Source organism: Lolium perenne, chromosome 6, assembly GCF_019359855.2.
Source record: "Lolium perenne isolate Kyuss_39 chromosome 6, Kyuss_2.0, whole genome shotgun sequence".
NCBI lineage: Eukaryota > Viridiplantae > Streptophyta > Magnoliopsida > Poales > Poaceae > Lolium > Lolium perenne.
The window spans coordinates 121,291,264-121,362,714 of record NC_067249.2 but is presented as its reverse complement, the minus strand read 5'-3'; the positions used below and the strand labels follow the sequence as shown (position 1 = coordinate 121,362,714).

At 47.5% G+C, this 71,451-nt stretch overlaps 3 protein-coding genes and 1 long non-coding RNA gene across 6 annotated transcripts; 3 read left to right on the top strand and 1 right to left on the bottom strand.

Annotated features, from left to right (window-relative positions):
* Nucleotides 1–15,768: 15,768 nt before the first annotated feature.
* On the bottom strand, nucleotides 15,769–19,980 carry LOC127330408 (two-component response regulator ARR14-like). The gene is made up of 6 exons (XM_051356631.2): nucleotides 19,833–19,980; nucleotides 19,567–19,722; nucleotides 17,621–17,980; nucleotides 17,445–17,521; nucleotides 16,038–17,159; nucleotides 15,769–15,934 (listed from the first exon to the last, which is right to left on the bottom strand). The coding sequence occupies exons 1-6, from the start codon at nucleotides 19,978–19,980 to the stop codon at nucleotides 15,893–15,895; spliced, it is 1,905 nt and encodes a 634-aa protein (XP_051212591.2). The 3' UTR covers nucleotides 15,769–15,892.
* A 23,191-nt stretch (nucleotides 19,981–43,171) lies between these two features.
* LOC127334674 (serine/threonine-protein kinase CTR1) lies at nucleotides 43,172–50,112 on the top strand. Of its 3 annotated transcripts, none has more exons than XR_007872343.2 (15): nucleotides 43,172–44,268; nucleotides 44,363–44,510; nucleotides 44,671–44,774; nucleotides 45,776–45,984; nucleotides 46,399–46,534; nucleotides 46,615–46,730; nucleotides 46,955–46,995; nucleotides 47,945–48,013; nucleotides 48,344–48,444; nucleotides 48,529–48,613; nucleotides 48,741–48,839; nucleotides 49,123–49,191; nucleotides 49,281–49,412; nucleotides 49,534–49,647; nucleotides 49,735–50,112. XR_007872343.2 is itself a non-coding variant. In XM_051361197.2 (15 exons), the coding sequence occupies exons 1-15, from the start codon at nucleotides 43,445–43,447 to the stop codon at nucleotides 49,826–49,828; spliced, it is 2,310 nt and encodes a 769-aa protein (XP_051217157.1). In that variant the 5' UTR covers nucleotides 43,172–43,444; the 3' UTR covers nucleotides 49,829–50,112. The 3 variants fall into 3 exon arrangements, 2 of the variants coding, with proteins under 2 accessions (XP_051217157.1, XP_051217156.1); XM_051361197.2 differs by having other exon boundaries at nucleotides 46,411–46,534; nucleotides 49,553–49,647; XM_051361196.2 differs by having other exon boundaries at nucleotides 49,553–49,647.
* A 10,835-nt stretch (nucleotides 50,113–60,947) lies between these two features.
* LOC127334675 (PAN domain-containing protein At5g03700) lies at nucleotides 60,948–63,362 on the top strand. Its single transcript, XM_051361199.2, has one exon. It carries the CDS (start codon nucleotides 61,479–61,481, stop codon nucleotides 63,000–63,002), a length of 1,524 nt encoding a protein of 507 aa, XP_051217159.1. The 5' UTR covers nucleotides 60,948–61,478; the 3' UTR covers nucleotides 63,003–63,362.
* Nucleotides 63,363–65,655: 2,293 nt separating this feature from the next.
* On the top strand, nucleotides 65,656–66,385 carry LOC127330409 (uncharacterized). Its single transcript, XR_011746522.1, has 2 exons — nucleotides 65,656–65,831; nucleotides 65,912–66,385. It is a non-coding gene; the product is annotated as an uncharacterized lncRNA (long non-coding RNA).
* The last annotated feature ends 5,066 nt before the right edge of the window (nucleotides 66,386–71,451 follow it).

Genomic DNA, 71,451 nt, shown 5'->3' with positions numbered 1-71,451 from the left:
GTCGAAGTTTACACCAGTATCCCGAGATCATGTCCAGGTACGTGATCTTGAAGTAGGTTTTTGCGGATTGCTACTAGAGCAGTTAACTAGTACCTGATTCGTCAGATGAACTAGCCCCAACTACCATTATCCCTGTACAATATATAAATTCGTATGCAAAGATATGTGGTAAAGTTCAGAGTTATCAAATAAATATAAAGGTGGAGATTTTCCCTGACTCTGCGATTCAAGCAAAATCTCGGGGGCTACTGACATAGGCATCCCCAATGGGCCTGCCGAAGATGGTACCCGGGGTTTACTGAAGGCCCACGACCCGAAGGATAAGAAGAATCGGAAGCCCAAGTTGCTAGTTAAGGAAAGCTAGAGTTGTATTAGGAGAGAACACTTGTAATATTACGGGGTGAGTTGGAAACCCTCCCGGACTCTATAACTTGTGTATCACGAATCCCTCGGCTCCACCTCCTATATAAGGGGGAGCCGAGGGACAAAGAAAGCATCGATTCATTGTCTCACAAACCCTAGTTTTCATATCATCGAGTACATTTCGGCTGAAACCTTCGAGAACTACTTGCCCTCTACTTCTAGCTAAAACCCTAGTCTACAACCCGTAGGCATTGACAAGTTAATCCCTTGTCAGCGAGCACCATACTTAAAGCCATGGTGATGCCCACTCGACACGAGGAGCGGCGCAGCCAGCCCACCACCGCCGGGACGTCGGAGACGGCCTTGAAAACCGATGAAGCGTCGGGCGGGATCCTCTCTCGCGGGCTCAGATACTGGAGCACCGCCAGTATGTCCCCCGCACACTTGATGATGCGCGTCGTCGCAGTCTCCAAGCAATCACGGGGGGTCGCCGTGTCCACGAAGTCGCACGTCCCTGCCAGACAAACACAAAGTCAGCACTCGTCAAAACAAACTCTCCACGCTCGGGGACTGGACCCCCAAGCGGACTCGCCACGCTCGAGGACTGGACCTCCAAGCGGACTCGCCACGCTCGGGGACTGGACCCCCAAATGGACTCGGCACGCTCGGGGACTCGATCCCCAAGCGAACTCGCCACGCTCGGGGACTCGACCCCCAAGCGGACTCGCCACCCTCGGGGACTCGATCCCCAAGCGGACTCGCCACGCTCGGGGACTCGACCCCCAAGCGGACTCGCCACGCTCGAGAACTGCCAACTCTGCAACGAAAGGGGAAGAATGCTTACCAAGGAGCTGTCGCGACATCTCCCGGATGAATGCCTCGAAGCTGGTCTTCTCCTATTGCACCGCAAGGATGGTTGCAGATGACGCCTCCTTCTCCGCGGCGAGCTCCTTGGCATGCTACCCTTTCAGCACCGCGAGCTCCTCTCGCAACACGGCAGCCGCCACGCGCGCAGTGTCTCTATCCTGCTGCGTGGCTATGACCTTGCCCTGGTGTTCAGCGATCACGTCCTCCAGCTCCTTGCTCTTGTGTTCGAGGACCTTAGTGAGGTCGGTAGCCTCCGCCTTCGCCCGCTTCGCCGCAGCATCAGCTTCCTTCGGCGAAGGCCTTCTCGCGCGCCTTTGCTACAGAAGAAAGACGACCCTGAGACACTCCCAAAACAACAACACAACAGTCAAGGGTCTAGGAGAGGGAAACTCACTACCCATGCCGATCAGCTGACGATTTTTCTTCGCAGCCTCCTCCACCAGGGAAGTCAAGCGTCTCACTTCAGCCTGAAAGGACTATCAAATTAAGCACGCATCAATCGTCCGGTCACCAAGAATGGAAGGCTCGACTCGCCCCTTTGGCCCAAGCCAACCCTCGGGGACTGGGGGGAACTGTACTACATGACACACGATGCTCACCACATGGACGTCGTTGAGGCCCGCATGCAACTCAGTAAACGACAAGGTCGAAAGCGGCGGTTGGCGGGACTCGTGCACCTCATCTCCACGCACAACCGCATCTCTCTACGGCGCCTGCTCTGTCGGCGTGACGGGCTCGTCATGACGATCGGGGTATCTCGCCACCTTCGTTCGCCGCTCCTTCAGTCATGCCGTTGGAGAACCACCTTCGTCGGTGGTGCTTGCCTCCTTCTCCACATCCGGGGCCGCGACTGGGTGCTCATCCTCCGGACCCTTCCCAACCACGGGCTCGGCGTTATCTTCATGGCCGTGGCCCCAGTCGCACCCGCCGAGGCCTCATCCCCGGCGGCTGGCCCTGCCGAGCTAGCGGTCGCGCCAGCGGGCTTCTTCACAGACGCGGTCTGTCCGCACGATGATGCCATGTCCACGGGGCCGACCGCTGCCTTCTTCATTTCGGCGACCTTCTTTGCCTCGGCCGCCCTCGTGGCCGCTGCTCCGCGCGCCGGGACGACCTTCTTCAGGACCTTCTGCCTGGCCCTACAAGAATCCACTATGAGCTTTCCGACAGTTCAACAGATAACGAATGGGTGAGACAGAACTGGAGACACTTACTTCACCGTCGGGAGCGTCTCACGCTGGGGCCGACCCGCGCTCCCGCGTCGAGTGCGGCCTGGAGGGGCCACCGGAGCTCCATGGCACCCTCCGGGACGGTCTGGCGCAATCGCTTAGCTCACGGCGCATCGGTCTCCTTGGCGGGCCCCTTCCCTTCCGGAGGCGAGTTCGTCTCATCCTCCTCCTCCTCCGGTGCGCCCTCCTCTGGAGGGCTTTGCGATGAGGAAGTCGTTCCTCTCTTCGAGCCGCGGGGGAGCCGAACATAGTCCTGCACCTCGGAGTTCGACACCGTGTGGTACCCGTCGTCCTCGACCTCGTCTTCATCGGCCTCCTCGCCCTCGGTCATCTCCGGGGGTTCCTTCCCGGTGAGTGGGGGGAGGTGGTTGGTGATCTTCTGCCACCTCTGTGTCATAACCAAAAGAACGCGTCAGAAGCCTCGCCGACCCCTTCTACCCGATTCAAAGACAGGAGAAGTCATTTCGTACTCGGGGCGCCGGCTTGTCCTCGGAGAAGGGCTGCAACCCGGCGTCGAAGGAGGTGAAGGTGGCTGTGGTGATCTTGGCGAGTGCCTTTCGGTACTCGTCCTCGCCACACTTGACCGCTGTGGAGCGAGTGCAGTCATTCTGCCCTTTTACTCCCACATGTAGTGCCCTCGGCACCTCAGAGGAATCAGGCGCCGGGCGAGCCAGCAGTTGTACATGTTGGCAGCCGTCAATCCCGCGTCCTTCAGCGCTTGGATCGACGTCCGCATCGTCTTCACCACCTCTTCCTGGTCGCGCGGCAGCGACCGCACATTGAGTTGTCGGGGGACACTCGGCTCAGGTGAATTATTGGGGGATATGAACTTCCCCCGGTCAGGTGTGTTCCTGGGCGTAAAACTAGAACTTGTGCCATTGCGCTTGCGCCTTCTTCGGGAGCGCCATGTCAATGAAGTTTTCCCCAGACTTCACCTAGAATGTGATCCCGCCGTTGGGGATGAGCGATTGGTCGCTCTTGCTCACCCGGGTCGCCCGCCCATGGAAGATCATCACCCACAGCGGGAAGTACACTAGTAGGAAAAGACTCATTAGTGGCGCACCGAAAATAGATTATGTGGCGCATGGATGGTGCGCCACAGAAACTTCGCCACAAAAATAAGGTTTCTGTGGCGCACCTTCTCATGCACCACAGAATTAAGGTTTCTGTGGCGCACCAGTACTTCGGTGCGCCACAGAAAAAGATGCGCCACAGAAGTTCGTTTCAGTGCGCCACAGAAATTGCTCGTATTATACAAGATTTTGAGATCCCTGCCATACACATACAGGTTATACACAACAATATACATATATTATATAGATTATATACAGTTGCAGATATAATATAAATAGCATGTACATTGCACAGATAACATAGACATCATCATCACATTACTTAGAGCCCGATCAAGATACATATATAGTGACAAGTGTCAAATGTTTTACATACAACTCTTAATTCCTACAAATTTCACCATTTCGAGATACAAAGCGGTCTTCATCCGGTTCCTCCTTTGCTCCCTCCTCTCTACCCGCCAGGCTCACTTGCATCGGGGACTTCATCCGGTTCCTCCTCTGATTAAAATAGAAAAAAGTAAGACCAAGTCCAAGTCCGATGCACAAGAGAAATGGAATAAATGCCTCATACATTGTTGGTCAACACAAAATATTAACATTTAGGGATGGCGTTAGTGAGACCAAGTCCGATGCACAAGAGATTGATATTTGTGCTATCTACCAGGCTCACTAACGCCATCCCCAAGTGTACGGTGACCAAACAATTTAATCATCGGCACTAAAATGGAAGAAAAGCCAACAAATCCGATGCACAAGACAAAATGGAATAAATGCCTCATACATTGTTGGTCAACACAAATACTATGGTCAGAAACCATAGTTGCACTATACGCCGCAGTATACTTTGCAGAAGGGCCACCATTTCCCCGGCCGCCGTTCCGTGAATGGGTCCTTGACGAGACAACAACGCCGACCTGCCTCTCCGGCGCAGAACCACGGCAGTCCCAGCCGCCTCCCTTGTGGCTGCGTATCCTGCGCTCTTTTCCATGGCCGGACCACGATTGGACTCACTGGGGGCATAATGATAATCGCCATCACCACTATTGTCAGACTCCACAGGTGCGGAGTACACAGCAGCAGATGCCACTTTTCTTCCCTCGTCGTCCAGTGAACGAGTCTTTGATGCAAAGATCGTGCCGGCCCCTGTTGCGGCGCTTCAGGCCGTGTCTCCCATGCCCTGCACTCTTCGCCTTCTTGTCTGGTGAACCAATAGACTGATCATTGGAATAAGGAAACCGATGACAGCCGATTGCGATCGGCCGTCATCGGTTTTCTTACTCCAATGATCAATCTATTGGTTCACCGGGCAAGAAGGCGAAGAGTGCATGGCGCGGGAGACACAGCCTGAAGCGGGGCAATAGGGGCCGGCATGATGCTGGGTAGGCTGGCATAGTCTTTGCATCAAGGACTCGTTCACTGGACGGCGAAGGAAGAAAAATGGGATCTGCTGCAAAGTACTCATCACCTGTGGAGTCTGACCATAGTGGGGATGGCGATTATCATTATTCCCGGCCCCGGTGAGTCCAATCGTGGTCCGGCCATGGAGAAGAGTGCAGGAGACGCGGCCACAAGGGAGGTGGCTGGGATTGTCGTGGTTCTGCGCCGGAGAGGCAAGTCGGCGTTGTTGCCTCGTCAAGGACTCGTTAACGGAACGGCGGCCGGGGAAAGGGGGCCTTCTACAAAGTATATTGTGGCGTATATGTGACCTAACATTTTAATCATCGGCACTAAAATGGAAGAAAGAGCCAAGTGGTATCTCAACTAGATATCATATGCCTCATACTTTGTTGGTCGAAACAAATATTAACATTCAGGGATGGAGTAAGTGAGGCCAGGTAGGATGCACAAGAGATTGATATTTGTGCCATCACACCAGGCTCACTTGATCCACCCCCGAGTGTACGAGTGACCAAACATTCTAATCATTGGCACTGAAAAGGAAGAAAGAGCCAAGTGGTATCAACTAGATAGCATATGCCTCATACTTTGTTGGTCCAAACAAATATTAACATTCAGGGATGGGGTCAGCGAGGCTAGGTAGGATGCACAAGAGATTGATATTTGTGCCATCACACCAGGCTCACTGGCCCCACCCCAGAGTGCACAAGTGACCAAACATTCTAATCATCGGCAAGTAAAAATAAAATTAAAGACCAAATCATTTATAAAGAGAACCATTTAGCATGGAGCAGATGCTCCGTAGGGATTATTCATGACTTGGTATAGACCAAGTGATGCTGGCAAAGGAGAGGCCAAGAAAGAACCAGTAAATCCAGTAAGTGATAGATATGCCTAAACAAGCAAGAACACATAGCATATCCCAGCTAACCAGATGAGACAAGTCTCGGTAGCCAACTGAATCACCTAGCACCACCTAGACTTTTAAAACCATCAGAAACAGTCCATTTTCTTCAAAGGATACCACAGTGGCATTCATTTACATGATCCCATACTGTGGATATCTCTATTTTCATCAAAGTCAACAACTAATAGAAATTTATCATTACTCAATTGAGTTCAAAAAAAAGCTGGGGTACCATAAGGGATTAATCATCACTTGGTAGTAACCAAGTGATGCTGGCAAGAGAGAGGCCAAGCCTGAGCTAGTAAATCCAGTAGAGATGGATATGCATAAGTAAGCAAGAACACATAGCCTATCCAAGATAACCAGATAAAACCAACCTTGAGAGCCAACTTAATAACCTAGCATCACCTAGTCTTTTAAACCATCAGAAACTTCCCATTTTCTTCAAAGGATACCACAGTGGCATTCATTTACATGATTCCCTACTGTGAATATCTCTATTTTAGTATACCACCATAAGCATTCCATTTAAATCACACATTTTAGTATCTGTTCTTATCCAAGTTTTTGCCTCAGCCTTTGCATCATTGGCTGAGCTAAGACATCAAGCATCTGGCCAGAGAGCATTCTTTCTTTTTAGGGAACTATATGAACTACATGCACATGATCCAGTAAGCATCCCCACTAATCAGAGTATTATAAGCATACCATAAGCTCACAAGAATCCATCAAGTAAGATCATTAGGGGTCCAGAAAACTAATCCCAACAGAGAATTACTTGGGGTCCAGAAAACTAATCCCAGGCCAACCAAGAGCAACTATAAATATGTATGTATACAAGCCCACAGTAGCATTTCATGCATTTAAATTCCTATGAACCAGTTAACCTCACTGAGCACAACAAGCATTTAAATGAACCAGTAGCATCAAATTCCTATGAACCCATCAAGAAAATTGTTAACAGTTAACCTCACTGAGCACAACAAATGAACCAGTAGTAATAAGCCATCAAGATTAACAGTTAACCTCACTGAGCACAACAAATGAACCAGTAGCATTTCATACATTTAAATGAACCAGTAGCATCAAATGAACCAGTAGCATTTCATTTTTTGCTATGAACCCTAAACCAGGGCATCAAATTCCTATGAACCCTAAACCTGCAGGGCATCAAATTCAAAGAGGGGATCGAACCAGGGCATCACCGACGACGACGGCATTTCGTCGAGCATGTTGTGCTCGCACGGGAGAGGAAGAGGGAGGGGAGGGGAGGGGAGAAAGCTCACCGACGATGACAGCAGTTGTGGAGGAGCTCACCGATGACGACGGCAGGGGTGGAGATCGCAGCGGCTCCTCCACCTTGACGCAGCGGCTCCTCCACCTTGACTCCGCGCCGGCCCCTCCTCCTCCATGCTGCAGCGGCTGGTGCTGCTGGTGGCGGGGATGGGTGGAGCGTGGTGGCATGCGGCCCTCGCGGAGGAAGGCGGCGGCAGCGGCGGCGACGACGGCATCGCTCGCCATGGAAGGCGGCGGCGCGCGGCAGTAGGGAGAGGGGAGAGAGTGGTACGGGCGAGGGAGGGGTACGGCATATATAGGAGAAGTTATATTTGTGGCGCACCCGCGCCAGTGCGCCACAAAACACGTTATTTTTCTGGCGCACCGAGGCTAGTGCGCCACAGAATACGTTATTTCTGTGGCGCACCAAGTGCAGTGCGCCATAGAAAAAGTAAAATCAATGATTGGGCATGACAGGGTGTGGGCTCCACCAAGTTTTTGTGGCGCATGGTTCCCTGGTGCGCCACAAAATTAAGCTATTTTTGTGGCGCACCGTGCCTGGTGCGCCACAAATTAACTTTCAGTGGCGCATTTTTAGTGGTGCGCTACAGAACTAAGCTCCACCTATAAACGTTTCCCTACTAGTGGTAGGACGGGTAACCCAGGTAGCACTCACACAGGGCCACGAACAGGGCGATCTACTGGACGCTGTGCGGCCCGAGGTCTGAGATCTTGATGTCGTAGAATGCCATGATTTGGCGTAGGAAGTCGGAGGTGGGGAGCGCGAAGCCGCGATCGAGGAGGCTCGTGAAGATCACAAACTCCCCCGGCCTTGGCCGCGGCTCTGTTTCGTTCACCGCCGGAACCCACCACCCCTCATGCTGGAACTCAGGGATGATCCACGCGGAAATGTACGGGAGAAGAGACTCACGACTGACTTTGGACTTGCCCCATCCCTGGGCCGCCACTGATGCGCTCTGAGCTCGAATGAAGAGAAAAGCAGAGGGAGATGAAGGAAAGAAGGAGGGGAAAATGCGGCGGAGTGAAGAGCCCTAACCCTCGGAGAAACCCTTTATACCGTCGCACTCGCCCGATTTAGGGAACAAGATCCACCCTTCAATATAGTTCCGAAATCGCCGCCCGAAAATCAACGACCGAGATTTGCACCGGATTGGACTGCATAGCCGTTAACTAGCCGTTAGTGGTCTTGTCAAGTCCAACGTTCAACAACGCAGTAACGGCTCGCACCTTGGTCAACGAGAATCTAGCCGTTGGAGCCTCCACGTGTCTCCTCAGGACCATAGACGCCAACTCGCAAACGACGTCTGGCCAACGACGACTGTCGTACGCTGACTGGCCAACACCGACTGGCCCATGACGACTGAAGACTGGGATCCTGGTCTTAACCTTGTTTTTTCAGGAGCCCGACAACGATTCGCTTCGATCTATCGGCAGACCTCTTCAAGTTCTACCTCAAGCCCTCACTTCTTCATCGCCGCGCTCGGGGACTACTGATGGGGATATGCCTTAGGGGGTGTATCACCAGTCTCACTCGCCATGGAGTAAAGGTGCCAAGGAGGCTTCCAGTCGCCCGAACGACTGGGTGCCTAGGCCCTGGTGCGACTGGCCCGAAACTCCCAGGCCCCGGAGCGACTGGGCTAAAACCCTTGGATGGGCCGACTGGACGCGAGGCCCATGCGACTGGAGGAGGAGATTACTTGCAAGATCCCGGATTAGTAGCAACTGATGTGATTCAGACTTATCCTCATGTAACCCTAGATCGGAGGTGCCTATATAAACCCCCGAGTAGACCCTAGAAGACAGACCATCTTGGATCCAATCTCCCCTCATTGCTCTTGGTGTAGCTGCCGACTAAGCCCACCCCCCTCCCCATTGTAATTCTCCACAGAGTAATAGATCTAGCAGGACGTAGGCCTTTTACTCTCCGGAGGGGCTGAACCTGGGTAAAACCTTGCGTCTTGTGCACCTCGCTCCGCAGATGGTTGTGTCTCCTTGCCCCCGCATCAACGAAGTGTTGCACCCTGTAGCACCTGTCGTGGTCATATCCACGACAGTCTATCCACGATAACCCATATCATGTCCTTCCTTTTACTGGTCATTGGTAATCCGGTAACAAAATCCATTCCAATCTCATCCCATTTCCATTCCAGAATATCCAAAGGTTTAAGTAGTCCAACAGGACTCTTATGTTCTGCCTTCACTCGCTGACATGTGTGGCATTCCGAGACATACTTGGCTATCTCCCTTTTCATGTTGTTCCACAGAACATCTCTTTCAGATCCATATACATCTTCGTACTTTCCGGATGTATTGAGTAAGGTGTCTCATGAGCTTCCTTAACTATGATTGCCTTAACTTCTAGATCATCTGGTACACATATCCTCTTTTGAAAATATAATGAGTCAAATTCTCCCACATGGAATTCTGATGGTTTTCCTTCCTATATCCTCTTAATTTTCTCTTGGATGAATGGATCATCAACTTGTTTCCGAATGATCTCATACTTCAAATCAGAATACATCTCATCCATAATCCTCAAGGTTGCTACACTTCCTACTGCATCACCTTGAATGAGTAAGATCTGAGCTTCTTCTAGTTCTTTCCGAAGTTCCTTTGGAATTTCCCATTCCGTAGGTTGATTCTCAGTACTTTTTCTACTCAAAGTATCTGCTACTACATTAGCTTTGCCTGGTGTATAGTTGATTGTCAATTCATAATCCTTGACCAACTCTAACCATCTTTTCTGAATCATATTTAATTCTTTCTGAGTAAAGAAATACTTCAAACTTTTATGATCCATATATAGCTCACACTTGGATCCATAAAGAAATTGCCTCCAACTCTTCAAAGCATGGACAACTGCCGCCAACTCTAAGTCATGTACTGGGTAGTTGTGTTCATGTGGCTTCAGTTGTCTTGATCCATAAGCTATCACTTTTTGGTCTTGCATTAAAACACATCCAAGTCCATTCTTGGAAGCGTCACAATATATTGTATAATCCTTTCCTGGTTCTGGAACCGCTAGTACTGGTGTTGTAGTTAACTTCTCTTTAAGCTTCTGGAAAGTTGCTTCACACTCTTCAGTCCACACAAATGGGGTGTTTTTCTTTAATAACTTGGTCATTGGTCCTGCAATCTTCAAAAATCCCTCAATGAATCTTTGATAGTAACCGGCCATTCCAAGGAATCCTCTTATTTCCTTATCCTTCTTGGGTGAATTCCACTCCAATACGGACTAAAATTTACTTGGATGCACCGCTATACCCTCTTTGGTTATGACATGTCCAAGAAGTTCTACACTATCCAACCAAAACTTGCACTTGCTGAACTTAGCATACAGCTAATGTTCCCTCAAAATCTGCAAAACTATCTTCAAATGCTTTATATGTTCTTCTTTGTCTTTGGAATATATCAGAATGTCATCAATAAACACTATCACAAACTTTTCCAAGTACTTCATAAATATCTTGTTCATCAAATTCAAGAAAATAGTTGGTGCATTTGTTAGTCCAAATAGTACAACCAAGTATTCATGGTGTCCATATCTCGATACAAAAGCTATTTTCAGAACATCTTCCTTCTTAATCTTGATTGGTGATATCCTGACCTCAAATCTATCTTCGGGAAGACTCCATCCTTGAACTTGATCAAACAGATCTTGAATTCTGGGTAAAGGGTACTTGTTCTTGATCGTTACATTGTTGAGATTCCTATAATATTCACACATTCTCTTGCCTCAGTCTCTCTTATCCACAAATATAACTGGAGTTCCCCATGGTGATACACTTTCTTGAATAAATCATTTATGTTCCAGTTCATCAATCCGTGCTTTCAACTCCACTAACTCCTTTGGTCCCATCTTATATGTTGGTTGAGCTATGGGTGCTGTGTCTGGAATCAGGTCTATTGTGAATTCTATCTCCCTACCGGGTGGCATACCCGGTAATTCCTTGGGAAATACATCTTGAAACTCATTCACCACTGGAATTTCTTCAATCTTTACCTCCTTCAAACTATTAAGCTCCAATCCTATCTCCAACTGAGTGTATTTGTCTCCCTGAAACACTATCTGGCCTCCAATGGAATTGCGGAGTGATACTGTTTTGTCTCCACAATTTATCACTACTCCATTCTGTGTCAACTAGTCCATCCCTAGGATGAATGATATATCCTTCATGGGAATGATGAAAAGGTCCATGAAAATACACACAGTCACATATGGTTATGACTTGTGCCTCTTTCACGTGGGTTACTGAGATCCCCCCCCCCCCCCCCCCCGCGGATAAGACCATTATGGGATATTCTAGTTTTGAACATCTAATCCCGTATTTTTCCACAAATTCCCATGCAAGGAATGAAGTAGTTGCTCCCGTATCAAATAGTACTTTGTCAGGATGAGTAAGAATGCTGAGCATACCTAGGACTGCTTGGTCCGACTCTCCAGTTTGCTCTAAGGTTGTGCAATTCAGCTTTCCATACACCACTTTTCTCATCAATATGACCCCTAGTAAGGTTATTAAGCTTGAAACACTGCTTTTTTGCACAACCTTCGTCCCTATAATGCGCGTAAACTAAACTTTTGCTCCAAGCAACGTGTTTTCATTGGTTATAGTCCTCTACAGAAGGGTGTCAAATGTCTCGATGTGTCCACTGGTCATGTATATATATGGATGTTGATTTTGGTGAGAACGCGTTCCCGTTTTCCTCTCTCCATCCAAATGTAGGGGCTCAACTTCGCTCCGAAATTCTCCTTTTACCTAATGATGTCTTACATGAACATGGGAATGCATCTACCAATGATCAAATGCCCAATGTTCTTTATATACCTATGTATAACCATGCACCACAATTGCTCCTATTCATACTATAGATCCCAACACCGAAAATTCGAGTTCAAATGCTGCTACCAGCTCTTCAAATAGTGCATAAATATCCATGTCTGCACAAAATGACACGCATGGCGCTCAGGAGATGGTTCTCCCGCATCACCGCCCCCGCACGAGTCGCGTGCCACCACGTACGTCTCCTACCCGGTACCCTTCTCAACCTAATTCTCTGCGCGGTCCCCCGTCGCCGACAGGGTCCATCAACACCTCTAGCTCTCCCAGGTCGCCCCACGAGCGCGCGCCTGCTAATGACAACGACAGTTCGCTGTCCCCATCCTCTGCAGCCGGATCTTCTGTGGCTGCCTCCTCAGCTGGTCATGACCCTGTTTCGCCTCAAGCTCCACCACCGCCTCTTCCTCTTGGTCCTTGGACCCGGCTACATCAAGGTATTCTTCAACCTAAACAATATACTGATGGTACCATTTGGTATGCCATGTTCCCATCTACAGGTGAGCCAAGCAACCTTTCTGATGCGCTTGCGGGTGCACATTGGCGCAAAGCTATGGAAGAGGAATATATGCTCTCCTTGAAAATAAAACCTAGCACTTGGTTCCTCCCAACTCCACCAAAACTCTAACAGACCGCAAATGGGTCTATCCTATCAAGAAACATGGTGATGGCACTATTGATTGTTACAAAGCTCGTTTGGTTGCAAAATGTTTTAAACAACGCTATGGAATTGATTATAAGGATACTTTAGTCCAGTTGTCAATGCAACTATTATCGGGCTTGTTCTGGTAGTTGTTGTCTCTCGTAGCTGGAAATTTTGACAGCTAGGTATCAAGAGTGCGTTTCTTCGTGGCGTTCTGGAAGAGTAAGTGTACATGAAACAACCTCCATGTTTTGAGAACTCTCTCACTCCCCATACATATGCAAACTTGATAAAACTCTTTGTGGTCTCAAGCAAACTCCTCGGGCATGGTATGCTCGTTGCGCCGTCTACGCAATGGTGAACCCGCACATCGTTGTCCTCCTTGCGGGCACCGGTGTTGTCCTGCAGCTTCTTCTGCGACTCGATCGACTCGACGATCGCCCACTGCTGCGCCGCCTGCTCCTCTGGGTCTGGCCCATCATCATCGAACCAGTCAAAGTCATCGTCGTCATCTTCCTCCTCCTCCTCCTCCACTTGCGCCGCCGCCAACGCCTCTGCCTCCCAGGCCACCGCTTCCGCTGCCGCCACCTCCTGCTCCAGCTCCTCCTGCCGTTGCCGTTGATGGAGCTCCCAATGCACCACCGCTCGTGCAGCTTGTTCGCATGCAACTGCCGCTGCAGCTGCTCTGCACGTCACCACTCGCCCATCTCCTCTGCCCGACGGATGCACGTATCTTCCACCGTGGCAGCATCGAACGCCGCTATGGTGGTTGCTTGCGCCACCTCCTCCGATGCTTCATTGTCCGCCAGCTCTGGGTCAATGTAGAACTCCGGTGGTGGTGGAGATGGAGGTGGAGGTGGAGATGGTGGTGGAGGCAACTGGCCGCCGCCGGCGCGGCTCATCATTGCGCAGGTGGTGAGCAGGCGACGAGGCATGTGTTGCGGTGGAGAAAGGGATGCCGGCGGCTGTGGTGGCATCCATTGAGCGGAGGAGGCCTTTTATAGGGGCCGGAGACGCGAGAAGAGGCGGGAAGAAAGCGCAGGAAGAGGCAAGAAGTCGCGGGAAGAAAGAGCGGGAACGCGCGGTGGCGTGCGAACTGTAGCGACGCGTAGAGGAGGCGCAGAGCCGCATCGGGGAGGCGCAACGCCGACGGGATGTCTCGCCTGCCCCTTTGTCGCCATTAAGGCAAAGCTACGACGCTTTGTTTGTGTGTCAATGACGCGTCGGGCCCACCACTCCTCGCCACGCTTCACGCTCTGTCCGGCGCGCTCGAAGCATACCCTATGGAGCAGGGACGGGCTCGGGATGCCGGACAGCGTATTGGGCCACGCCTGGCGGAAAGGGCCTTTGGGGCGCGCGGCTGGGGCCGATAAAATGCCCGGCGTTCCCCAAAAGCCTTTGGGGGACGCGAATAGAGATGCTCTAATGTGCCCACCGTAGTTCTCCGGGAGCACACCATCCCTTACGGTGAGTTTGAGCTTGACGATGCATCCAAGATCAAGAGAAGCCTGCATCCCAACAGCGACAAAGATTCATGCCCCTGGGTTTGCTGCGGAAACTAGACAACCGCCTCGCATTGTCGCCGATTCTGCTTCCGATGAAGAGCCGTCGGCAAGCGCGAGATTGACCGGCGGCGGGGGCACCTCGGGAAACTTCAATTAAACTCCTCCACGCTCTTGCCGTTGACGAAGAAAGGGGATAGAAGGGAGATAGGGTGGTGATCTCGGTGGAGGTTAGGGCGGCCCGTAGCGCCGCAGGGCGCTGAGGTAAGAAAGGAGATACCACGGAACTGCCCGGTTGGTGCGGTGCGTTTCGTTATCTTTTTAAGGGTGCGCAGACATGAAAGTGAAGTCGTGGATTTTGAGGGCTTAAATTGCAAAATGTGGGCGACGGTCGTATCGGTGTTTTATTAGTAAATATTGAGATTTATTATCATTTTGTTCGGGAACAAGTTACAAATAAGTTACCGGATATCAAATTTATCTCCAGCAAGGATTAGGCTGCAGATGTATTCACAAAAGCTTTGCCTGTCAAGAACCTTGATGACTTCAGGTGTAATCTCAACCTTTCTCAAGGCAATATCTGTTCAATATCTATTCTTCTAGGTCTCCTTTCTCTGTATGTATATGGATATGGAGTAGTACTCCAATCCTATACGAATACCTCTCAATGTATTGCCATAGTGGGGTTTTTCCACTCATATATTAACACGTACCCGAGCCTCCAAAGGGGTATGGTTTTCTGCCCAAATTACAGGGTGGATAGATCGGTATAACTTGGACACTTCGGAGACGTCGCAGTAAGAAAGTGGCATTTGTTTTTCACAGTCACATGGAAAGAAATATTTCGCTCCATACAAATTACAAAGATTTTCTTGTGATGTACAGGGTGATAGACAGAGAAAATTAAGACAACACATTAGTGCAACTGCAAATTCAGTAGCATCTGTCACTCAACATCATAAATTATAAAATTGTTCATCATAAATTATAAAATTGTTGAAAGCGATAGTGATTTGCTGATAAATGAGCTGAACATGAATGTGAGAACCAAGTCTTGCATTGCTGACACCGTCCAAGAAATCAAAAACTCCCTCTGGTCCTTCCAGGAAGCAAAATTCTCCAAGGTTAACAGAGAGGCAAATAAGGGTGTTGATGGTTTAGGCATAGTGCGTTGAGTGATGTGGTGTGGTTGGGGCGTGCCCCACTCTGTGTGGTGGACTTGCTGTATCAAGATTGTAAGGTTACTGACAATGGTTCTGATTAAATGAAATGCCCTATATTCAAAAAAAGAAAACATCAGAAATTATAAAACATGAATAGTCACTTTTGGAACTTATGTGCCTATGTTGTGCGGGTCCAATGCTGGTCATGTTTTTATTTGCAGGGGAATCTCAGGAATAGAGGCAGCATTGCACTCATCACAAGTACATGAAAAATGGCTCCATATGACATAACATAAACTTATTTCCATTCTAGAAAATGGAAGTCTTATTACAACCGGGGAACTGCATCGATGATGCGTATAGCCAATTATTCTGCACGTCCTCTTTGACGTCGGGAACATAAAGTTATTATATGATCCTTAAAACACAAGGACCAATTTAAAATAAAGGCTGAAGTAAAGTAGAAGCCCACACCGCTTCTAACTACCTACTACAATTCGGCGTTTTTTTTGCACAACTCCGCAATACAATGTGCAAGAACCATGGACTGATGATCATCATCTGGCCTGCACAAAATGCGGAGAGATCTTTGGCGCAGGTGGGGCGAACAAAGGAACTAATATTCTTCACCTAACAAAGTAGCATCTGGATTGAAATCCTGCAGTAAGAAAAGAAGTTCAGATTCAGATGCACCTGACGTGCCCAGCAAATTCATATGCAGAGCCTAAAAAGTAGGCAAAGTGAATGAGAATAGTTGTTACCTGACTATCCATGTTAGCAAAAATATCCTCCAGAAAGTTAGAAGTGCTGTAGGTTAGCTGATCATTAGAAGCTTGCTGCCCAGCTGGGTCATCTTGCACAGGTAGAATGCCAGATGCACCCTCCCCGCCATTAAGCATCTGAGTCTGCGGTGCGACAGAGCTGTCCAGATGGCCAGGTAATGCAGAGTTGCTGCTTCCACCACCATTAACCATCTGAGATGGCGGCACGAGAGAGCTATCCATATAGCCAGGCAATGCGGAGCTGCTGCTTCCACCACAATTTACCATCTGAGCCGGCGGCGCGACAGGGTTGCCCGCCTGAAGGTTAGGCGATGGAGAGTTGGTGCTTCCGTCATTGACCATCATCTGATTCATCGATGAGAAGTTGGCATTGGCCATCTCCATTGGGGCTGTGTTGCTTGCCATGTTGAATAATGGCATCATCTGCTCACTGTAGACACCCACTGATGTGGTGTTGTTGATGTTGACCCCTTCCATCTGATTCTGCAGCTGCTCATTCTGAAACATGGCCATCTGGCCAGATGCGGGTGAAAAGATTGTCAGTTGATGGTTGATCTGGGGGAGGTTCACGTTCACCTGTGATGATGGGAGGAGAGGTGCCGTGCCCATCAGTTCTGGAGGCTGCACCGGGAACTGGTTTGTAGGTTCTAACAGCCCACCATTTGGCATTTCTGCTGGGAAGGAGGAGCTGCCAGGATGGGAGGAAGGCACCACGCTTGTGTTCACCTCCAATAGTTTCCCACGCAGAACACTCACGTAGGCTTTGCGAGAACGGATACGAGCAGGGCCATGGATACGAGGAAATGCATCCTGCATTGGGTGATCTGATGTCTTTGCCAATGGGCCAGAAGCGTCGCGGCTTCCTGGCATGAGGCCAACATTATCGACTGTGCCCGTGGCCCATTTCCTTGGCTGAACATAAAGACCTTGAGGTGCTTCGTATAGATTTTGTGAACCACAGGAATACAGGGCTGACGACGGCGGGAGTGGGACTATCTGCTGACCCATGTCCATGTACGAGTCCCTCCGCTCGAACAAATCACCCAGAGGATTAGGCTTCGTGGGGTCATCGATTACTCTTTTCAGATAGAGCCGATACTTCTGAAATGAAAATATATATGCAAGAACATATATATGAGATTCATGCTCATGGGAAAGAAATGGAAGGCATGCGCGAAGCAAAAAAGATATGAAGGTGTTTCAAAAGCGCTAGACATGTTGGGGCATGCAACATATCAGATATGTCCCATATTTTCACAAATGAAACGCTATTTTCTTACACACATCTACATAAAAGATGCATCACTAAAGGTTGGACTAATAAACGAAAATCTGGAAATCTGGAAATAATATGAACAAAAGCATAAGGATATATAGAAGTTAAACCTGTAAGTGGCTCGAAACACTCTCCCTACTAAGGTTATGGACATTCATCATTTCTAATATTGCCTTTGGAACCGCCCCTGCATTTACGTAATCATAACATTTTGTTACTTAAAAAAATCCAAGAACCATAAAATTAATTTTGGTGAATAAGCAATGAAAAAATTGTGAGATCTTACGATCGAGGCCAAGTCGGTTAACAACTTCTAGGAACCTGTTGTGTAGGTCACCGGTCCATGACACCCTTGGTTTCTTCCTGGTGGTTCGCACACTCCTGCTTGAGACTTCTCTATCAGTTCTCTTCTGCTTTGAACACTTCTTACTCTTTGCACCACCCTCAGCAATCACTGGTTGCCCCACCCTCTGGGCAGCATCATCACTGTCACTGTTGTTGTAGTTGACAGCGACGTGGTTTTTCCTTACAACATGTTGCCATATGTTTCTGATATCATTGATATCCACGGGTTTCACAATATAGTCACACGCCCCATGCTTTATCCCCTTGTACACGGTTGCCTTTTCTCCGTTCACAGATAGCACTGCGTGACATAGGGCCAGAGACTAAGCTTTGGAATTTGGAAATTTAAAAACTTTAAAACTTGACATCGAATTATCCTCATGAGTCCAGATCAAATATTTGAGTTCAATATTTTTAATTACAACCCAATTGTAGAAGCCAATATGTTACACTTGATGAGAAAAATTGCATCACGACAACAGTTAGTTTGATGCATCAAAGTAAAACAAACGGGGTAAAGTTTACACACCCAACAGAAAGAATCAAAAATAATGGCCACATACCTAACCGTAACTCAATGCATATATAGAAACCATCACACCATATTCATAACTTCTAATTATTGCTGAACTTCAAGATCAAGTACTGTTATTGACCACCTTTTTTCCCTAGCCTATTAGTAGTAGCTACCGTCCCAGGAAATTTTCTTATACATGTAAAGTGGTCATCTAAAATTTCAGGTTTCGTATGATTATTATCCGCATGGCAAACAGTTTTATTATTAAAATTTAGTCAAATAAATATGTGTTTTAGTTACACTTTCTCTAAAATTGATGGAACTACAAATTTATATGCCATCCATATGCTAGATCCAGTCAATACATGTGTCTGCATAAAAGGGACTCTCCTACTTTATATGCTATTGTCAGGAGTAAATAGGTTTGAAGACCGTCAACTGATCTCAAGTAAGGTATAAAAACTGTCTCTTTTTTAAGCATGAAGAGAACTTAGTTGAAGCGGAGACTTTAATAAATAATTACTGGAAGACCCATCATGAGTTCAACTAATACACACATGTATCTGTTTATTTCGATTTTCGTATCTCTGGTAATAGAATTGCAGAGTTCATGCATTACGTATAAAATTAATAAAATAAAATCATCTATAATTATATATCTTCTACCACAAACCCGCATGAACCGACACCCCACCCCCACGTAACTCATGTGTCGCTCCATCTCCGCTCCACTGGCCATCCGATTTGACTGATGCACGGTCAGATGGGACCACATTGGTTTGGCCTAAAATTGGATTCTTTCAAAAAAAAAACTAGGATTCTACCACCCCGCCATCTCCCAATACTCCTAATTGTAACCATCACCGCCATCTGCTCGCTAGTCGTCTCTTCTACCACCCCGCCTTCATGAACCGCCATCACAGCCGGTCCCGCCATCCCCACCTAACATATGTGTCTCTCCACCTTCGCTCGGCTCCTCGCTAGCCATCCGAGCTAAAAGACGAACACTTAGATGGGACCGCATTGCTCCATGCCGATACAAATGATGCATCAGATGTGACTGTGTTGCTCCATGTTGATAAACATGATGCATTAGTTTGGTAATAACTTAACAAAAAGTTGCATGTCCCCAATTCGAGAAAAAATTGTTTGATTTTATCTACAAAAACTAGGAAGTGTGTGTGCGCAACAACACATATATGCACATCCTTCTATAAAACTCAATGCATGTACTCGTGCCATATATAGAAACATTGCTAACCTCATGAGTGAGGACTAATAAACGTTCTTAATGACCATGAGCTAGACAACAAATAGTTAGTAAAACATGAGCTAGCAAAGCTGGACAGTGCAAGAGAGATTAGTTATACTGATGACTGGTAGATCCATCTCGAGGCCGATGATCTCCATGAGCTGGAAGCCATCCATGTTTGGCATGTGCACGTCGGTGATCACCAGGTCGAACTGCTCCTCCTGTTCCTCCCTCAGCATCTTCAGCGCCGTCATTCCGTCCATCACAATCGTCGCTGCATCAAACCCAATGAATCAAGCATGGCAAGGATTACTCCTAGCTTTGACTGGTTCTAATGGGTTAGGGCAAAAGGAGAGGAGGAGGAGGCAGATCGAGAGCGCTCACGCTTGTAGTTGCACTGGCGTAGGACGGCCGCCAGGACCCTCAGGCAGACGCGGTCATCGTCGACAGCAAGCACGCGCAGCCCATTCGGGAAGTTGTCCTCCGCCACCACCGCCGGTTCCTTTCCATGTCTTCGGTCACCGCTAGCCATGCCTAACATATAAAATGAAACAACACCCACAATTAAACAAACATATAAAAGGAAACAACACCCAAAATCGCCCCTAAAACCCCCACCTTTCCAACCTTCCTCTAATGGCTCCCTCGATTGAAGAAGAACAATCTACTTGGACAGAGAGCAGAGATCATGGTGGATGGTCTGTAGGACGTGCGGGAAGCGCAATTTATAGGTCGGGGAGCCCTGGAAAGGTGCAGTGGGAATCGCGATGTGGTCCCCTACCAGAGAGGGAAGGCGCACACTCACGCGCCACGTGTTGCCACCAATCTTCTACTCATTAATTTCTATTTTGTGGCGTTACAATTAAATTTTTATCACTAGTGTTTGTCCGTTTGTGATGTTACCCGTGGGAGGGGCAGCGAAACCACGGGCACGCTGCTGGTTTCTCGCTTCAAACCAAAATTGGGAGCGGTAGTGAGATCACCTGCTGCCACGTAGGGCTCATATTCGTTCATGGCAGCAGATATATAGAGAGAAAGTCAGACCTTCCAGTCTACCATCATCAATGCAGAGAATTAACACCCGTAAGTGTGCCTAATTAAATTACACCTAGTTTTTGTTTGTTTTACGTTTCTTGTTCTTTTGGTAAATGGGGAGGTCCCCTTGAACTCGTACTTGTCCATAATTAAACTTGCCCCTTTTTTTAGCTAGTGTTTATCAGGCATAAGATCAATAATTCTAAGACTTACATACCTTTTGGTTGGCTCAAATAATTTCACCTCCCGTGAGTTTTGGGCCATAGTTGCTCAACCTGATCTCCACTTCATTGCGTAAGTGCTTCCCTGTAACAAACCATCCATAGATGTAGCATTATTGGGCACAAAATTGCCAAATCGACGTTAAAAATTCATAAGATGATTTTTTGGGTGAATCAGATCCATTGTATTGATAAATGATCAATCCGATCTTTCTTAAGTAAGCGGTATGTGCCACAGCTTATCCGGTGGTATAAATGATTGCATGGAGTCAACGTATCGCGTGAAAATGGAGAAACGACAAAAACTCCGTACTGAGTGAAACACCGCTGGAAAATGCGAGGTTGCTCCAGGCGACAGATGCTCTCGATTGATGCCATGTTTTCATTGGTTGAAAATATTGTGGGTCCATAGGGTTCATATGACATTTTAATAGCACACTGCCAAATACCGAATACACGTGTTATACGACCAGCATCTCGGGGAGAGAGAGAGACCATGAGCTTGTTTCATACTTTCTCTCCCCATGTTTATTTTGCAGCGGCGGCCCAACCAAGACCAAGCAGCGGCGTGACCTGATGCGATGCATAGTGAGCATGATCTGAGGGGCGGCGCATGCACCGGGAGCTACGGCGACGGCGCATGCATCGCGAGATGAAGGAGACCCACGCAGGCAGTGGAGCCGATGTGAGCTAAACCTAGCGGCATGACCTGAAGCAGCGCATGGAGCGACCTAATGCGGCAGTGGCGCAACACATTATCGATCGACATGCTCGAGAACTAGGAGCGGAGCACGACTATGGACAAGGCGATGATGGTGATGGTGAAGGATGGAGTGAGGACGATGATGAATGAGGTCGGCATTAGTGAGGAAGGTGGACCTGGTATGATCGTGGAAATACGCATATAGGTGGTTGGTGAGGGAGCACCTGGAGGAAGTGTATGTAGCCCTACCGAGGAAGATGTCGCAGAGGGAGACGAGATCTCCAGTGTGTGTGTGTGTGGAGGGGGTGATAGGTAGCCGGGGAGGGGATCAGATCACTGTAGATTTTTTCCATATAACATGCTATTGCCGGATATATATAAAGTTTCAGGACATCCAACAAGATTTTACACCAACGAGTTTTAACGAGGTTCCATCACACATAAACCTGAACAAACCGAGTTTTAAAAACAATTGTGGAAGAAAAAAAAAAAGGAGCAGACATCGCAGGAGCTGGCAGACCTAGGAGGGAGAAATTTCTCTTCCCTTCGAAGGCACCATGTATATTATATTGTACTCATTAAATATGACAATTTAGCGAGAAAAATACCCTGCCACCACATTGGTGCTACAAGTACCGTGGACCAAAAGATTTTGGAGTTCCTTCACGAGATAACTCTGTGTTGAAAACGCCCACTCTCATCCGCTAATACTACAATATTTGATAATATATAAACATATGTTCTTTTTTTCAAATATCTTCCAGATCAGTGATATTTGATGAATTGCCAATAATTTTGCATTGTTATTTAGGTGGGTCGAGACCTGCGTAGTCCAAATAAAAGATTCCAAGTTATGCGCATGGATAACTCTTCTATGAAATATGATACGTCAAATTCTAAGATTAAAGAATATGTTAAGGCTTACCATCTTTGAGGTGACATGTTCATGAAAACATTCAACGTTCAGAGATGTACACTAGTTGTTTTTCGGTGTGATGACACACCAAGTTCGGTGTGGTGGATGTAATAGGGCTTCTTTTGCCCAACTTCTTAAGCTTAATACAATGACGCGCAGATCTCCTGCGGGTTCACAAAAAAAACGTTCAAGAGAAAAAAAGGAAAGGACCATTAGCTAGAAATGGAACTTCAGTTTATCTCTCTCACCCACCATCCGTTCCGACTGATTACCCCGTCTTCTTCCTTTTCTTCCCCTCTTAATTGCATGGATCCTCGTAGAACTGAACAACCAGTAGCATGCCGGGTCATAAGCCTACTAAACAAAGTTTGGTGGAAGTTTTGTAAGTTGAAAATAATTGACATGTCTTAAGTCCATACCTTCCGAGTGACAAAGTACAGTTAACTTGTTTCAAGGCATGGTTGAACATAACTATCTTTTATTTACGGTTAATGGATATCGGGGCGAAAGCCAAAATCAATGTTGGGAGTTTGTAGCAGAAAACAAAAAAATTCTAACTAATGCAACCCGGTTTCCCAGATCTATATAGGAGTAATGCAGGAATATAGATGATATCGGTGACATACCCTCGTAGACCGATAGCGGTTAACGTTCCGCCATAATGTGATCGATGTAGTCTACTTCGTCGCCAACCTCGGGGTCGTGTGGACATCCTCCCATACCACAATGATTACCGAAAGTGCAACACCTCGTAGTTTCGCACATATACAGTGCTCAACGACCCTCCCGGCCTTAGATCCAGCTAAGGTTGCAGAAGAAGATCTTCTGGATCCGATTCCGGCAGCGCTCCCATGTACCGGGTGGAGTACTCCCTCCGTGCGCAGCTCTTCGAGGAACCACGGGTGGAGATAGAACTAGAGAGAGGGGAAGAGGAGAGGGAGGTTCCCAAGGGGTTTGTTGAGGGAGCTCCTCAGCAATGCCCACCATGATGGGCTTAGGGTTGATCGAATCCTGGAGGCTAACACGAGATATCGGATACCAAACAAACGGGGAGAGAGATTTTACCCAGGTTCAGGACCCTCGGTGAGGTAAGCCCCTTACTTCCTGCTTGTCTAATCTTGATTTATCGAGTAATACGGGTTACAATGGGGTAGCCGATAGACTACTATGGTCGACTCGCCGGGATGCAAGGATTTTAGGGTTTGTGTACTAAGTTGCCGTGGTTTGCGTATTATTCTTCTTCTGAGTTTGGTAGGTCCTCTCCTGACCTTTATATAGTAGGCCAGGTCTCGAGAGTCCTATCCGAACTTGACTAGATTACATTGAGATCTAATCTAAACCTTCCTTAAGCGATGTCTTCTTGCCTTGTTCATCAAGAATTCATCTCCTGGTAGGTCTTCTTCGTTCCAACCGACGTTCGGGCCCACCTTGACCTTGGATAAGCTTTGTGGTCCCCTAGTTGGACCAAGGATGGTAGACTAATATCGGGTACCCGAAGGGTAATGCCCACATCAGTAGCCCCCGAGTGACTGGCCAAAACGAAGGCTTTGGGCAGAGATTATTGTTGCTTCATCTGAATATTTTGATTAGTAGAAGGAAATTGAGTCTTCATGCTTGTCGTAGATTTGAAGTCGTTTGATATCGGGTGCTCGTCCCGATGGGATTAGCCTCGAGTCTAGATGCGGATTTTTACAACCGTGCGTAGAGTCAAGTTGTACTACTCGAAGATCTCACTGCATGCCGATGTTTTTTGAGCTTCTTCTATCACCCGGTACTTTTAGTATATCTGGTCTATTAACACTTCGGGTGAAAGCGAATAATTGATCATACGTAAGTGATGTTTGATGATATTTTATCATGGTTTTATAGATTAAATGAATTCAAATCACAATTGAAGTGTATGCAAAATATGAAGATTTCTCATCAAGTAGAAGAAAGAGGATATCTGCGTACATGAGAAAGACAAAAATATTTCAGTTCAGATACAAGCAATAGCGTTGTAAACATTGAGGAGACGCACACACGTGAGCTATGTTTTGCATGACTTAAAAATATGTAGAAGCTCTCTTAAGGGAAATGATTATGAGTGGGAACCACTATCAAAAGGAGGCAGTATTTGACTGATCGATCAAAGGATGAATCGGTCCATCGACCAGTACGTACATGTACGGGACTTGTTCAGTTGTTCTCTCTAAGCTGCAGGTAACTTCGCCGGTGGCTTGATTAGTTGAGACCTTTGGAGTGTATTGGGTGATTAGATAATCATCATGGGCAGCCATATGTATTTGGATGAGGGCCTCCACCGAGCTGTGCGGAGAGGTAGTTTCGTGACTGGAAGCACAACTCCCCGGAATACGTAGTCCTAAAGGGCAGGTATAAAAGAGCTTCATGAGGAGAGGCATAGAGATGGAATTGGATTCCTTTCCGGCCGCACGCGACGCCAGAGCTTCCTTTTCCACAGAAACCAATCTACATCATCACACTCGGATAAGAGGGGATAAATGGAATCATGAGGGAAGCCATGACCGTTGAGGCCGGGTCCCCGCCGGAACTGGGCGCTGGGCGGCGCCGCCGCAAGACACTTGCCCCTGGCGAGCTGCGTGGTCTTAAGGAGATCTCTGCGGTGGGGGGCGCGAGCTGTTTCGACGTTCTCGTGGAGGACGCGGTAACGGATAGTTCTTCCGATGAGTCGTGCGACTCCGACGTTCCTTACAACGTGGCCATGGACGTGGTCGGATCGCCGAGGGCGCCGGAGTGGTCGACGTTGGTGCAGCGAGGGAACAGATCGGACGAGGAGATGGTGGCCGACTTCTGGTCGGAGCTGGGCTATCCCACTCCGGCGTCGAGGGTCTGGGAGTCTCCCTCGCGGACGGCGAGCGCAGGTACGTTGTCTTCTCGGTCTTGCAGGGCGGAGGAGGTTCCTTGTGGAGGAGCGCCGGCGGCTTCTGAGGTACTAGTGCCGGTGGTTGGCGGACACCGCCAGGCTGCGACCTCAGCCCAAGGCCTACGGCTGCAGCGGAAGGTGAGGGCGGGGACGTGGCGTGGTCCTATCCCGCCGCGTCGGTTCTCGCCGCCGGCAATCCTTGGACAGTTCATCGTGGCGGCGAACGACGGCAATGCTCCGAAGGTGGGCGCCGTTACGGCCGTGTCCCACGGCGTGTCGTCTGGGGGGGCAGTTTCCCTAGCCCGTGCATGGTGGTGGGACCGGGAGTGCCTTCTCGTGGGCCGGGTTGGCCTACGTGTTGCGATACCTGTGGATGGACTCGGGTATTCGGTCAACGCTTCACGATCGTCCACAGCCGCCGCATTCTTCGTCCATGACTCCTTCGTCCACGCCTCCGACCTCATCGCCACCGCCTCAGGGATCGTCGTCGCTCCTGGTTTCTCCGCTGTCGTCGACGCTTGGAGAGCCTTCTTCCTCGACAATCTGTTCCCCTCGCCCGTCTGCGTCTCCGTCAAGGTCTGCGCCGCCCTCGCCTGCTTCATCATCGAGCTCGCCCACGGCTGCTTCCTCTTCATCAAGGTCCTCGCCGCGGGTGCCGAGATCTTCATCGTCCCTTCCTAGGTCGAGTTCTGGTTCGCCGAAGTCTTCTAGTGCTGCGTCCCCCGCCTCGACAAGTCCTCTGTGGGCGTCGCCGTCTCAAGGTCTGCGGGTCCAGGGGGCTTCTGCGGCTCTCCGTCGGGGGTGGGCGCCTCTGAGGCCACCGTCGTTCACGGAGATCGCTGCTCGCCCGCCGGCCGGTATGGCAGGGCAGCAGCAGCCTGGGGGCTTTCCTCCGCCACGGGGCTCCAACCCGGTTTCGGCCGGCCATGCTGGGTTGGCCCGCATGCCGGTTCCTGGAGGGATACCGCCCATGCGCCCCCCCCCCCCCCCTTCGTCGGTCAAGCGGCTCAAGGAACTCCGAAACCTGCTGCTGCTCCGTTCCGCCCGGCTGCCGGGGCCGCTCAGCCACACCTTGCGGCTGCGCCGGTCATTGGGTCGCATCTCCCGTCGCGGCTGTATTTCCCGCAACCTACGGGTCTCATCCAATGGGGAGCGGTCATGCCGCAGGGCCCGACGATGCCTCAGCCTCCGGTCATGCCTCCAATGCAGCCTCAGGTTGCCGCCAGGAAGCATAAGAGTAAGAAGAAGAAGACGGTGCAGCCTACGACGGTCCAGGGAGGGTCGGCTCTCGCCGCTGGAGCTCGGTCTCTCGGCCAGCCCTCCTTGCAGTCACAGGGCTATGTCTCTCAGGGATCGTTGGCTCCGATGCAAGGGCACCATCACATGTATCGGTTCCCCTATATTCCGTCAGGGTATGAGCAGCACGGGCAATTTCCATCACAGTTTCAGCAGGTACCTGTTCAGACTCAGCTAGGATAGAGTGTGTATGGACAGCCGCAGCAGCAGCCAGGGCCTCAGCCACCTTTGGTGCAGCAGCCGCAGCCTACGGCACCCCAGGCGGGTGCGGTGGTTCCGGCGGCGGAGGTGACCAAAGCAGCTGGTAAGTCCAAGAAGAGTGTTAGGTGTTGGAAATGTGCGGATAATTCTCATGCTGTGAAGGACTGCAAGGTTGACCATTACTGCTATATTTGTGATAAGAAGGCACACCCCACAGCTCGCTGCCCTGTGCTTAAGCTACCGCGACCGTCTGTTTTTGTTTCTGGGTCTGGTCTTCTGGAGACATATTTTACTGCTTTCCCGGACTCAGTGGTTAATGATGATCTTGCCCCGACTCAGTCGCCTATTGCTCTTGTAGTGGTCAGTGGTGATCTGGTGCCTGCAGATGTGATTGCTAAACAGGTGGCTCGTCGGTGTTCTGACCATCCCACTTGGAAGTGGGAGGCGGTTCCTCATAGTGATATGCAGTTTTTGGTTTCAGTTCCTTCCTTTCATGATCTTGATAGACTTGATGGTCTTCAGGTGGGTGTGCCTTCTTTCAGCTCGTCTATCTCCATATCCGCTTGGCAGTCAGCAGAGGTTTCTCACAAGGCTGAACTCGAGAAGGTATGGCTGCACGTCGACGGAGTGCCTCATACGCTGTGACACTTTCTGGGTTTGTGGGCTGTTGGTTCTCTTGTTGGTAAGACTGTTGATGTGGATCTTGTTAGTCTGAGACGCAGGGCGGTGGTGCGTATTCAGGTAGCCATGCTACAGACTGGGGTTCTTGGTGATCCGTCTGATGAGGCTCGCCCGATTGCTAAAGCTGATGCTGTGGTAAAGTTTAAGGCCTATGAGTTCCGCTTCCGCAGGGAGCCTGCAAATTATATTCCAGAGCCGGATTTTGTTCCTTTGGTTTGGGTTAAGAAGGATGATCCTGACGAGGGAGGTGACGGTGCTCCAGATGGTGGGGAGGATGCTATGGACACTTCGGAGCCGAGAGTGGGGCCTTCAGCTTCTGAGACTTCTCAGGTTCAGCAGGGAGGATCTAGCTCTTCACCGCCTGGGGTTACTCATGCTATGGCCCCTGTGTTTGCTGTCACGCCGTTTAATCCTAATCCGCAGACACCGCATGCTATTGAGGCGGTAAACAGGTTGCTGGCAGTTAGTCCTTCTTTGGAGGCTTCGCCTTCTGCATCGGCTACCGCTCGTGTGTCGGTGGATGATTTGCGTTTGGCTCTAGATGTTGTGTGTTCTGGTTCTACTTTTTCTTCTGGGCACCGCTCGGACATACCAGCTAGAGGTCGGGTATGTACACTCGCCCGTACTACTCCTGCGGCGGCCAGGCGGGCTACGGCTGCTATGGCCGCTCGCGAGGGAGCTCTTCACGGAGAGGGTCTCATGCAGCATGCCGGTAGGACGGCTGTGGGAGAGGTGTTGCCGCTTGGGGGGTCTTCTTCGCCCTTAACCCCACGGGCATCCTCACCTGCACCTAGCCGAGGGGAGGCCGAGGTGCCGGCTTCTCCTTCCTCCGCCGCTGGTGGGGGCTCTTCACCGACCCCGCCCCCGCAGACGACGCCTTCGCCACTTGGGCCCGACGGGGCTCGTTCGGCCAACCCCCCTACCGCTGTTGTTGCGATTGAGGGGGTGTTGTCCCCTTCGCCGCCCAGCCTGGAGAGCCAGCGGATGCCGCCTAGTAAGGCCTTGGGCTTGGACGTCATCGTGGCGTCCCCTCCTTCACCTGGGGGCGCGGCTAGACCCCCTCGGGTGGAGCCTGCTAGGGGAGGGTCTACTTCGGCTGCTACCTCCCCTAGGGCTGCCACCACCTCGCGGGCCTCGGGCGTCTCCGCGGTCGCCCCCATTCGTCGAAGTGCTCGCCATGGGGTCGGCATGGATGGGGCGATGGCGACGGATGAAGACTCCATGGCAAAGGCCATGCGTCTCAAGGCGGAGTCAAACCTAGACTTCTCAGGTACGGTTAATAGTTCAAAGTCTTTCTTATCGTTCCCAACACCTCTTATGGCTTCTAAGTTGCATAATGTGGGGCTTTCGTTGGGTTCTTCTATTACTTCTATTGCTGTTTCGGCTAATGCTCTGAGACGTATGGAGTTTGATAGACTCAAATTTACTCCTACGATTTCGAGTAAGTCGGATACCTCTTTTTCTGACGAGGATGAGGAGGAAGCATACGCCGTCTCAGACGGACAGCTTCTTTCACACCTTGTTGGAGAGGTGTCGGAGGTCGGTCTAGATGACACCGCTCTGGGCTCTTGTATTGAATTACAAGCTGTTGAGCGTAAATCAAGACTATCATCCATTAAGCGTAATGCATGGCCTAATAAAAAGGGTAAAGTGACTAAATCTCCAATTGTTTCTAAATGAATGGCATGTTTAAGAATAGCAGAGGTCTGAAGGACTTGGCTAAACACTTACACATCGCTGAAAGCATTAGGGAACATGTTTTAGATTTTTTTGCTATCTCCGAGACGGGGAAACGGAACTACTCAACAAGTTTTCTAAATCGCCTGTCAGGCGGGGAAGACTTTGCTTGGGTATCCTGTCCGCCTCGGGGGCGTTCTGGGGGCCTATTAGTTGGCATTTGAACTGCAACCATGGAAATTTTGGATAATTCTAGAGGTGACTTTCATATTAAGTTGCACATCCGGAATAAGTCTGATAATTTCATATGGAGTTTGGTGTCTGTATATGGTGCTGCCCAGGATGTTCATAAACCTGCTTTTCTTCGGGAGTTGGTTAATTTAGCGAAGGATAATCCGCACCCTATCATCATAGGCGGGGATTTTAATTTGCTTAGATACCCTCATGAGAAGAGCAGGGGGCAGATTTGACACCCACTGGCCTTTCTTATTCAACGCTGTCATTGACAGTTTGGATTTGAGAGAGGTTTAAATGGGTGGGAGACAAATCACTTGGGCGAATAGTCTCCCCGAGCCTACTTATGAGAAGTTGGATCGCGTATTGATGGACTCAGATTGGGAATTTAAATTCCCTCTAGTATCAGTACGGGTTCTTCCTCGAATTGAAGCTTTGTGAGATCACGCCCCAATTCTGTTATCTACTGGTACACCCTTGCCGCCCCGTAGACGTCCGTTCAAATTTGAACTTGGATGGCTTAATCGGGATGGTTTCTCGGATATGATTAAATGTATTTGGGACAAACCGATTGCTGGAAGCACTCCAATCCAAAGGTGGAATAATAAATTACGCTCCATGCATAGATACCTTGGAGGGTGGGCTAGGCAGATGTCGGGACAGCTCAAAAAAGAGAAACTCAATCTATCATCATGTATTGATGCTTTAGAAGCTCTTGCTGAAGTACGTCCACTGACAACGCATGAGATTGAACTTAAAAGTCAATACAATGCAAAGTTGGTCGGATTACTTTGAGAGGAGGAACTCAAATGGTACCAAAGATCTAAATCCCGGTTCTTGTTAGAAGGAGATTCGAATACGAGATACTTTCATAGTGTGGCCAATGGCCGCCATAGAAAGAAACTCATTCACTCTCTGGTTCAAGATAAGAGTCTGATCGAAGGTCACGAGCATTTAAAGTCCTATATTACTTCTTATTATAAAGGCCTTTTTGGTGCCCCTGAGGATTCTGATATATCCATGGATGAATCCAGGATTGATGATATCCCCCAAGTGTCTCCTGAAGAAAACACCATTCTTACTTCTCCCTATTAGGAGGAGGAAATAAGAAAGCGGTATTTCAAATGGAACACAACAAGGCGCCAGGGCCTTATGGTTTCCCGGCTGAATTCTACCAAAGCTTTTGGGACATTATTAAATTTGATCTATTCGACCTATTTGCCGAACTACACGAGGGACAACTGGATATCTTCCGTATCAATTTTGGTGAAATTATTCTTCTACCAAAGGTTACTCATGCGGAAATGATTCAGCAATACAGACCAATATGCCTTCTAAATGTTTGTTTCAAGATTTTCACAAAAGTTGCTACCATTCGATTAAATTCAGTGGCAGATAAAGTGGTGCGTCCCTCTCAGACTGCTTTCATGCAAGGTAGAAACATCCTAGATGGGGTTGTAACCTTACATGAGACAATTCATGAGATGCATCTTAAAAAGTTGAATGGGGTAATACTCAAGATCGACTTTGAAAAAACCTATGATAAAGTCAAGTGGTCCTTTCTTCAACAGACCCTAAGAATGAAAGGTTTTTCTGAGGATTTGTGTGCTCTAATTAATAACTTTGTTTTTGGTGGGAGTGTTGCCATTAAGGTCAATGATGACATTGGTAAGTACTTTCAAACCAGGAAAGGTTTGAGGCAAGGTGATCCACTATCACCAATGTTATTTAACATTGTGGCGGATATGCTTGCAATTATTATAGAGCGCGCTAAATTTGATGGTCAAATTGAAGGTGTAGTCCCCCACTTGGTTGATGGCGGCTTATCCATCCTTCAGTACGCCGATGACACAATTCTATTTATGGATCATGACTTGGAAAAGGCATGAAATCTGAAATTAATTCTTTCAGCATTCGAGCAGTTGTCCGGTCTTAAGATTAATTTCCATAAGAGTGAATTGTTTTGTTTCGGTGAAACCGTCGATGTAGCCAACTCATATGCTGAATTATTTGGCTGTGGGATTGGTTCTTTTACAATTAGCTATCTGGGTATTCCGATACACTATCGGAGACTCACTTTGGCTGAATGGAAAATTGTTGAAGAAAGACTTCAAAAACGTCTTACTAGTTGGAAAGGAAAATTACTATCCCTTGGTGGAAGATAGTTCTCATTAATTCATTACTCACAAACATGGTACTGTATATGATTTCTTTCTTCCAGTTACCAAAAGGAGTCTTGCATAGATTGGACTATTTGCGATCAAGATTCTTTTGGCAAGGGGATAGTGAGAAGAAAAAATACTGGTTGACTAAATGGAGTGTTGTATGCCGTCCGAAAGATCAAGGTGGACTTGGTGTTCACGACCTTGAAGTTAAGAATAGGGCTTTGCTCGGTAAATGGCTAGCCAGGTTGTTAACAGAGGATGGGGTATGGCAACAACTTTTGCGGAAAAAGTATGTTGGCTCAAAGGCGATATCCCAGGTTCTGTGGAAACCTGAAGATTCACACTTTTGGGCTGGCATCATGGCAACAAAGAAGCACTTTTCCCCATTTGGGTCCTTCTCCATTAAGAATGGGACGGAGATACGTTTCTGGGAGGATATATGGTTGGGAACAACCACTCTTCGTGAACAGTATCCGACCTTGTATACTATTGTTCGTCACAAAGGGGATACTTTGAAAAAGGTGATGGAATCTTTTCCCCCCTCTATGACGTTCAGGCGTGATCTTGTCGGTCCTAGGCTAGATTCCTGGAATGAACTGCTTCAGCGGTTAGGTTCTATCCAGCTAGTTCCGGGGATGGATGAATTCCGCTGGAGTCTAACCAAAAATGGCATATTTTCGGTTAGCTCCATGTACAAAGCACTATGCCTATCTACACAACCGGTTTTAAATAATAAATCCATCTGGAAGATGAAGATACCTCTCAAAACAAAGGTCTTTACATGGTATCTTCGGAGAGGTGTGATTCTTACTAAAGATAACCTTGTTAAACGCAACTGGCAAGGCTGTACGAAATGTGTGTTCTGTCACGAGGAAGAGACAATAAAACACCTTTTCTTCGACTGTCGTGTTGCTAGGTCTATATGGTCAATCATTCAGATAGGTTCTACCTTATATCCTCCCCGTAGCATTGCAAACATTTTTGGCAATTGGCTTAGTGGGGTGGATTCTAGGTACAAAACGATTATCAGAGTGGGAGCGATTGCGGTTGCATGGTCGCAGTGGCTATGTAGGAATGACAAGGTTTTTAATGTCAAAAATTCTTCCCTCATGCAGATCATCTACCGATGTACGGCTTTGCTCCGTTCATGGTCACCACTTCAGCGTTTGGAGGATCGCGACCTCTTTATGGAGGTGTCTACACGATTGGAGAACACGGCCACGGAGTTTATTTCCCAACATGGGTGGCTGCATAGTAGGCGAATTGAAGCCAACGGAGTGTCATAATAGTTGGCTTCTATCTTTATCATTTTTTGTATCACATATAGATGGATCCTTGACTTCGGAACGGCTGTGTGCATCCTGGTTATGTAGAGGCTGGGTGTAATACTTAAAACTAGTTTTAAGTAATAAAGCATCCCTTATCGAAAAAAAATCATCACACTCAACGGAACCACCGATCGACCTAGAAAATCCATCAATCCCACACACATAGGACCAGACCCAAGGTGCATATCTCGCGATGATGGGCGGCGATGTTCTCTTCTCAACCCGCCGCCAATGAAGCAATCCTAGTATGGTGAGTGAGGCGGGTAAACAAGATGCAAGATCCCATGGCATATAGGTTCACGTGTGTCAGATGATATCATCTTCTATTCCGACTCAAGGTTGTGAGCCATACAGGTTATGTGACGGCTGATCCCTATCCCCAATCACGACTTTGAGCCAGCAGGCTGTGTGGCAGGCGGTCTCTACCCGATCACGGCTTCGAGCCAAGCAATGTTATGTGACGAGTGATTTAATCCGATCACTGCTTATGCCATGCAGGTTTTGCGAGTCACCGCTGATGGCACACATGTTTCATGCCATGCAGGTTATGCAGCGGGTGATCATCATCCCAGATCGCGGCTTTATGTCTTATAGGTTTTACTTGAAGCCCATGATGGTACACGCGACTTCATGCCACACAGGTTATGTGGCGGGGGATCATCATGCCCGATCACGGCTTGATGTCCTACAGGTTTTGTGTGTAGCCCATGATGGTACACGCGGCTTCGTGCCACATAGGTTATATGCCATATAGATTTTACGTGTAGCTTTTGATCGGCACACTCGGCTTGATGCCATACAAGGAATGCCTCTCCTGATGCATTTGCCTCCTGTCGTTGCCTAATCGACGGTACCTCGGAGGAGGGATCCTCACGAGGGGGAGAAGAAGTAGGGGCCATAGGGCGGAGTGCACACGGGGCGGTGGTACGCGATTTACCCAGCTTCGGAACACCTGCACGATGACAGGGCCTACTGCTGCTTGTCTGGAATTATCTGGGCGCTTTCGCGATGTTACAATGAGTTGAGGTTGTCTCGCTTCTAGCTCGAGATCTCCCCTCAGGGCTCCTAGGATCCGGCTTATATAGGCGCCCGGATCTAGGGTTTCTACGGAGAGTCCTACCCGGAATACAACTTGCCTAACTACGGAATATTACATTGCCGTGTACGTCAAGGATCCACCTATTCCTAACTTGTCGTCATGGATCCGGCTTCCTTCATGGGCCTTCACGGATCTGACTCCTGGCATAGACCTCTTCGGATTCGGGTACCTCTGTATGTCGGTTCGGATCCGGGTACCTCTGTAGGGCGGTTCGGATCCGGGTACCTCTGTAGGGCGGTTCGGATCCGGCTACCTTCGTAGGGTGGTTCGGATCCGGCTACCTTCGTAGGGCGGTTCGGATCCGACTACCTTCATGGGGCGGTTCGGATCCGGCTACCTCATAGGTCGGTTGGGATCCGGCTCCTTGTTCCTGGGTTGGACATCTTCCATCTTGATCAACAACAACTGGGCCGCCCGGTGGGCCATATGCCATCACCACCATCTGTGGGCCACCCGGGCTTGCCGGAATCGGACCATATCGATAGTATACCTATGAAGTATATCCACAACAGTAGCCCCCGGAGTTCTCCAAGATTCACCGTTCTTCCATCCAGCTCAGCTTGCGCATGTATCTTCATCCTTTGGCTGGACGAATAATAGAGAATCTTGAAGGACTCCAAACTTCATATCTCCAACCAAGTATTGGTCGGAAACTTCATGATCCAATGGTCAGATTCTTCGGAGACACCATCCAACGTAATCTTCGGTATGGATCCGACTAGCCAAATGTAGGTTCGGATCTGACTAGCCAAAATATAAGTGTGGATCCGACTACCAAAACATTAGGCGCGGATCCGGCTACCGAAAATTGAGGTGCGGATCCGACTACCAAAAATTAGGTGCGGATCCGGCTACCAAAAATTAGTTGCGGATCCGGCTACCAAATATATAGGTGCAGATCCGGCTACCAAAAATTAGGTGCGGATCCGGCTACCAAAAAATTAGTTGTGGATCCGGCTACCAAATATATAGGTGCAGATCCAGCTACCAAAAATTAGGTGCGGATCCGGCTACCAAAAAATTAGGTGCGGATCCGGCTACCAAAAATTAAGGTGTGGATCCGGCTACCAAAATTCAATCAAGGTGCGGATCCGACTACCAAAAATATAGGCTTGGATCCGGCAACCCAAAATTCAGGTGCGGATCCGACTAGTTAGCCGGATTTTCGCCATCTTCTAAATTTTCTTGACATAACCATATGCAGCCCCCGAGTGTTGAGTCGGCTTGGTCCAAGGAGACTCGATGCTCAGAAACTTAGCCCCCAAGCGTCAAAGTGGAAATTTTTAGGCTTGTTGCTCCTAAGAGAACTTCATCGATGTAGCCCCCCGAGCGCCAAGGTGAATTTACTTGAAAATCGGGCTTGGAGCTCTTAGTGTAGCTTTATCTTTTTATGTGACTTAGGAATAGCATAAATCCCAAGCATCTAGGCGGAAATTTCCAGCACTGATACCCGAAAGGAAACACACTTTTCACCTAAGATCAAACCGTAGCCCCCGAGGGTTGGTTCCGGCTAAGCATAGCGGAATCAAGACTCAAGTTGCTTTTCCAGCTGTGCACGCCATGGATCCGCCTAACCTTCTCTCATTGGATCCGGCTAGCTTCCCGTGGGGCTTCGCGCGGTGCTAGATCTGCTTGAAAACACCTTAAATCGAGGACTATTGTACGTCCAAGTGTCATGTACCTGATACATAAACATAAAAACATATTTGTATTAAATTGTTTCTTTGATCATGTTCAACGAACAAATGTAAGGCGGAACAAAAACGGCCTTTGAACAAATGTTTGAAAGCTGAAACTATGCAGCAGTTGAACAACATAAAACTGTCAAGGCGGAAAAAACTCGACTATCTTGAACAGTTAGTGTAATTTATATGTTTTAAGGAAGTGCTGGTTTATCCGTTCTTCTGGTTTATATGCTTGACTTTTCGCGAGACGGCAGACTTTAAACACAGAACATCTGCTGAGGCGATATCGCTTAATAGCGAAACAATCAAGAACCTCAGAAACAGAGGCCGGCTTTAAGTACCGAGATGTCACTACTAAGGAATCCACACATAAAACAACAGAAAACGTGTAGGCCAGAAAACTTAAGCTAACGCCCGAAGGCGGAATTTTTGCAGCGTACTGGAGCCTTAAGCGGCAAAAACAGTACAAAGTTTTTCACGAGCGCAAGGCAAATCGTGGGAAAGATATGACCAACAGTGAAAGCGGTAAAAGACTCAGGATATGAGTGAACCAATCTTAATCTCATGATCATAAAATTTTAAAATATTAAATATAAATAGGGACTTAGCTCTTTTAAGTGGAGTCAACCGGTAGTGGCGGAGACAAGTCCACCATAGGCGGAGGCGAAGTAGACCATTAGTGACAAAGCCAGAGTAACACGCGCGGCTGAGGCAGGGAAACCGGAGACATCAATGGTTTAGGCCATTGCAGCGGAGGCGACGGGGTAACAGATTCCAAACCGGATGGAGTCGAGCCTAGCCGCAACAAAGACGGAATCAAAATAACCCGTGATGGCAGCAACGCTAGAGAAAATCAATCCGTGGTGCGGCAATGCCAGCCATGACGGAGAAAAGTCAATCTGGGATGGAGGCAAAATTTCCGCGTGACGCTAAGCGTAATGAGCGGCGCGGCATCTGTCATTTCCGACAACACCAGGCGTGCAACATGTAGCCAGGTTCTAGCTAGCACCTGGATTGATCTTTGCTCCACGTGAAGGAGTTACAAGTGATAGGCTCCACGATGTTTGGTTTATTTTTACGATCGCTGGATGCAGGTTACGCGTGGCACATGCTTCCGCATGGTGAACTCATGACAGAAACTATCTTGTTCTTGCTGCTGATCCCATACGGCGGTTCAGTTTTGCCAGCACAAACCATGCCGCAAGATGGTCGCCGATTCCGCACTGAATAGCTGTAGACTCGTATGTACACATAGCTGACATTGGATCCACAATTTACATGTTCGTGAAGTTTTTTCTTCGGCGTTCCGTTGAGCTGGTATATGAGATTGATTATCGCGGTGGCCCTATAGGTGCGGATCCGATCACCAAAATATAGGTGTGGATCCGGCTACCAACAATTAGGTGCGGATCCACCTACCAAAATTTAGGTGTGGATCCGACTTCCAAAAATTTAGGTGCGGATCCACCTACCAAATTTTTGGTATGGATCCGGCTACAAAAAATATAGGTGCGGATCCGACTACCAAAAATAGGTATGGATCCGGCTACCAAAATATAGGTGCGGATCCGACTACCAAAAACGTAGGCGCGGATCCGGCAACCAAAAACATAGGTGCGGATCCGACTACCAAAACCGTAGGCGCGGATCCGGCAACCAAAAACATAGGTGCGGATCCGAGTACCAAAAACGTAGGCGCGGATCCGGCAACCAAAAACATAGGTGCGGATCCGAGTACCAAAAACGTAGGCGCGGATCCGGCAACCAAAAAACATAGGTGCGGATCCGACTACCAAAAACGTAGGCACGGATCCGGCAACCAAAAACATAGGTGCGGATCCGACTACCAAAAACGTAGGCGCGGATCCGGCAACCAAAAACATAGGTGCGGATCCGACTACCAAAAACGTAGGCGCGGATCCGGCTACCAAAACCAGAATTTGAAATTTCCAGGTCTAAGGCGGATTCTTCCATGGAAAGCTCCAGCGACTCGGATCGGATCTTTGCAGCTGCGTCCTGCTCGGCGCCGGTCGTAGCTACATTACAGTGCATTTCCATCGAAATCAACGGTCTCGCAGATGAAGATGTGGAACCCGCCCGGTTCCAGCCTCCAGACGCCGCAGGCCCCACGGTGGGCGCCAACTGTCGTTGCCTAATCGACGGTACCTCGGAGGAGGGATCCTCACGAGGGGGAGAAGAAGTAGGGGCCATAGGGCGGAGTGCACACGGGACGGTGGTACGCGATTTACCCAGCTTCGGAACACCTGCACGATGACAGGGCCTACTGCTGCTTGTCTAGAATTATCTGGGCACTTTCGCGATGTTACAATGAGTTGAGGTTGTCTCGCTTCTAGCTCGAGATCTCCCCTCAGGGCTCCTAGGATCCGGCTTATATAGGCGCCCGGATCTAGGGTTTCTACGGAGAGTCCTACCCGGAATACAACTTGCCTAACTACGGAATATTACATTGCCGTGTACGTCAAGGATCCACCTATTCCTAACTTGTCGTCATGGATCCGGCTTCCTTCATGGGCCTTCACGGATCTGACTCCTGGCATAGACCTCTTCGGATCCGGGTACCTCTGTATGTCGGTTCGGATCCGGGTACCTCTGTAGGGCGGTTCGGATCCGGGTACCTCTGTAGGGCGGTTCGGATCCGGCTACCTTCGTAGGGCGGTTCGGATCCGACTACCTTCATGGGGCGGTTCGGATCCGGCTACCTCATAGGTCGGTTGGGATCCGGCTCCTTGTTCCTGGGTTGGACATCTTCCATCTTGATCAACAACAACTGGGCCGCCCGGTGGGCCATATGCCATCACCACCATCTGTGGGCCACCCGGGCTTGCCGGAATCGGACCATATCGATAGCATACCTATGAAGTATATCCACAACAGTAGCCCCCGGAGTTCTCCAAGATTCAGTCGGTGAATCTTGGAGAACTCCGGGGGCTACTGTTGTGGATATACTTCATAGGTATGCTATCGATATGGTCCGATTCCGGCAAGCCCGGGTGGCCCACAGATGGTGGTGATGGCATATGGCCCACCGGGCGGCCCAGTTGTTGTTGATCAAGATGGAAGATGTCCAACCCAGGAACAAGGAGCCGGATCCCAACCGACCTATGAGGTAGCCGGATCCGAACCGCCCCATGAAGGTAGTCGGATCCGAACCGCCCTACGAAGGTAGCCGGATCCGAACCGCCCTACGAAGGTAGCCAGATCCGAACCGCCCTACAGAGGTACCCGGATCCGAACCGCCCTACAGAGGTACCCGGATCCGAACCGACATACAAAGGTACCCGGATCCGAAGAGGTCTATGCCAGGAGTCAGATCCGTGAAGGCCCATGAAGGAAGCCGGATCCATGACGACAAGTTAGGAATAGGTGGATCCTTGACGTACACGGCAATGTAATATTCCGTAGTTAGGCAAGTTGTATTCCGGGTAGGACTCTCCGTAGAAACCCTAGATCCGGGCGCCTATATAAGCCGGATCCTAGGAGCCCTCAGGGGAGATCTCGAGCTAGAAGCGAGACAACCTCAACTCATTGTAACATCGCGAAAGTGCCCAGATAATTCTAGACAAGCAGCAGTAGGCCCTGTCATCGTGCAGGTGTTCCGAAGCTGGGTAAATCGCGTACCACCGTCCCGTGTGCACTCCGCCCTATGGCCCCTACTTCTTCTCCCCCTCGTGAGGATCCCTCCTCCGAGGTACCGTCGATTAGGCAACGACACCTCCCTTCCTTCTCTCTAGTTTGCTCAGGCCAGCCATGCCATTATGGACAAATGTGTGCTGCTTCTATGCTTCTCATGGCTACTGCTGCTATGCACTTGCTATGCTATCCTAATGCAATTACTAGGCTTACTGGTGCCATGCTTATGTTTCTCTAGGTCTACTGCTTCTTAATTGTTTACTGGTGGTTCTTGCTGTCAGCAGTGGCTAACAGCCTGACACTTGTGATGCTTGTGATGTTCTTCTGTGACTTGTACATGATCCAATTGATCCATGTGGTCAATAGTTGCCAGTGGCTAGGCTCTATGACTTGTTTGGCTGCTGCTCTAACCATTGACTAAGCCTCCCAGTCTTTGCTGGTTGCCAGTTGGTTAACCTGTGATGCCAATTGATGTGTGACTATATATCTAAATGCCTTGTGATGCTACTGGTGCTTTACCAGTGACTTAATTGTATACTTAGTGGATGATTAAGCTACTTGTGCTTGCATTATTACTTGGTCAAATGGTTTTGGTAGTCTGGTGTGCTTTACTGAAGCAATTGCTTCAGTAAACCTCATGTGCATGTCATGTTGTTGCCATGTGTTAACTTCTTTCAGTTATAACCGATGAACCATGTGTTGGTAATGATTCATTTGCATTAATAGTTGCTTATATGGATTCCAATATACTTTGGAATAAATTTGCTTGTCTGAACCTTCATGGTAATGAAGACAAACTTGCCTGTGTGGCTAGTTTGCTTGATAGGCTTGTACTGCAGTAGCTTGCTACTGAATCTAGTTGCATCTTATTTGGCTATCTGGTGGGTTTTATGAAAATATAAACAATATCCACAGTTGGGAATCATTTATATGAATGCCATGTGGATGCTTTTGATGAAAGCTGGGTTGATCTGATGGTTTAAGACACCAAATGGTGCTAGGTTAATTAGTTGGACACTGTTCTAGTTGTTCTAGTGTCTTGGATGGCTAGTACTAGATCTACTTATGCATATTCTGTAACTAGATACCTAGTTCTTGGTCTAGCCTCTTTTTTCCTAGCATCACTCGGTAAATACCAAGTGATGACATACCCTGTGGAGCATCTTCTCCACACCAAGTGTGTGTATGGGCATGCTTATGATGGATTTGATCATGAGATCAATCCAGGTATGATTTATACCCTGTTTCAGCTCCTAGATGGTTATTTTGTGTTGGTGTTGTGCTTCTGAATTGTTGATTTGATCAACAGACCTTCACCTCCTAGCTCATGGATGATCTTGCTTGAGGTCACCATGATCTATGGATGGTTTGGTTTGATTTTGGGGCTGATTCTGTGGATGATCTAGGGAAATACCCTACTGGTGTGTCTTGAGTTGTTCTTGCTGTTCTTCGTGTTGTTCTGAATGACTCAATCCTATCTCCAAACCATTGTGCTATTTATAGCACATGGAGTTACTTTACTTGGTCGACAACACTTGTGTGGCTGTGTGCTGTGTTGTCCAGCCCTTGCTCCACCTTGCTCATGATGGAGAAAAGATCCTGGCCACCCCTTTCGCTTTGGTTGGGACTTGATCCCCCTGCCAAGGCTTATCTCATGATTTTATGTTTCTTTTTACTGTCAAGTGTCAATGAAACTTGTTACTGGACAAACCTTTTGCTCTCTTATGCAGGTTTCAAGTTGTACCAAGCTTTGGAGAAGATCAAATGAAGATTTGATGAAGACTTTAGCATAGAAATAATTTCATTGATGTACTCTTTATTTTCTTTCTTATTTCTGTTTCATATATTCCATTTATTGTAATATAAAGAATTCCGTAATGACAATGTAATGTGTATATGCAATCAATAAAGCTCAAGGTTTTGTTTATGAGCTTTTATATAAATTTGATATTTACTTATGAATTATTTGTGTAAATGTGATGTGCTTTTGAATTATGAATTCATAATTCATTTATGTATGGATTACTTTATACTTTTTTTGTTTGAATTCAATTTTGAAATGCCAAATCAAATGTTCTCCCCAAACCCTAAGTTTCAAAAGAGATCATGTCGAAATTCATAGCACTCACACTGCTCTAACCCCTAATAGCAACGAGAGAAACCTCGATCCCTCTTAGGTTTTATGCAACAAGGCGCAAAAATTTCCCCGTTTTGCGATGAAATACACATCCCATTTCTAAATCTACTCTTCGTTGGTCCTATGTTCTGGGATATTACACAAGTTTACTCTTGCTCATGTCATATTAATTATTTTATATCAATTTACTCGCAAAGAAATATACTTATCACTCCTGCACTAAAAATAAAATGTTACTTTTCCAATTATGAATATGACTATGTGGTGGGCAATGGAACCATGGTATGTGTTGATGGTGGAGGTTCCATTGCAAGGGTTCTACTCATCTAGGACTAATCACGGATGCTGTCTAGTGATTCTAGCGTCGTACGTATCGCGTTAACCATGCGATCTTAATGGTTATGGGGAAGTTAGTTGTATCTTTTTCCTCTCGTATATCAACGTGTCAGTAATAAGGGTTGTCTGGCTCGGTCTATCTATTTGGTAAAGGTGAGGACTTTGGTCCGGAACGGTCTACCAATAGATATAGATACAGGAGAAGGCAGACTTATTCAAGGTCTATGATGGATTGTAAGGGTTATCTAGATCGGTCTACCAATAGATACATGAGAGGATAGACTTACAAAAGGGTGGGTATGCGGGTCGCAGAGAAGGCAGTGATTGGCTTGGTTCTTATACTGGGCCTCACACCAAGAAAGTGTGGACGAGAAAGTACGCCCGGTTGGCAATAAGGATAAGTTCTCTTATGGGAAAAGTAACGCACCTCTGCAGGGTGTATCAAATTGTGGTTGTCACTCCTAGTTTCGGGAAGGGAACTACGAACGCTGCAGAACTCCGTGAAGTTCTGGTCAACCTGTGAGGACTGGCGGACATAATTTTCAGAATAAAATAAACCTTTTAAAGAAATGTTTGCGAAACATGCATTGATCTGAGATTTTCTGATCAGTGGTCGTAGCTAGTGCATCAAACACCTTTTCTCTTTTGAATTTGCTGAGTACCTCTGTACTCACTCTCTTTCGACACCCTTGCTAGACTGTGATCATGAAGATGAGGCCTGCAGCGGAACACCAAAAGGGGACTATGAGTTGGTCTACGGAGAGCCAGACCTTTCAGGAGGAGTTGAAGACGTGGACTATACAAGGGCCTTAGTGTAAAAAGAAGGGACCCAAGTGTAGTTTGTATAATTTTGAGTACCCGGCTTTGTTTTAGGTGGCCAAAATATGAGTAATCTATTAGAGACAAAAAAAAAACTGCTTACTCATATCCTTTTTATCCTATATTCACATCTATTTTTAAGTATTCAAATTTAAGGGCTCGCCCTTTGATTCATAGGTTAATAGAAATAGAAAAAACATAGGATTAGGATGCCATGCTTAGTCGAATCCTATAGAAAGATGAGCTCTCTTTAATTACGCTTAAAAGAAATTTTTCATGAGGTATGACCTCATGTTTTTTTCCTATAAAATTTGCACTACAAGATTTTTATAAGATTATATTTCTTTTGAAATATATTTCTATGAATCAAATAACTAGTGTAGGAAAAATCTCATATGATCTAAATCCTATATAATTTCTATATAAATCATACGAATCAAATGAGCACTGGGCTGGGTAAGCTGTTGGTATTTTGAGTATCCAAATGTTGAGTAAACTGTTGGAGATGCTCTTGGCACGGTCTATGCGGGAACGCTGATGTGCCCACTAGGATGGGGGGACAAGTGCTGGTGGCGTACTCGTGGCTCCGTCTCCTGCCTGTGAAGGAAAACGATGCAATGTATCGGAACCTAGGCGCGGATGCCGGATGCGGATGGGGATGGGCACCCCCCACTTGTCCTCCGCCAGTCGTGTCGCCTCGTCCTGGGTCCGAGGGGTCCGACGAACGCACGCACTCTACTCTCTTCCTCGATCGCTGTCCACCCGTCACCGCCACCGCCGGCCTCCGCACATGCGTCTTCGGTGACTCTTCCCCCACCGCCACGCCGACGCCGTCGTCGAGCTAAAAACTCACACGGAACCGCACTGCCACGCCACCACCACATGTACTGTACTACTAGCTAGGTGCCGCGGCTCGCTCGCGACCGAGATGAAGGAAGCCAAGTGGTCCGCGCCGAAGCCGATGATGGGCGGCGGGAGGCGCGCCGCCGCTCCCAATTACTCCCTACTCGCCACCTCCCCTCCCACAAGCATCAGCAACGACGCCTGCTCGCCGCACTACCCTCCACCGCCTTCCCACGACGACGCCGCCTCCTCGTTCGAGCCGCCTCAGCGCCACAGCCCGCAGCTCGGCGTGGCGGATTGGCAGCGCCAGTCCAGCGGGAGCAGCGTGGGCGGCGACGACGCGGACGGGTACTCCTCCGTCTCCACCACCGTCGCCAATGCGGAGAGCAAGGCCAACAACGCGGGCGCAGCGGATCGGCCGCCGGACAGCAGCAGCGGCGGCAAGAGCTGGGCGCAGCAGGCGGAGGAGGCCTACCAGCTCCAGCTCGCCCTCGCGCTCCGCCTCTGCTCCGACGCCGCCTCCGCCGCCGACCCAAACTTCCTCGACTCCTCCTCCGCCCCTGAGCACCACCACCACCACACCGCCACCTCCCTCTCCCACCGCTTCTGGGTCAATGGCTGCCTGTCCTACTCCGACAAGCTCTCTGACGGCTTCTACCTCATCCAGGGGATGGATCCCTTCATATGGACGCTCTGCACCGACGTGCAGGACGGCGGACGCATCCCGTCCATCGACTCCCTCAGGGCTCTCAACCCCACCGAATCCTCCCTTGAGGTGGTCATCGTAGACAAGGTGGCCGACTACGACCTGAGGCAGCACATAAGCACCGCCATTGACGTTTCTCGGACCTGTGCAGACTCCAAGGAAATTACCGCTCGCCTCGCCGGCATTGTGTCGGTGAAGATGGGGTGATTGATTTCATTTAATTCCATCGCTGTGTCATCTTGCTAGTGCGTTGCCTAGCTCTGTCTTACATAATACTACATCTATTTCCTATCCAAGGGGTTCACTAACATCTACTGAAGAACACGAGTTGGTTCCCCGATGGACAGACTGCGCTGGGTTCCTCAAGATTACCTCAGCTTCTCTCGTGCTTCCAATTGGCAAGTTATCAGTTGGCCTATGCTGCCACCGAACGTTGCTGTTCAAGGTATATGTTGCTTCTCTAGTTATTATGCACTACACTGAATTTCTTCATCCCTGATAGCAGCATTTTCGCACGATCTAGGATCTTGTGCGTTATATTTTATTTTCTACCTGATCATGTTATTATCATTTACCGATTCTGTTTATTTTCTTTCTGGAAAAAGGCCATAGCAGATTCTATCAATCTTCCATGTAGAATTGTGAGGGGATGCAAATATTGCAAAGCTGCTGGTGCCGCCTCTTGCTTGGTACGCTTTAGCACTGACAGGTTTGTCATCCTGGCCAAATGAGTCGCGCTGTTACAGTTTTGCGTCATGTGTTGTTGTATTAAGATGACAAAACAGGAGGATACATGCATCACAGGAGCTATGTGCCTTTGCTTATGAGAACAAAGGCTTTAACACGTGACCTTAATAACCTACCACTAGGTTACATGTGTATGGCTAATTGTTACAAATGTAAGGTAACAGGCTACAATTTATGTTGCCGAGGTTCTTATTCAGGAAATATTTTAGAAAATTGTAGAGAATGGCCTCTGCATCAGACAATGCACATAGCCCCAAATTTATTTATTTTCGAAATGGGGAGCGTTGCCCCGGGTGATGCACACAGCCTTAGGTCCATATTTATTACAATGTCATGAAAATAGAATGCCTGAATGCAAAGCAGTGTTACAGTTCACATAAAAAGGACAATCAATTTTATATAGCCTATTATGTATTTGCTACCAAACCGGGACATAAAGCTCCGGATAAGTAACTCCAATCATTTGGCTCTGATCCTGTTTGTGCTCCTGTACAGTATAAGATTATATTTTTTAACAATGTCATTTCTGGTTAATCAAATCGACCGGAATGAGTGGATGTGGCCAACTTTTCCAGGATATGTGATGTGGCCATGTTACTGCTCAGATTCTAAGTGATATGCTTAGCTCAGTTCACATGTGTAAATACTTTGCTTAAAGAGTAGCTCTGAAGCCTCGCTCGTGCCCTGTAAACATGTTTTGGAAAAACTGAGCATTTATGTGTAACCCATAAAGTTCGTCCCATTGTTATTGGCTTCTGTAGTTTTTGCAAGTACAGCTAATTTAGAGAATCAGTTGAATGAAAAGTAAACTATTCTTCTTACACAACTTAATGTTACCATATTTTTACTGAAATTATGTATTCAATCTTGCCTTATTTATTCTGTTTATGTTCCAGATAGGAATGTTTCTGGATATAGACGGTGGTTTATCAGTTCTTGACTTTGTTTTGTTTCCATTCCCAGGGAATATCTAGTTGATTTGATAGGGAACCCAGGCCTGTTGTCTGAACCTGACTCCCTCTTGAATGGCCTCTCATCGATGTCCATTTCTTCACCACTGCGGCCACCAAAACACAACTCAGTTGATGTTGTTCATAACTTCAAGTCATTGGCCAAGCAATATTTCCTTGATTGCAAATCGCTAAATCTAATGTTCAATGATCCAGCAGCAGGTATATTCCCTCCCTCAGGGGCATATGCAAAGTGTTGTTCCAAGTCAATGATGACATATTTCTCCTAGGAGGGAGATACATTTCTAGTTTTGACATGTGCAGTACTCCACCAGAGTCGCTTTAAGTCAGTGAGTTTTTTTATGTGATTGTATAATATGCTTTAGAATGTCTGTTTGGTGCAGATTTTAGATTTGTAGTTCCGTTTTGTTGTTTGCTTGAGTTGTAATTAGTGTTTTTTCTTCGACAAAGCATGATATGGAAAAGCTTGTCATAAATTTTGTTCCTGACAACCAAACTGAAAATCCAGTGTTATCACCCCAATTTAAATTCAAGAAGTTGAGTTTCAGAATGCAAAAGATTCAGGATCTTCTGAATATATCATCTGATGTATGTTTTGAATAACTCCATGTACAGCTATTGACTTAGATGCGGCCATGGGATCAAATCGTGGTCCAAACTCATCACATGCGACAAATAGTGATTTGCAAACTACCTTGTCCCATATTAAGGGCGATGCTGGTAGAGATGGAAATTTTATAAGGCAAAGAAGGTACACAGATAGGATGCTAAGTAAGCTAGACATTTCCAGCTTCCAAAGCTGATAATATAATACATTAATAACGGTTTCAGTTTCCCTGAAGATATTCTGTCTGGACAAAGAGACCCCTTCAGCGATGTATCTCTCAGCATAGAAGACTTGATTATTCCATGGAGCGAACTTGCTGTGAGAGAGAAAATCGGTGCTGGTATGTGTTATCATTAAAATAGTACTTTTCAGTTGTACTTGGGCGTTTAATCTCCACTGTATCATACAGTAATATCTGCATATACTTTGGCCAAAGGTTAGTAGTTTAGCCAAAGTGTGATACTATAGGCCTTTTAGAGCACTAACTTTAAGAAGGATGAACAACTAGTCTCCCTTTTTGAAGTTGTTGCAGTTTGTACTTTGTACTGATGAAATAAATTTCAGGTTCTTTTGGAACTGTGCACCGTGCTGATTGGAATGGCTCGGTATGTTGCCTTCTCTTTTATTGTAAGCATGTATTTATGGTTGGGTTGATGAAATACTCACTATATATCCTTTTATCCTTATAAGTTGGTATACAGGTGTCAACTCTCATATCTTGCATCGCCTTGATGCGAACATTTGAACTAAACAAAGCGCCCTTTATCGAAAAAAGTGGGTATACGTCATACTTTCAAATAGCCGGGCTATAGCCCCGCCATAGCCCTTCGAAAAGGTGCGGCTCAGTGCATTAGGCTGCTAAAAGGTGGCTATAGCGGGTTATAGCCCCGCTATAGTCTTTTTTGCAGGCCGCGGCTATAGCCTACAGCCTGCTATTTAAAACTTTGGTATACGTAGGAAAGATCGTAGATGAGTACAGTGACACAAGGATCTCATAGACGATCTCAAGCAAAAAACGAAGAGAAAGGATACACGTTCTACCCAGGTTCAAGCCCCCAATGCGGCTAATAGTCTTACATCCTGCCATGCAATTCTTAAGAGACACAAAGTTTACAATGGTGGAATTTGGTGGCCAAACTACAAACCCTATACCGTCTAGAGATTGAAGGCGATCCGAGAACTCTATAGTGCTTGTATGGCTTTGATTTTGCTTGAGTTGCTTGATTCCTACCGTGGCTTCCTGGTATTTTACATATGCGCATTGCCTTGGTCCTCAAGTTGATATATGTTTGTTAAGGATATACTAGGATATGCTTGTTGACAAACATAGATATAAATATTGGCTAGAGGCCAGTCATTAAGCTTCCTTGACATGAAAAACGTAAGTTTCTAACAACTATGTTTAGTATGTCAAGAGATGTGTTTACGGTATCTGCCAATCAAATATTGGTCAGAGGCCAGCCATTAAGCTTCCTTGACATGAAAAACCTAAGTCTCTAGTAACTATGCTTAGTACGAGAAGAATTATATTAATAGTGTTACTTTGTTACTCAGGATGTTGCTGTTAAGATTCTAATGGATCAGGATCTCCACCCAGAGCGTCTCAAAGAGTTTCTAAGAGAGGTATAAGACTGCAAACGTACCGCAAAAAGCTACTGTAGATATTTTATTATGGTATCTTTGTGATACCAGATCTAGATAGAGATACATTAACTTCATTTTGAACCTATCTCAGTATAATGAAATTACATTATGCAATGATGCATGTAATAGATGCTTAATCGGATAGGTACACACCTGCATCCAGATAGAAGTCCAAAATACATGGTGCTTAAGATGTCTCGTCCAAGAGTCGCATACATAAGCTGACGTAATTTTTAGCTAATGACATAAGTTCATCTAATCATGTAAAATACATTTTCCATTTAATATGTTGAGAATTCTGTTTTGTAGGTTGCAATCATGAAAAGTCTGCGACATCCAAACATTGTTCTTCTTATGGGTGCTGTTACTCAGCCACCTAACCTTTCAATTGTGACCGAATATCTATCAAGGTGTGTTGTACTTTCTGCTTACTTTTTAAATTGGAATAAACAATACATGTACGCTTATCCCCACTCCCCTTCCCTTAAATGCAGAGGTAGCCTATACAGACTTCTACACAGGCATGGCGCAAGGGAAAATCTAGATGAGAGACGGTGCTTGAGTATGGCTTTTGATGTGGTAAAACCATCTAAATTATTTTAATACAGAACACTGAGTACATGTATGCTTTAGATAAACTCATGGTTGACATTTCATTTGGATTAAAATTAAGATATTCTAATCATCTGTGATCTTTCATATACAGGCAAAGGGGATGAATTATCTTCATAAGCGCAATCCTCCAATAGTCCATCGAGATCTGAAGTCACCAAACCTGTTGGTTGACAAAAAGTACACAGTGAAAGTATGGGCTCATTTGACTTCTTGCCAGATATTTTAGTTCAGCGGACTTACTAATTTAATTTTTTACTTTTATTTGGAGAAAGTTTGTCTTCAGCTACTCTCTGTGGTTCAACTCTTTCTTACTCTTATTGGTATAGCTGTAATGTTCATTATGATCAAGTTGAGTTGTTTTAAGTGGGCGGTACATGTTTGGATTTGTTGTCCTGTTCCAGCTGCCTTGTTGATGTGAACTGTCTAATCTTGTCCCCTACATCCTTAACAAACCTACTATTACAATGCTTCAGGTTTGTGACTTTGGACTCTCTAGATTGAAGGCAAACACATTTTTGTCTTCCAAGACTGCAGCAGGGACTGTAAGTTGTACACACTATTTTTCAATTTCAGATGATAGATTTCTCAGTTAACCTGCGGCGGTAGTCATGTTCCATGTTATGTTCTCTAGCCTGAGTGGATGGCACCAGAAGTTCTACGTGATGAGCCATCAAACGAGAAGTCTGATGTGTACAGCTTCGCTGTCATCCTATGGGAGCTCATGACATTGCAGAAACCATGGAGTAATTTAAATCCAGCTCAGGTTTGCATCTCTGGTTCTCTGCAGTGTAATGATGTGTTTATGTCCTGAGATACTGGACTGAAGAAATTCTCAAATATCTTCCATGGAATGCCAGCACGGAGTTATATAATGGAACTGTTAGCCTGTTATTTCACCTGCAGGTGGTAGCAGCCGTTGGTTTCAGGGGACGAAGGCCTGAGATTCCAAGTAGTGTTGATCCAAAAGTGGCAGCTATAATTGAATCCTGCTGGGCCAAGTACCTAAGAACCCTTGCTATATTAGTATATTCTCATTACTTATCCTTAAATTTATGTTGATGGAACATTTTTATTTTTATTCTCAGAGAACCCTGGAGAAGACCCTCTTTTGCTACTATCATGGAGTCCCTGAAACCACTTATCAAGACGTTACCTCCTCAACTCCAAGAGGAAAATTAGCTGCCTCCCATGAGGTTCCTCCTGGTTCCTGGATATCCCAAACATGTGAACATTTTGATAACTTACCCAGCAAAAAGTTGACTATATATCTGATCTATTGATTTTAGAGGTACAGCCCTTGTTAGCGCATAGTTGCATCTGTATTGTTATGTGTGGAAATCAATTAAAGTTATATTTCTTACATAGGGCCACATTTGTCATTAGTTCCTTCAACATATGTATTCACCTTTCACCCTACAAAAAACAAGCAATCTCTTTGAATAGAGCCACTTAGTTTGTGCGTATATGTAATCTTCATTATTTGGTTCCTAGATCGTGCTAACATCACAGCTTGTAAATGTTGTTGTAGTTGTTCACTGTCACGGCACACACGACTTGACCCCTAGCACTTATCTTACGATGTTGGTTTGCGCCAGGGAGAAAACAGGAGTAGGAGACTGAACTGAATATACATACCATTTCCAGTGCAATGTCGAAATGAAACGTCTGATAATATGATCGATGGTGTTTTGTCTTCCAAACTCAAGCTAGAGCAGGGGATATTTGTATGGGTTTGTGTTTCTCAAAAGATTACCATGAATATCCTGGTACTATGCGTAGTTCGAGCTATTGCAAAAATAATACAGTTACTAGACATTTCTTGATAGTCCAAACTATGTTATTTCAAAACATAGCGAAGAATTTTATGTTCAGTTCCCTGCCGATTGGTATTCAATGATGAACTTGCATAGTATTGGACTAATTGGTAGTTCCCCGCCAAGGGTTATCACACAATGACAAATCAATGTTCTGTAATAGAGCAGAGGAGACCGCTAGGGTGGAAGCGGACGCGGATTGCGGACACATGTTTGCTCTAAGCTATCTTAAATTTCAATCCATTTCTTCACACTTTTTGCACCAAATTTTGATTTGTGGAACGAAAAGCAGGCACCGCTTGATAACCTATTACTGACATCTGAACAAAAATTATTGACAATAATACGCGTGTCCCTTGGCAATGGACATATCAACGGCATCGGCCAACACTCCAAGCAGCAACGGCGGAGCGACCTCTGGTGGTTGACTCCTTCGTCAAGCAGCTGGGCTGCTGCCGTGCCATCTGCCATCACCTCTTCGCCGACAAACCTCCAATCCTTCCGGCCGGCGCCTCCCGTGCAGTTAGGCGCCATGGTCATCTGGCTACCGCGGTAACTCACCCTGAGTTCACGGTTTCACGCCCGCCATCCTGCAAGTGCAAAGTGGTACGTTTTCTTTAAGGAGATACTTTTATTCTACATGGAAGGCAACATAATCTACGAATTGGTCTTCCGTCTGCATTGACGTTCTTATAGTTCAGCATGATTAGTTGTCGGGAGTCTTAAGTTACTTTATTTTATTGTATCTTGTGAACTAGATCGGCTATGTATATCTCAGTTATGCAGAGACCGATTGTGATACTTAAAAATTTTAGTAATAAAGTGTCTTTTATCGAAGAAAAAAAGTAACTTTTCCTGAATTCACGGCTTCACCTCCGCCATCCTGCAGGTACAAAGGGGCATTATTTATCCCCTGTACTGCATGTTTTCTTTAAGGACAACTAGAAAAAAAAAATCTGAGTTGTTTTTCTTATGGAAATCTCTTCATATCACCATCCGAACAGATCGTCGGCCAGAAGAGAGGCAAGCTTTACGGCAAAAAAGTTTAGAGCCACCTTTGGAAAGCAGAAATATACAGCTCGCAACAGTCAAACTTATCATCCGGCCGTAATAAGGAGCTAAGAGCATCTCCACTCGTCTCCCCGACGAACCCCCCGAACGACGTTTTGTTCCATCCGGCCGGCGTAATTCGGTCCAGTCGCGCCCCCGGTTCCTCGTTTTCGTCCGGATTTGGGCATAAATTCATCCGGCGATCCCACGCCATCCCTGGCCCCCCGGGGAGCTTTCGGGGACTCCGGACGAAACAAAAGCGTGTGTGGCCCCAACTTGTCGGCGACAATGGCCTGGGTTTATACGGCAATACCCTCGTCTTCCCGATCTACGGCAATACCCTCGTCTTCCCGATCTACGGTAATACCCTCGTCGAACGAAAGTTTTGAACTCTCAAGTGGTGCAACATAGATAGATTATATATATTTCGAATATAATTCGAATAAACATAAAAATTACATATAAAAACTTTAAAACAAACTTAAACTACTTCTTCTTCCTACATGGCCCCACCTCATCGTCGTGGCGGCGACGCTTCCGGCTCGTCACCTCCTCGTCGGAGGAAGTTGAGTCCTCCTCCTCCTCAGTGTCCTCAGCCTCTTCGTCGTCCTCCTCCTGCTGCTCCTCCTCCTCTTCCTCAGCCTCTTCCTCGGCCTGCTCCTTGGCCTCTTCGTCCTCCTCCTCGTCGTCATCCCATTCGTCCTCGCTGGCCGGCGGGGAGGAATCGTCGCTGCTGGACGATGCAGCTTTATCCCACCAATGGCGCCATCCAGGCGGCTTCCCCTCGCTGTCGGTGTCCGATAGCTAAGAGAGATCGCTCATGGTTGACGGAGGATGGTGAGGAGAGAACAGATGAATGGCGTCGGCCGTCGGAAACCGTATATGTAGGTCTCTCGACGAAGAGAGCGGCGGTTGCTCTTCCGCGGAGTCCGTGCTCCATTACGGCGGTTCTCGCATCGAGGCCACTTCGACCGTTCCCGACGAGTCGTTTCGGCTCTCCAGACCACTTCGCGACGGTTCAATGCGTCGAGGGCACTCCGACGATTGCCCTTCCCGGTGACTGCACCGTCGCTATGCACGCGGTGGGTGCGCGTCAGAAGGCGACCATGGGCTCGCGGCTGGGAAAATGGGCCTCCCCAGGCCACAAAATACATCCATCCGGCGCTAAATAACGCCGGATTTCGGCCTGGGGAGCCCCAACGGCTGGGGATGCTCTAACAAAGTGGCAGGAAAGGAAGACTGCTAGTATAGTACTCCCTCATTCGCAAAAAAAAAGTATAGTCTCCCTAATAATAAAGGAGCTAATGTTTCTGCCAAAATTTTCGTCCAACATTTTTATGGACCGTTTTACCCTCCCACCAAAATACATAATACACCCAATGCCACGGTACCGTTTCGTCTTGATATTTTTTTCTTTTAGTATTTGCCAAACGAAGCACGCCCAATTCAGCACATCGAGTGCTGCCTCTCCTCCCGCTGGACGGGACAAGTGGGCAGGCCACACGCGCCGCCTCCGTCCCCTGCCTGGACTGGTCCACCTACCGCTTCCCAGTCGCCGGCGACGGAGCGCACAACTTCAGGGAACCGTCGGTCCAGGCGGCAGGGGAGCTCAAGGCGCGCGTCGCCCGCAAACTGAGCTCAGCCTGCTCGGGAAGGCCGGCGACGGCGAGGCTCCCGACGCTGCCTGGACCTCCACGGCGAGGACGCCTTCCTGCCTGGCGCAGCCCCTGGCCTAGGACTAAGAGGCGGCGGACATAGTTTGATTCGACCCAACACAGCTGTGGCGCGGGAGCTCCCTCCGTGCGGCGGCGGAAATCGGCGGCCTCTCGTCTCAGCAGACGCGCCGGCAGCGTCGGCGTCGGCGAAGGACAGGCACGCGTGGCAGCAGAAGGAAAGGAGGATGGCGAGCACGCGCGCCCGCATCGCACAACTCACGCACAGGCGGTACGAACGGGACGCCGCCGCCCCGGTATGCAAGAAATTGGAATGGGAGAGATTGGGCGGTACGAACGGGACACCGCCGCCCCGGTACGCGCGCCCGCATCGCACAACTCACGCACAGGCTGCGGAACGAACGGCCCAATTAACGAGCAAAAGAAACGATCAGGACGATTTACCAACACAGAACAAATTATCAATCTGACTCTACACCTACATATAGTCCCACCTCGCCCCCGTATAAGAAATCCCACCACTTTATATCCGTACGTTTTCTGAATTGAAACAAGCCATTACCAGCAACATAAAGATGTAATGTGGGAGCGGATTTAAAAGAGGAATTGCAAGGGCTGGTGGCATGAGGAAGGAAACGATAACAAATTAAAGAGGGAGGAAGGAAAAATCTCAGGAAAGCAAATCAAAGGAGAAATTGCAAAGAAAGAAATCGCCGCGATTGGCGGCGACCTTCAGCGACCCTAAAGAGGGAGGAAGGAAATCTCAGGAAAGCAAACCGCAAATCAAAGGAGAAATTGCAAAGAAAGAAATCGCCGCGATTGGCGGCGACCTTCAGCGACGCTAAAGAGGGAGGAAGGAAATCTCAGAGCATCTCCAACAGGCGCGCTAAAAGCCCCGCGCGGCAAAAAAAACGGCCGGTTTGCCGCGTGCGCTGCCGCGCGCGCTATAAACACGACACGCGCGAAAGCGGCCAACTGCCACTCCTCCCACGCGTCTTCACCTCTGTCCGTCTCCCTCCCGCGCCGCTCCGCCTCCGGCCGTTCCGCCTCCGCGCGAAGATGCCGCCGCGCCGCCGCCCACCCTCCGGCTACCACGGCGTTCGGGCGCGGCCGAGCGGCCGATTTGACGCGGAGAACCGTTCCGACGAGGAGCGGATCCGCCTCGGCACCTTCGACACGGCGCACGAGGCGGCGCGGGCCCTACGACGCCGTCGCGTGGCGGCTGGGCCGCAGCCGCCGCGCGATGAACTTCCACGACGTGTTCACGCGGGAGCAGGCAGAGATGCTCGCGCCGCCGCCGCCGATGATCACGCGGGAGCAGCAGCGCCGCCAGCGGGAGCTGGAGCAGCGCCTGCTCCGCGTTGAATGGGCGCGCCGCTTCCCCGAAGACGTCGCCGCCACGGCGGCCTTCTACGCGGAGAAAGAGAAGAAGGAGGAGGAGAAGGCGGCGGAGAAGGCGAAGAAAAAAGCTTCAAGCGAGAAGCGCCGCGCCGAGTCCGCGGCGAGGAAGGCGGCGAGGGCCGCGAAGGCGGCGAGGAAGGAGGAGGAGAAGAAGAACGGCGCAGGGCCGTCGACCATCGTCCTCTCCTCCTCCTCCTCCTTCGAGTGGACGACGACGCCGGTGTCGGAGACGACTCCGAGCAGCTCGGACTTCTATTGGGACTCCTCCGAGTAGTTCCAGTTCTATATGTCGCATTGTATCGTAGAATTTTATAACATATTCGTACTTTCGATCAAATTTTCATAGTTCGTTCGATTTAAATTTTTAAACAACGGTCAAATTAGCACTTTGTGCCGCGCGCGCTGCAAAATAGCGCCTCTGCCGGAGGTGCGTTTTTCGCACAGCAACGCGTGCTGGAAAATAGCGCCTCTGCCGCGGGCAAATTCGCTAACTCGCGCGCTAGCGGTATACAGCGTGCCGAATTGCGCGTTTACAGCGCCAGATTTTACAGCGCCTGTTGGAGATGCTCTTAGAATACATAAAAATGCCACGGTGTCGGTTTGTTTAGTTTTTCTTTTTGCCCGGCCACCACCTACACACCCCTCCGCCACCTGGCCCACGCGCTTGGTTCTCCCGTCCCCGCACACAACACATCCGCTCGCCTCGGCCAGCAGCTGGTCAACGCCGCCCGCCGCCCACCCACGCTTCGCCCTGCCAAGGCCCGCACGACCTCGCCCCACCGCTTCCGCCCATCCATGCCGTGCCAGACCGCAACTCGCAACGCGCGCTCCATACGAGATTGGCGAGGGGAGGGCCGACCAGCCGCGCAATGCGTCCTCATCGGACCACGCGCGAGGCTGGGGACAAGCGGGGGTTAATGAATGTTACAGGAAGGTGTAGGGACGCCTGAGGCCGGGGAGCGTCGTGGAGTCGAGCGCCGCGGAGCGGAGGAGGAGACATGGACGCGCGGCCACGAGACGGGGAGGCGATGACGCTCTCCTCACGGTGTGGTCAGGATGGGATCGAGGAGGAAAGGACCGAAGGAGGGCGACGGGGACTCGGGCCTCTCCTCGCGTGAGCAGAGAGAGAGTGGTGGTGGGAGGACTGGAACGAAAAACAGGAGAGAGCATGGGATTTTTGCAAATGTCCGACGGCGGGGGTGGAGTGGAAAAATACAAGGGGCACCGGTTTTCCTCACTAGGGTTACATGTGGGGCTTAGGTGGCCTCCGGCTGGGCTAGCTGGCCTGACCGGGTGGGAGGTCTTCTCCTATATTTTTTTACTAAAACAGCTGGGATATGTTTCTATTTGGGCTGAAATAAAGGAAACGAGCTGGGCTACATCCTCGTTCCATGTTGAGAAAAAAGGTGTAAATTTTTACAAGTACCTAATCAACTACCACAAAGATTGTATGAGTAAACAAAGAGGCTAATTATATTTTTCTTTCAACATTTTTGGAGCTTTCATATTGTGCTAAATATGATGAACAAATAGAAGACAATTTTTTCACATTTCTCTAATTGTGAGATTAATTGACTCTTGATCACGCGGAAGTTAATCGTACTGGGCTCCTTGAGTAGTCATGACATGCTCTTACTTTTCACTATATGTAAATATAAATAAACCATGAAGAAAATGTTAGCCATATCTATTTCTTCTTAGTCTTTTCCCCTATTGGAATTCAAAACAAAACAAAAACCTATCAAGATATATTTTCCGTAGACAAGTCCTGCCAAGAAAATTGGAACTCCAGTAATTAATTTTTTAAGGTTAAGTTTTGTTAATAAAAATTAATTGTATCAACTTTTGGTGCTCTCCGGTGCAACGCACGGGCACTTCTGCTAGTATATATAAAACGACATTAAGCCTCCGACCCGAATTGATTAACATTGAAGATCATGCGTTGACATTGAGCTGAGATCTTTGAAACCACACAAAGTCTCTACCGCATATGTAATTATCGGAAGTTGACCACTAGAACATGTCATACAATAAGACTGAATACTGAAATAGTGGCAAGGTGAGCCTCATTCTCGTGGCATTCTTGGAAGGCTGCAACACAGCGAAGGAAAAGAAAACGTATTGGACAGTATACGAGTTGCATCCTATCTAGTAGTCTGGTTACCTATTCTGGCTCATATAGCCTATTAGCCTAAGTGATTTAGGATGGTATATAAGATGTGGTTGGTCTGTAAGAAACCCTAAGATACAATATACTAGCTGCTGGATGCTGCCCCAAAAGGTTAGCCACTCTTCCTCTTCTGCATGGTCAGAGCCACCGGCGGCGGAGCATAGGGCAGTAGATCGCTGATTGTCCAACAAAAGATTTGGCTGCTAAGAAGTGTGATCGAGCTTGAGATAAGATGGGGATGATAGATATCTATCATCCATCTTGAGTGGGAGTGTTGGAACTGCATCCTATCTAGCAGTCTGGCTACCTATTCTAGCCCATGTGACCCATTAACCCAAAGATAGAACATAGCAGTTGTTGGCTGCTTCCCCAAAATTTTAGCCACTCCCCCTCTTCTACAAAACATGAACATCAAATATATCCTGGAACTTAAAACAGGCAAAATTACGGTAAACAAAGAGACAAGCGACTCAATAAACCAAAGAAAAAAGATTAAAATTTTCAATAGAACGGATGGAACACTCCAACATTTCAAATCTTGATTCTTCAAATTCCAGAAGCCTAGGAATAAGGAAATTATAGGAAAATCTCCTTTCTACATGGAACTAATAGAAACTCATGAGCCATAATAGTTTTCAAAAAGCCAGCTAGGAACTTTCTTTCGGAACTGGGTGCATAGTAGCCTGCTGAAATTTTCTCATGGTTCTAATCCTACCAATAGAATAACTTCTTTAGGGAAAAGGTGGTAAAGATTGAGATCCAACCATTTTTAGAATCAAAGAGGCCATAGTGGGGAAAGTTAGGCTATGATTCCAGGAAAGAAATATCTTAACTATTCCCAAATTGGCAAAACTAAGGGCATGCACAATAGGGTGACGCCAGCTTTCCCTTATGGTTGCCACGTAGGATGTTTGCTTAGTTGGTGGAGAGAGATTTAAAAAAAGAGAAGGCTGCCTTCCCTTACCTAAGGGGCGATCTCTTATGAAATAAGAGAATAAGTATTATTTTCTCCATTCTACCATTTGTCTTCCATTAGCAATTTAATTATTTTCTAGAATTCAATTGATTCTCATTTATTTCTAGAGAAAAAAATAAAAGATAATGCATTGTACCATTTATATTTAGTGTCTTCTCTAGATGACACGAAATGCTATGAGAAGACGCTTCTTACCTACCATTGTACAATGGCGGCCACAGGAAAAAAGTGAAAGGTGGACACACCTCAAGAAAATAAATACACTCCCCAGTAGGATAAAAGTTTGCTAAATGAGTAATATATATAGCCAATAGATTGTCAACACTGAAGTTCAATATTCTATATATAAAATGTGCAAGATTACAATACAAATAGTTCAAGACATGATATGAGAACCCATCGAGTATCTGATGAAAGTTTGATAGCATAAATAGAAAATTACGCCTCTCGCTCGGTGGATAGCATATATAATACGGAAAGGTCTTACATGATATATATCATAAATAGAAAACTACATCGCTATAATTTCTTCACTCTATGCTCTCGCACTCTCGCACACTTGATGAAAGTTTGAACTATGTCATCGTCACTTACTTTCAAGAACACCTCTCGCTCGATAAATGTCATTAAGCAATGGTTCAAGAGCTCATCACCCATATTATTTCTCAACTTATATATTTTACAATTACAAATAGTATCAATTCTTGACTAAAATTCTACAATTATAATAGAATCAATACTAACCATTAATCCCCATGGCAATAGCAATACCAAATTACCAATAAACATAAGTATTGAATTTACAAAAAGGAGACAATACCTGCTTGATGATCTAGTGCCCAAGTCCTAGCCTGGTCAATCTGGCCGAGTAGGCGAGTAGCCTGCGCCCTGCGGCGCCCCAGCGCCGAGTCTGGTGAGCAGCGAGCCAACGACCGAGCGAGAGTCCAGGCCTCCAGTGGGTAGCGGCGGCCGTCGGGTGAAGTCGGGGAGGATGCAATCCTGGGAGGCAGCCGACGAGGGGGATTCGGTGAAAAAATGTCTACTAGACCCAATTCTAAACATCAGAATCAAGGTAATACCAAAATAACTGAAATTTGGGGTGGGCCGTGGCCCACCTAGCCACCCTCTGGGTTCGCCCATGCGACCATGCCCTTGTACATACCCTAACGCCGTGGAATCTGTTGATGGTTATAAAGATGACAACAAACGGTGATAAAAACAGGCTTCCTTACCTCATTTGTCAACGGAAGCTGAATATCGTACGCGGTTGGCAGCTCAACCACTGGAAGCCTCAAGCTGGAAGACGGTGTAGCTGTTAGAGGTCAGTCTGTGCAAATTGTGTACGAAAGTAGTCAGAATACAGAAGTTGCAGTTTAGTTGGTTTGCAACTTGCTAGCAATCAAGAGAATGAGCACATGGGCAAAGGAAACCTCATTTTGACCCAAAAATAGCAAGATCGGCAGCAGATCTCGTAGCATGGAGCCCGTTGCATGTGTTGTGTTGACAATTGATAATAGTTGACAAGTGACACAGTTCTAGAAGTTGACTAGTTCGTATCATCGTATGGCTACATAAGTCCGATATATGAAATTGAAATAAGTACTCCCTTTAGCTCTAAATATTCATCCTAGGTTCAATGAATCTAAATATATTTTACCCTCTTTTTTTTGGAGAACTCGAGATTTTTGAGCGGGCGATGATAACGATGTTCATTGTTTCCTTTCTGGATAACCTTTTGTCTATTTTTAGCGTAGCTATATGCGAATATAAATTACAGACACCCTTCATATAATAATAAGAATGTTGTAAAAAGCCTATAAACTGTCTAAAATTTTACAGATAGCCTTATTCTCTCTTCTCATTCTTTTTCCTCCACATCACCAAAATCACATATAACTACCCTCTACAGACAGCTGAGTCATCACCATTGTACATGTCCTTAGAGTGTTGTTGTTGCTAGTGTTTAATCACGGTGACCGGATCTTCTTTTTTTTTAAATATATTTCTCTCTTTTTTGTTTTGTCTTGGTTGTATGCATCCTAGATGTCTTCTGATATCTTGTTGGTGCTGAAACTATGTGTGATTGGTATCTTCACGATATTGGTATATTTTTAATAAAAATACATATTTTAGTCTAAATTTTGAATTAATCTGCGATAAGTATTTATGACTGAAGGAAGTATGCAATACCTGTGCGCGGTGCTGCAATAAGACGTGTGCAATGTTGGTTGACATCTTCAGACTTGGATGAGAAAATGAATAGCGATGTGCATGATTGAAGGAAAACATGTCGGACAGTATTTTCAAGGCCTATATGCTAAAATATGATGGGCGCTGACTGGAAGAACTAGTTTCCAACAAACAAATGCATAAATCATCCAATAAAACAATGATAGTACTAGTAGTACCTAATTCTACTACAGGTCAAGAGGATAAGTGTCTAGAACCTGGGCACACTTGCTTTGACTTGTGAGATCCGATCGCTATCCCAGCCTATGGCTGATCCATTGATGATACTGATACCGTGATGCTGAACACAACTGTTCCTTTAAATTGCTATTTCTGCAACTTATTACTCCTCCGTTCAAAATTAGTTGTCACTGATTTATACAGTTACGAAGTTGTACTAAATCAGCGAAGAGTAAAATGGAACTGAGGGAATAGCAAAAGAATGCCAAAAAAAAAATGGAACATAAAAATACTACAATTCCAACTAGTAAATCTCTTACTTCTAAACCTTTGCATGTATAGTTGGATCTGCAATATTATCGAAGCCACACTGAATAAATTCTAAATTGCAGACACCAAAAAGGAAATACAGGGATTTTGACTTGTGAGAGGCACACAGCTCAATATGATATGACGCCTGTCAAATCAAGAAGCCTTCTCCAAATTTGCTACATGCATATACAAGACGTCGGCAAAAGGGGCTGGTCAACTCATGCCGGGCAGTTTGCACGGTTGGTGTGAATATATGATTCAGAGCATGATTGTGTGCTTTGCTAGTGAGTGGGTGGACAGGACACAAACACATGGTTTAACGTTTGGTCATGTGCTTGGCCTAAAAAGGACTCTGGCCTGGCTTCATGCTTGAGCAAGCAGGTTAAACTTCTGTCTTGGCAATTTAGATTACTACATTCACCAGTCAAATATTTGGTACTATTAGTAAAGTTTATTCAGAAACCAAATACTAACAGCAGTACCTGGCAACTCTGAAGTTCTGAACTTGCCTCTGGAGAAGAGCATGTTGCTCCCGGCCTCGCATCGATCCACTGCAATTATATATTTCTCCAAGTGGGAGAGATAGAATAAGAATATACATCCAAAGGTAAGACACGGGCAACAATCCAGCGAGCGTGCTCATCTGCTCGTTGACCAAACCTTTCTATCCCATCACCACCCGTTAATATGGCTTCACTTTCGCCGCCACGACAATGCTGGTCATGTGCATCACTCTCATGCCAAGCTCGCTGTCTACCGGCGGTCAGCACACAATTGCACTAGACAAATAAATATTCTAACTCTCTTTGTCCTCTCTTGCTCCTCCCGACCTCCCCGATTTGGATTCTCCATTGCCTACTTCCATACAGCTCTGCTCGCTGCTTCTTGCTCTTCGCATTTTCTGACTTCCCCCTTTCAAGAATTTGCACTCGAATCCGAGTCTATGAGCAGAGGTAATACCTCTGACTCTGAGGTATCATTCGAGGCAGCTAGCTAGGTAGACGACCAAGGTACGGAAGCAGCGATGGCAGCCAAGCGTATTGCAATGTTGTGCATGGCGGCTGCGGCGCTGCTGGTTTCTTTTGGCGTTGGCGCCGACGAGGCGGCCCAGACAGCGGCTGCCTCGCCCAAGGAGCTACAGCGAGGCTTCTCGGTCGCCCACGACACGTCCTATTCCCAGTTCCAGCCGGTGCTCTCCGATCCCACCGGCGTCTTCGCCCTGGGGTTCCTCCGCATCAACTCCACCATGCTCGACCTCGTCGTCCTCCACCTCCCTTCAGCCTTCCCCCTCTGGCGGGCGATCCCAGACCGCCCCGCGCCGTGGTCAGCGGCCGCGTCGCTCTTCTTCAATGGAAGTCTGGTGCTCACCGACCGCGCCACCAACCAAGTGCTCTGGTCCACCGGCGCGGTGGCCGGCGACAGCGCCGTCCTCCTCAACACATCCAACCTTCAGATCAAAAGCGATGGCTCGCCCGGTGCTGTGTGGCAGAGCTTCGACTACCCTTCCGACACCATCGTCCAGCACCAGAACCTCACCTCATCGGCGGCGCTTCGTACCCCCGACCGGCGCTTCGCCATGCGGCTGGGGAGCAACTACTTCGGGCTGTACATCGAGCCGCCACCGCAGTCTTCTGGCGGCGTCGCCGCCGCCATGTACCTGAAGCACACGGCGCTGGAGGCCAAGGCCCAGATCGTGACCGGCGGCGGCCCGATATACGCGCGCGTGGAGCCCGACGGCTACCTCGCCATGTACCAGAAGGAGGGCGACCCCGCCGACGTCATGTCCTTCGACACCTTCAACCACGGCATCCGCGCCTTCCGCCGCATGACTCTCGAGCCCGACGCCAACCTCCGCGCCTACTACTGGGACGGCTCCCGGTGGGTCCTCGACTACACCGCCATCACCGATTCCTGCGAGCTGCCCACCACCTGCGGCGCCTACAGCGTTTGCGTCCCTCCCAGCGGCCGGTGCGCGTGCCTGGCCAACGCCACCGACGGCTCGGGCTGCGCCGCTGCCTCCGTCGGGAACGGCCTCTGCGGCACCACAGGCCGCGAGGTCGGCGGGTTGTACTGGGAGCTGCGGAAACAAGGCGTGGAGCCGGCGAATAAGGAGCAACTAGGATTCGAGCACGCCTTGTCGGCGGAGGACTGCGAGGCGCGGTGCGCGCGCAACTGCAATTGTTGGGGCGCGGTGTACAGCAACAGCACGGGGTACTGCTACCTCATGGACTACCCGGCGCAGCTGATGGTGGCCGCCGACGAGAGGAAGGTGGGATACTTTAAGGTCAGGAGCATGGAAGAGGCGGCTGAGCGCGGCGGGAGGGCGACTGGTGTTACGGTGGCGCTGCTTGTAGTCGGCGTCGCTGTGTTGGTCGCCGCGGCCGCGTTCGGGGCGTACAGGGTGTGGGACAGAAGGCGCCGCACGGAGGCGGAAACGAGGCGGCAGCTAGGCGCTGACGGCGACGGGCTCTCGCCGGGGCCCTACAAGAATTTGGGGTCCTTTAGTTCCGTCGAGCTCTCCAGCAGCTTCAACTCCTTCCGGAGGTAGCCTGACATGGTGTCCAGCAGATCGGATCGGAACGGATCAGATCACCGCGGAAGGGCTCGCCGCGGACGGAGAAGGCGTACCCCGCACGGGCACGGGAACGGAGGTGCGACGGTGGCCGCTGATCGGAGGAAAGGCCAACCCGAGTCCCGAGACGATCCGTCGTCTTTGGCTGGATTTTGCGGCACCAAATCTGGGGAAGCTTTTTTTTGGACAGGTCAGTGTGATATGGGCCAGCTTTCTGTCAGTTGATTAGGCCTACAAGGTAACTTAAGGTACGGGTGGCCCATATGCTGTATTTTTTTGAACGGTCCATCTGGTTGGAAAATTACTGGAGATGTGAAATTGTGAATGTTTGAAATCCTTCCTGAGTTGTCTGAATGCTCTGTTGTGAAGCTGGTTTATTCCATCTTCGATATCTTGGAATTGATATCGCTTCCGCAAAGTTCGCAGTAAGCGAGCAGAAAATCACTTTGGAAAAATGCCAAGCAATTTGAATGACAAGCTATTGTCTTATGGTGGCTGTTTTTTTTTATTTCCTTAGCATCACTGCTATATTGTGTTTACCTAGGTGTACGAGCTATCGTTCGTTGAGGGGTCAAAGTGGTTCTTCTCAAAGAGTGAAGAGCATAAACACACATAAGTTGATAAAAATGAAGTATTACATGCAAACTGAAAGACTGGGAGAATTATGTGTAGACTAAAAGAACAAGGATAGTTGGGGATTGATATTTTTCAAAAATGGACATTTTATTACTTTAAGGTTGGGGATTGATATGGTCTGGTATGCACACATATACAACATAACTACATTCAGTGAGGTACGCATATTAGTTGAAGCTTAACCACTACTCGATAGCAAGCAAATATATAATCTAACCTTGTTTCACCACCATCCTAGAAGAGAAGCGCGATAGTGAGATATGCCATGTGATATCCTTCAGTTCTACTTTCACACCCAACGATCCTTGCATCATTTGGACACGTAGAAAAAGTAGTTACCAGTTTGATGGGAGGTATCCATGATATTAAATGTGTGCGGGACTATGAGAAGCTCTTGGATAATGCTTGAAAGATATCGAGATACATGGACCTTAGGGGCAGTGAATAGGATATTTAAAATTTTGAGAAACTCAAATCTTTTAAAACTAAAGCAACAAGCAAACTTGCAAGATCTAGCACAAACATGGAATAAAGTAAAGCATAAAACATGCAAGATGCCTACTATTTTGAATTCAAGTCATTGTCACAAACCTATTTATACGTTGGAGAGGCTTAGACATGTCACTTGGGAGGGGTGCATGATTGCATTTGCCTTCACGGGCGGTGAAGCCGGTACACAACAAGGTTGTATTCATCAGTTCCTTGTTACTTTCAGACTATACGTGTTGAGACAATATCTTGGTTAATTGTCTCTCTTGCAATATTATATTTTTACCAAACATTCCAATTTTATTGATGAGCTGATAATTTATTACCATCATATCAAACAAACTGTAACAAGAAAGAATATAGATCAGTGGTAAAAGCAAAAAAAAGTCGCATCAAAAGTGTTCATTGGCCGTGCCCTTAGCATTACCTGTTGCATCTTGACATTCCATTGTTTGTTGTTTAAATGCTATTTGCCCATACTCGAGCACAGGGTTTCTCTCTGATCCTTGAGCTCAGAACCATGTATGCGGTTATTTTATTTTATTTCTCTTTCCATGTATGGCTTAACTGGCTTCCATGTATATGCCAAATCATCTGTGTGGATACCAGGTGCGTTGGTGAACTAGTTAATGATTGCCAGATGGTGAGATGGAGTACTAAGAGCAGCTACAGTGTTGCCAAAAGCCAAATATACCACATAATGAAAATGGCTTTAGTAATTGGTATCAAATGGCTAAAATTCCCACACTGTGCAGATTGCCAAAAAATCTATGTTCTTTTTTTCCTTAGCTTTCCATGGCTCACAATAGAGAGAGACACTAGAGAGAGAATTTTTTTTGGGTTGTAGAAACGAAATTTTGACAAAACGAACCACCTGCCCCAATTCATTGACAAAAAAGACCACCTGTGAATCAAATTGACAAAAAGGACCACCCTGGGTGTGGCGGCAGAGCCCCCAAGCGACACGTGGAGGATGCCGCCGGGGTGTGTGGCGGCAGGGGCCCGCCGCCGCTGCGAGTGGCGGCACGTTAGCGTCGGCCGTGCGCCGTCAGTTGGCGTCTTCGCTGGTGGGCCATGCCGCCGGTCGGCGTGGCGGCAGGCCGACGTGGCACATGCCGCCACACACGGTGGAGGCAGCCCTCGAGCGGGAAATCATCCCCCCGACCGCGCATGCAGGCTGAACTGACCGGCACTGATTTCCATTGCTCTGATTTCGCAGCGACGAGACGTAAAGCTGTCGGAGATTCTCGCTCGATACAGCAAACTAACCACCGAAAGCAGCCTATTTGCGTAGGATTTCTGTGCTGATACAGCAATTAGACATTCTGCACTAATTTTTTTGGTACTGCTCACACTAATTGAAGGCTATATAAGTCGGCTTCCCAGCATAAAAATCGAAACAGCAGGATCAAGTTTGCCTTCTCCGCGTCTCTGTTTCGTGCGCAAAATATTGGAGTGAGTATGAGTGTGCCTTGCTCGGACCAAGATTTTAGGACGATGAAGGGGAAGAATGCAAGCTTGCCACCGGGGGTGAGAGCAGAGAGGTGTTGGTGCGGCCGCCTTGCGAAGGTGAAGGAGGTGGTTGATTTTTCTGATAAGTTCGGCATGAAATATTTCATGTGCGCGAGCTATGATCATGATCCACCCAGGCAAACAAGTTCATCGTCCTCGAGGCCTGCGGTATGTTGTAACAGCATGATAAAAAAATTTATTTCTATGTCATTAATTTTCGTTGATTAACCGTACTATTTGTGTTGCAGTCTCCCCCGCCCCTTTGCATGTGGTTTCACTGGATAGACCAGGAGCAGCCGGAGCGGGCACGCCGCGAGGTGGAGGAGAAACAACGGCGTGCATGGGCAAGGTTCCATGAGGAAGAGCGTTTCGAAAAGGCTATTGCTAATGATAAAGCAGAAAGAGAGAGACAGATACAAAAATTAAGGGCGGAGCAAGCTCGAAATAGTAAGGTGAATCAGAAGAGGATGGATGATGAGGCTGCACGTAGGTATGCAGAGGAAGAGGTGCGCAGAGAGACCCGTGAAGCGGAGAGGAAGAGATTAAGGGAAAGAGCTGCCGAGGCGCAAGCGGCAGAAGAACGCGGCGACAAGTCCGGAAAATGGCCACGGTGGACACAGGGCAAATAGAGTGATCTGTTGTACTAGCTATGTATGTTAATTTCAGTTTTACTTTCGCGTTGTATCTTAAAATTCGTTGCAGTTATTATGTTGTATCTTAAACGTTTTTACTTATGTTGCATCTTCATTATTGGAGTTAATTTAGAAATTAAACTTATTGGAACTAATATTAATATGTCTCCGAGATACATAGAAAAATGTCCCATACATAGATAAATATATGATACATAGAAGTAAGGTCCATTTGTATCATTCCTGTCGACGACGACGATGTTGCTGCCGTGGCCTTGGACCGGAAGGCGACAACCGGGTACGAGGGGGATGAGGTGGACGCAAACCTCGGCCGTACTGATTTTTCTCATCCTTTGTACGTGTCTCATCTGCTGGCGATGGAGTCTGAAATATGTATGGAGATTCCAGATTTGGGGGAATCAAACTGGCATCTGTGCCGAAAATAGCACCTCCAAAGAATTCTTCAACTATCCCGGTAACATCATCGCGAGGTTGTTGGGAAGTGCTGCCGTAGTATTGTGGTTGCTGCGTCATATCGGGCCATGTCGGGATTAAAGATTCCTGCGTATTGAATGGTTCCGTCAGAAACATGCACGCAATAATCATGTATGTAATTAACATGAATTAACCTGAGTTGGGTATTGCGATTGCATGTGGTCACGACCACACAGTGGAGGCCTATTGTGGCCTAAACCAGCTCCCATGTTGGACCACGTAGGGCCAACAGATTCCTGCGAACGTAAACGACATGTTATTAGTAGGAATGTAAATAATCACGTGTTGGTAGGTAATTATTAAATATGAGCATACCTGAGTGTTGAATCTTTGCGAGTATTCGCCTTCTGTGTAGGAGAATCGTTGTCCAGATGGATATGACGGAAAATGATCGTCCTCCTAATACAATTGGAAAAAAGTGTGTCATTGTTGTAAGTTCAGGAGGAATGTATGTACGCAAGTTGATTACCTGTGTGCCGCCATGGCGTTGAGATATGTGTGCGGACTGTGATCGTTCAAGTAGAGATGAGTCGCGTCGTGGATTAGATGTATGCGAGGTAGAGGGAACTGGTACGGTCGGTGTGGCGGATGGCTGGCTCACACGTACCATACTCGGTCTGTTCGACGGTGCCTCCGGCATGTCGAATGCTCGACTGGCAACATTATCCTGGCGGCTGCAACCAAGACGCCTAAGCCCTTTAATGGCAGTATTAAAAATACGTTTTACCATGGATTTTCCCTCCGTACTATCCATGTTGCGCAGGTCCAAAGTGTCCTGGGCGTCCTGTGCGATCTGCCTGAACTCGTCTAACCTGAATGGAATTAAAAAATTAATATTGCCTATAAACACAAATTTTCTTAATTACAATTATATAACAAGTACCGAAGTGTCACGGTGGTAAGCTGAGGCCCATGTGAGGTGTGTCGGACTCGATGGTGGGGGACCGGTGAGGAGAGTCCGTGTGCTAGCGCGATACCATTCATTATACGTTGGCAGTATCTCACCGTTGTACCGTCTGCATCAGTGATAAATTACATTAGAAGGTACATGATGATAAGATGAATTAAAATATGTAATTACCTATTTTCGCGTACTCCATCGGACTCTGCTTCATCAATCCATTTCTTAATCCATGTTTGATTACGCTGACTCCAGTCGAAACAACTCATGCCTTTATTGTCTTGTCTACAATCCAATAAATTTTATTACATAATGAAATAGATTAATTTGAGTGCAATTCATTGTTTCTATTATAGTGACCGAACTTACGTATGAACATCAGCAACAAGGCGTCTTGGTGATGGTGGGGGAATATCCTGATGCTTACCAAACTGCCGCATGACACACGCTCTGGGTTGTATGGCTCAACCATCCAAATAAAGAGTAGGTTGCATCGTGTGAACCACAACCGTACGTCTCGCAGCATATCTGGTGGTGGTTTAACAAGACCCCAGACAATGTACACGTCATGTTCCGTATATGGGTCCCATTTGACCATGGTCTCTTGTAGCTTCTCAAACTGTTGGTGGTATTTGGGGTAGCAACCGTGTGCTACATTATTTGACCACCTTTTTTTGCATGTACCCAACGACTTCCAAAAGTAAGAGGGCCATATTGTTCGGTCTGACCGCCGTAGGGGTGAATTGGTGTCAGGATGTGGGGACGCCCAACTGGTAGATACTCCCATGACCATAGCTGAAGAAACTCTGCGCTTACATCAAGTATATGTCCCTTTGAAGATGCATTGGTTTTCTTTGTTGCATCACACAACCCCCTGTAGGTATACGCGAGCATTGCAGAACCACTTACTTAAATCGGGGCAGTTCTGATTAATCCATGTACTCAAATTTATTTCAGTCCTCCGGCCCCTCCGGTCTTCTCTCGGCGGCAAGGCAGCACTCTCGATTTCTTTGTTGATTCCAACCTAAATAGCATTCATCTTCGCCTCAGTCTTCTGCATGCACATCCTTGATGACCCACAAGTATAGGGGATCGCGATAGTCTTCGAGGGTAGTATAACCCAATTTATTGATTCGACACAAGGGGAGGTAAAGAATACTTATAAGCCTTAACAACTGAGTTGTCAATTCAGCTGCACCTGAAAAAGCACTAGCAACAGGGGTGATGTGAAAGTAGCAGTAATATGAGAGCAATAGTAACAGTAACACAGCAGCAGTAATAGTAATATGAGAGCAATGGCACCAGAAGATAGTTGATACTACTTCCAATGACATGTAGAACAAGTATATGATGATGAGAGATGGACCGGGGTTCCCAGCGATCTACACTAGTGGTAACTCTCCAATAAGTGACAAGTGTTGGGTGAATAAATTACAGTTGGGCAATTGATAGGAATCAAAGCATTAAGACAGAACATCAAGATTATTAATTATGTAGGCATGTTTTCCAATTATAGTCGTACGTGCTCGCAATGAGAAACTTGCACAACATCTTTTGTCCTACCAGCCGGTGGCAGCCGGGCCTCAAGGGAAACTACTGGATATTAAGGTACTCCTTTTAATAGAGTACCGGAGCAAAGCATTAACACTCCGTGAAAACATGTGCCCCTCACATCACCGCCATCCCCTCCGGTTGTCCCGATTTCTGTCACTTCGGGGCCTTTGGTTCCGGACAGTGACATGTGCATACAACTTGTAGATACAATCTAAGCAATAAGTATAGAGCTTAAATCTAAGATCATGCCACTCGGGCCCTAGTGACAAGCATTAAGCATAACAAGATTGCAGCAACAATAACTTCACAAACTTCATAGATAGACTAATCATAATGTATCATCCATCGGATCCCAATAAACACAACACCGATTACATCAGATGGATCTCAATCATGTAAGGCAGCTCATGAGATCATTGTATTGAAGTACATGGAGGAGAGTATACCAACTAGCTACTGCTAGAACCCGTAGTCCATGGGGGAACTACTCACGGAGCATGATGGAGGCGATGGCGTTGATGGAGATGGCTTCCGGGGGCACTTCCCCGTCCCGGCAGGGTACCGGAACAGAGACTTCTGTCCCCCGAATTGGAGTTTCGCGATGGCGGCGGCGCCCCTGGAGTCTTTCTGGAGTTTCGTCAATTGGTACTGCGTTTTTAGGTCGAAAGGGATTTTATAGGCGAAGAGGCGGCGCAGGGGGGCACCTGGGGGCGCCTCACCCTAGGCCGGCGCGGCCAGGGTCTGGCCCGCGCCGCCTTATGGTGTGGTGGCCCCCTGGCCCCTCTCCGATTCTTCTTCGGTGTTCTGGATGCTTCCGGGAAAAATAGGAGGTTTGGCGTTGATTTCGTCCAATTCCGAGAATATTGCCTGAACAGCCTTTCTGGAACCAAAAACAGCAGAAAACAGGAACTGGCACTGTGGCATCTTGTTAATAGGCTAGTTCCGGAAAACGCATGAAATCATCATAAAGTGCAAGCAAAACATGTAAGTATTGTCATAAAACAAGCATGGAACGACAGAAATTATGGATACGTCGGGGACGTATCAGCATCCCCAAGCTTAGTTCCTGCTCGTCCCGAGCAGGTAAATGATAAAAAGAATAATTTCTGTAGTGACATGCTACTTACATAACCTTGATCATACTATTACAAAGCATATGAAATGAATGAAGTGACTCAAGGCAATGATCTATAGTTGCTAACAAGTAGATAACATATAGCAAAACTTTTCATGAATAATACCTTCAAGACAAGTATCAAAAGTCTTGCATAAGAGTTAACTCATAAAGCAATAAGCTCAAAGTAAAGGCATCGAAGCAACACAAAGGAAGATATAAGTTTCAGCGATTGCTTTCAACTTTCAACATGCATATCTCATGGATAATTGTCAACATAAAGTAATATGATGAATGCAAATATGCAAGTATGTAAGAATCAATGCACAGTTAACACAAGTGTTTGCTTCTAAGATGGAAGGAAGTAGGTATACTGACTCAACATAAAGTAAAAGAATGGCCCTTCGCAGAGGGAAGCATTGATTGCTATATTTGTGCTAGAGCTTTGGTTTTGAAAACATAAAGAGAGCACAAAAGTAAAGTTTTGAGAGGTGTTTGTTGTTGTCAACGAATGGTAGTGGGCACTCTAACCCCCTTGCCAGACAAACCTTCAAAGAGCGGCTCCCATTTTATTTTTATTTTTGGGTGGCACTCCTTCCAACCTTTCTTTCACAACCCATGGCTAACCGAATCCTCGGGTGCCTGCCAACAATCTCATACCATGAAGGAGTGCCTTTTTATTTTAGTTTTATTATGATGACACTCCTCCCATCCTTTGCTTACACAAGCCATGGCTAACCGAATCCTTCGGGTGCCGTCCAACAATCACATACCATGGAGGAGTGTCTATTTTTGTTAATTAATTTGGGACTGGGAATCCCATTGCCAGCTCTTTTTGCAAAATTATTGGATAAGCGGATGAAGCCACTAGTCCATTGGTGAAAGTTGCCCAACAAGATTGAAAGATAAACACCACATACTTCCTCATGAGCTATAAAACATTGACACAAATCAGAGGTGCATTTTGAATTGTTTAAAGGTAGCACTCAAGCAATTTACTTTGGAATGGCAGGAAATACCACATAGTAGGTAGGTATGGTGGACACAAATGGCATAGTTTTTGGCTCAAGGTTTTGGATGCACGAGAAGCAT

Coding starts and splice junctions, on each gene's coding strand:
- LOC127330408 (XM_051356631.2), bottom strand. CDS start 19,980: ATGGCTAGCGGTGACCGAAGACATGGAAAGGAACCGGCGGTGGTGGCG. Junction 17,522..17,620: donor TAACCGACTTGGCCTCGATC/GTAAGATCTCAC, acceptor ACGTAAATGCAG/GGGCGGTTCCAAAGGCAATA. Junction 17,160..17,444: donor GTGTTTCGAGCCACTTACAG/GTTTAACTTCTA, acceptor TTTTCATTTCAG/AAGTATCGGCTCTATCTGAA.
- LOC127334674 (XM_051361196.2), top strand. CDS start 43,445: ATGAAGGAAGCCAAGTGGTCCGCGCCGAAGCCGATGATGGGCGGCGGG. Junction 48,840..49,122: donor ACAAAAAGTACACAGTGAAA/GTATGGGCTCAT, acceptor ACAATGCTTCAG/GTTTGTGACTTTGGACTCTC. Junction 49,413..49,552: donor GTAATTTAAATCCAGCTCAG/GTTTGCATCTCT, acceptor TTTCACCTGCAG/GTGGTAGCAGCCGTTGGTTT.
- LOC127334675 (XM_051361199.2), top strand. CDS start 61,479: ATGGCAGCCAAGCGTATTGCAATGTTGTGCATGGCGGCTGCGGCGCTG.